The sequence below is a fragment of the Nannobrachium achirus genome (genome assembly GCF_963921795.1).
Source record: "Nannobrachium achirus genome assembly, chromosome: 2".
Taxonomy (NCBI): domain Eukaryota; kingdom Metazoa; phylum Chordata; class Actinopteri; order Myctophiformes; family Myctophidae; genus Nannobrachium; species Nannobrachium achirus.
The window spans coordinates 20,676,184-20,748,272 of record NC_137811.1 but is presented as its reverse complement, the minus strand read 5'-3'; the positions used below and the strand labels follow the sequence as shown (position 1 = coordinate 20,748,272).

Genomic DNA, 72,089 nt, shown 5'->3' with positions numbered 1-72,089 from the left:
ACTTTCAGCAGCCAATCTCTCTCTCTCTGACACACACACACGCGCGCGCGCGCACACACACACACACGCACACACACACACACGCACACACACGCGCGCGCGCACACACACACACACACACACACAAGTCTGAGCTTAATTTAACCAGTAAGACTCCCTAATCGGGAGATAAGCGACCGTTGGTCGCTTATCTCCACAAATAGGCCAAAAGTTTGTTTTACCAATTATCAAGACATACGGGCAGTTGACAGTTTGCCATGGTTACTCATTGAAGTTGAATCTCCATATATGGAGATAACCTACGCATCACACTAAGTCTGACCTCACCAGCCCATATTTGGGCATGAGCAACTTATGTCTCCATATATGGAGATATGATGACATCACACAGTCCTCAGCCGATGATGTGGCGTGATGTCATACAATACACAAACGAGCCCTACAGTATAAAGGGGCAATTCTTGCCAGGAAAGAAGCATTTCTTCGACTCAGACCTTATCGCCAGGGTTGGCTTATAGCAGCTGTCGGTAGGACCATATATGGATTCTGTTAGTGTGGATCTCCTAACAGGGCATCATCTGGGATACAATCCCTTTTATGCCCATATATGGAGATCCCTAACATAATCCCTTTCATGCCCATATATGGAGATCCCTAACAGAATCCCTTTTATGCCCATATATGGATATCCCTAACAGCATCCCTTTTATGCCCATATATGGAGATCACTAACAGCTAACAGAATCCCTTTTATGCCCATATATGGAGATCCCTAACAGAATCCCTTTTATGCCCATATATGGAGATCCCTAACAGAATCCCTTTTATGCCCATATATGGAGATCCCTAACAGAATCCCTTTTATGCCCATATATGGAGATCCCTAACAGAATCCCTTTTATGCCCAGTTGGTTGCTAGGGTAAAAAAAACATGGTTGCTATGGTAAACAGTTGGTTGCTAGGGTAAACAGTTGGTTGCTAGGGTAAAACCATGGTTGCTAAGGTGGTTGCTAACGTACACTAACAGACCAGCAACAACAGACTGTTGCCACAGCAACGTACACAAAGGTTTGTGTACACATGTGGTGTGATGTCATACTGAAGATATATGACATCACACCGTACACAAACAAAGGTGTGACGTGTGACGTGTGACGGACGGACGGACGGACGGCCGGTGGAGGTTTTCATAGTAAACTGCTCCCTGACGGTCGCAATAATCATCTGTAGCTGCTGTCAACAATCCGGATGAGTTTAATACCTGATGACCTGAATGTCTGAACACCTGCTGCTCCTGGGAATCAGACTTGAATTCATGAGCTTCAAAGTCAATCTCCAAAACACTCCAGTAATCATTAATAATGAAGGTTTATTGGTCACTATACAGGCAGTGGAATGTTGGTGTGACATTGTATGGCAAACACTATACGACAATATAATAAAAAGAATAAGAATAATAACAATAGTAGGTCATAAATAGATATAAATAGGTCTAAATGTTAGAAAAACACTTTAGACAAAATAATCAGATATCTTTCCATTTGGGTATTTAAGACTTGTTTGATGGCCTCATTCCCAAAGGAATAGAAAGTGAATGTTTTAGTCCCTATTTGGTATTTTGGGGTATTTGTCACTGTATATCTGCACAAACATGACATTTGTCCTTTAAACCAACATAAATATTTAAAGCAATGTGCCATATAATACAGCACCAGGGTAGCAGCGGTTCTGAGTGAGAGATACATGTGAGTGATAAAATCAACAAAATCAGACGTACATTCTATCAATAATTCACAAAATAAATAGATTATTGTATTATACAAGATATTGTATAACCCATTTAGAACTGAGGCCAATTCTAAAAAAAATAAGGCATTTGCCTTGTGTCAAAGGCTGGGTCAGAGACGTGTCCAGATATCGTTTGTGTCATCGTGTTCAGCATTCTTAATATACAGAAGCATTTCAAGCATTATGAAGCAATCTCCTAGTCTGTGCCAATCTGTCTACTAAACATTATACTGCTAATTTACTCAAATATATAGTGTAAAATATGTATCTTGCATATCATTGCATAGTATAGAAATACCATAACATTACATAGAGGGTTTACTGGTCTAAATTGAATAAAGCAGTATTGAGCTAAAAGTTTACAGAAGAAGAAATTAAAGCTAGGATAACTTTCCTCAACTCTGTGAAAGATTTAAAGGAGTCTAACGTCTATAAAAATACAAATGATCAAGATGAACTTCTTCAATGCTGCTGGAGATCAATGAAGACTATGAGCAATAGTCACTATGTGTGTGCTGGTGTGACTGTAGAGTACAGTGAGTTGTCCATGGTGGCTGGATGGAGACTCTGGTAGGTGGAGTCTGGCTCTGTAGAAACTGGACGACAGTTCTCATAAATGACCATCTGAGGAGATAAACAACAGTGTTATTATTATTATTATATATTATTATATTGTATAGATATTATCAATATAACTTTTATTCAATATAGATTAATTGAATTAACAATATTGAACTGGGACAATATTCCAGTTTGGTGCAGCAAAAGAAAATAATTCACAAAAAACACCTCCATAGATCTCTCTTCTGTCTCCTCTGTAATGTGAGGTTCAGACTACAAGATATTTACCTGAATCAGTAATAGTAGTTATAGTAATCACTACAACTTTCAACACTACAGTAGTAACTGTGGTAGAAGTGCTACATCTATCTATCAATAGTAGTACTGCATTATAGTTGTATATGAGCACTGACAGCAATAAAGTCACACATACTGTATGTTTTAGCCTGAATTAGTAGAGTAGTTGTAGTAATCACTAACTAACTGCAATGTCTGCACTACAGCAGTAACTCCATCAACTTTATCTACAGTATCAATATTAGTACTGCAATAATAATAGCTCTGTATGCGAATATGAGGAATGAATAAAGGCATAAATAAGGTTTATTACCGGCACAGAATTTCTGGTGTCTGCTCCTCTTCCAGTGTTGGACCCTGTGGAACACAAACATAAACATAGTTAAACTAAGTCACTCTTAGTGTAGTTAAAAGCTGTGTTAATAGCAATTCAAAGCAGTTGTCCTCAAAACCACTCCGGTTGCTGTCAGAGGCATGTCACAGGCATGTGCAGTCTCAATATTGGAAGAAAAATCGGTCCCATCCTCTTTTACAGTACACTTTAAGACATAATAAGACATAATAAGACAGAATAAAGCCATAATAAGAAATAATGTGTTGGTAATTAGAGCAAATATATTTTATTAGACAGAAACAAAGACAGAATAGTAGAAAGAGCGAATACATTCTCTGGCACCGTCACCTGCCGCGGAACTGCAGCGGCAGACACTGCCGCACGACCGCTAGTTCGACCAGCAGTCGCACTGCATCGCCGGCGATAGGACCAGCAGTCCCGCCAGTAGGACCGGCGGCCGCCGCACAGACCAGCAGGTCCCGTAGCGGTAAACTACCCGTCCGTGCGGGGGTGGCTGCCGCGGCAGTTACCAGCGATGCAGGTGCCAGATAATGTATTCGCTTTCTGCTATTCTGTCTCAGCCACCACCACTCCAGGAGATGTCCTGGAGTTTACTGTAGAAAGCGTAAAAACAGCATTCAGACCTTCAACCAAAAACAAACTTTATTATATTATAATATTATAGGATGGAATTGAACTATGACGACTGAAGCGCATAGTGACTGTGCCTATGCAGCTACTGGACTATGAATGAAGTTTACTATGCAGCTACACTGGACTATGAAAGAATTTTACTATGCAGCTACACTGGAGTGACTGGACTATGAAAGAATTTTACAAAAACATAATGTTCAAATCTGTTACTTTTCAGCCTGGGTTTCGAGACGCACTTGCTGATCTTTTGATTTTTTTAGGCTTTTAAGTCTCTATTTATAGGACAATAGACTGACAGGAAATGGGGAGAAACGTGCTTCATAATATTATAGATTCATATTTTATGAGCAATTTTACAACACTTTACCTGCACAATAGGCTAAGCGACAGGTGGTCGGTGCTACAAGCTTGTAGACATAGTAGTTCCTTTGACAGTTCTTGACATGGATGGGATGTGAGTTAAAGTGGCAACAGCCATTATCCCAGCTACCACAGACACTGCGCTGTACAATTCCATCTGACACTGCAGGATGAGGTTCATCCATAGAGGAGCATGTGTTCCACATTTATTTTTTTCCACACAGGTCTTTGGCATCTGGGCACTGCTTTGCCCCAGGAACAGTTGATACCACCCTTGCCAGTTGACATTCTTGTCACAGCGATTGTTACCATCATTGTAATCTTTTGCTCTCCAGGTATCATTCAGTACTGTGTAGTGATCACAGGGATCTACACAGCGAGAGTTGATACAGTCCTGACCTAATGGACAAACCACGTTGCCACAGGAGAACCGAACAACAGATCTTTTGGCCCTGGAGGGAGGCAGGAGGCACTCAAAGGAGCCAGGTGTGTTCACACAGACCTGAGAGCCATGGGTGCAGGGTGCCTCAGGGAGGGAGCACTCATCAATATCCACACAGCCTTTCTCTGGTGACCATCTGTAACCTTGGTGACAACAGGAGGAATCACTGCAGAGCTTTACATGGTAACAGGTGAGTCCATCACCGATGAAGCCATCTTTACACACACAGGACACTGATTGGCTGAAGAAGGTGTTGTCCCTCTTGATGGGAGACTCCAGGCATTTAGCCTGGTCATGACATGATTCACAGCTGAGGATGGTTGTACCTGTGAAAGCAAGCAGTCATTCTTTACATGTGACTTTTCATTTTGGCAGTTGTTATTATATGATTATGATATTCACATGAACCACTTGAGTTAAAAGAACATGATGTTTCACTAACACTACGAGGTAAATCATTTTGTTAAGAACTCCAATATTCACCATAACGTTTTTGGACTACCTCACTATTGCTGGTGTGAAATTACAATCAAATGGTATGACAATTATTTACTATTTCTAAGCTGTTCTTAATAATTTGAACTATAACCATGCAGGCTGAAATCATATACTCAACGATTATGTAGTCTAGGAAAAGTTTTAAATATATCCTAAGCATGATATTACAGTAAAAAATAAAAAGAAGAAAAGGAAAAAATATACTCTACTATTATGTATGGAAATAGCACAACAACAATATAGTGTTACTGTTAACCCAAAATGTGGCATATGTTTAAATGGATATTTGACTTTCAAATAAAATAAACATTAAACAAAATGTATACAAAATATGTGAAAAAAGCTATGAAAAATCACAGCCCACTCATGCATTAGAAGGACATGTAATGTGTGAGGGGGACGTGATTTTTTGTTTTTTCATTAATCTTTTTAGATAATGTATACCCAATAAAACTAAAATCCAAAACCTAGCCAGTTTCCTTTCAGTTGAATGTTTTTCAAAATAGTAAAAAGAGGCAAAGAACTTTAGGAATAAGGGTTAAGGCAAAGGATAACACAAACTGGGTCAGTTTCTAAGTGGTTAAACTGAAGTTATATCGATAAAATTCAAAATATTATCAAAGTATTCTGGGGCACGCCTGTACTTGCGTCACCACTTTGAGAAATCCCTGTAGGGAATAGGCAATCATTGCTCCTTATGATTATAAGTACTGTACTTAAGTACAATTTTGAGGTATTTGTACTTTCCAATTTCCAATACTTTTACTCCAGAATTTGAAAACTTTCGTTATTAGTTACTTTGTAGATACCACCTCAGCCCTTTTGGCCATTCGCCAATCTATAAAGCTCACAATGAGAGATCTGCTATTTTCAAAGGATTCATATACATTTGAAAACTTGAAATGGGACATTCTGCATAATGAGTATACTTTATACTTTCTGTAGCCTACTTTTGAGTACATTTTGATGCCAGTACTTTTGTACTTTAAGTACATGTATTTTCAACAGAATTTTCTGCATTGCAGTATTGATACTTTTACTTAAGTAAGAAATGTGAGGGCTTTTTTCACCACTGATGTCGAGACAATATAGCATTTACATACACTTCCTGCTGTGGAAAACAATACACTGTGAGCCCACAAATAAATATAATACCACCAACAATCACAAATGTAACATATTATCATAATTATTATTATAATTATTCATAGTTTTTCATAATTACCAGATGGCTGAAGTCCAAGTATTGCCTGTACAAGACAGAAGAAACTTAAGACGTAAAGGGAATCCATCTTAATTAACTTACTGAAGTTTTTGCTTACTGCATCATGATGTGCAAGTTGGTCAACACTTATATATTCAGGAAATGAAAAGCTGAAAACTCAGCCCTTAGTTCCTTCTCCCCTCAGACCACACATTTATATGTCTTTGTCACATAAATATGAGTCTCTGTCACCCCTTAGAGTTCTATTTTGTCCGATCAAATATTTTAATTGCTCTTTAAAAAACTTGACTCATTTGTTACATTGTGGTACAAATAGTTTCTCAGAACGCCTTGCCAACTGGAATGGTAGAAAAATGATGTGACATTATTTGTGTGACTTAGCATTTCAAGCGTTATGAAGCAATCTCCTAGTCTGTGTCCATCTGTCTACAAAACATTATACGCATTTACTCAAATATATACACAGTGTAAAATATGTATCTTGCACTTAGTATAGTATAGAAATACCATAACATTACATAGAGTAAGTAGTTTCCCGGTCTAAATAAAATAAAACAGTATTGCGCTAATAGTGTACAGAAGACGAAATTAAAGCTAGGATAACTTTCCTCAACTCTGTGAAAGATTAACAAAAGAGTAGTCTAGAGTCTATAAAAATACAAATGATCAAGATCGTCTTCAATGTTGTTGGAGATTAAAGAAGACCCTACTAGGAGCAATAGTGTACACTATGGCGTCTTGGCGTGACTGTAGAGTACAGTGAGTTGTCCATGGTGGATGGATCTAGACTCTGGTAGGTGGAGTCTGGCTCTGATGTAGAAACTGGACGACAGTTCTCATAAATGGCCATCTGAGGAGGTAAACAACAGTTTACAGTTTACAGTTTAGGCATTTAGCAGACGCTTTTAATCCAAAGCGACTTACAATAAGCAAATAAACATCACAAACAGGTCACAGGTGACGTGGCAGTCAGCTGTGATGACGGAGTCCTTGTCTGGTATCGCGACGCCCCAGCTGCCTTAAAGCTAAAGCTCCAAACAGCCCAAAACAAACTAATTAGGGTTGTGCTTGGTCTCCCTCCTCTGACCCACCTTACCGAGCATCACCACGAAAGCGTGGGGTGGCTCAAAGTAGCTGACAGAGTACAGCATCTTGCAATGGGCCTGGTGTACAAGATACACTACACCTCCAAGATTCCCATGTACCTGACAAACTACTTCTTAAAGGTCAAGGATGTTCACGATCATAACACCAGAGGCAGCTCCACTAATCATCATCAGCGTAGATTTAACACTAAACAAGGCGCTAACTCGTTCTCCTGCTATACCATCAACATGTGGAACGCCCTTCCACAAGCCCTAAAGGAGAGCAAATCCCTAGCCTCCTTCAAAATTGGTATGAAAAGTCACCTTCAGACAGCAGCTACCCGTGACTTGTAAATAGACTAAGCCCCCATGCTCCCCCCCCCCTTTTTCTTTGTATTCTACCTTTTGTATTTGATGTTATGCTTTTGAAACTGATATTATCCTAGATAAAGTACTATGTTCTATCCGTCTGTCTTTCAATGTTATATGAGATACTTAAAGTGTGGTTCCTGTGGAAATAAGCCTCGGCTTTCTAGGATCTCCTTTTAGTTGACCTTGTACCAGTGATTTGTACTGTCATGAAACTGTACTTTTTTCTATTGCAAACTTCTAATAAATTCTTCAATCAATCAAAAAAAAAAACAATAATAAACAAGATTAAGTGTCAGTACATCAACAGCAATATAACAAATGTAAATTAATATCTATCTAGAAAAAAAATATATATAATCCGTAAAAGAAAAAAGGTTTCTAAAAACCTAAAAAACAAATGCTAACTAGCTTCATGTATGGTCATTGATTTTCCAGTGGTGCTGAAAAGGTGAGTCTTCAGTCCTCGGCGAAAGATAGCGAGTGAGTCCGTTGTTCTAAGTGCGACAGGGAGTTTATTCCACAACTTGGGGGCCAGGAGGGCAAACTGTCTCGGACGAGTGGATTTTTGCCCTGGGGTTTTTAGCGAGGGTTCTGTCAACATCCCTGTGTTGGTTGATCTAAGTGCACGGGTGGGGGTGTAGGGGTTGATCAGGTTTTGGAGGTATGGAGGAGCCATACCTTTGGCTGCTTTGAAGGTCAGCATCAGAGTTTTGTATTCCGTGCGGGCCGCAACCGGAAGCCAGTGGAGGCTGCGGAGAAGGGGAGAGACATGTGAGAACTTAGGCTAGTACAGTAATACAACAGTAGTATTAATGGATAGAGCCTGCGATCATAGGTTCAGTCAGTTATACCCGAGGGGTCAATGCGGTTGCATTCAGTTCTGTTACAACACTACTACGCCAGTCTTGCGTCACAGGTGACGTGGCAGTCAGCTGATCATTGCCAACCTACTTAAAGCCTGTTCAGTTGTCTCTTCCTCCTGCCTTGCTGATTGGCAGCTGGCACTTGCTTGCCAAGTTGCCATGCCTCATGGTGTGAGGCTGTTTGCTGTGCCTAGCTGGCTGGGTGTTACTGGTTGTTCTGCTGCTTATTGTTGCTTAAATCATGTTCTTGGCTGCTAAGCTAAGAAGCCGTGACTTGGCCAGGTTGTATGGAAAAAATGTTGGGATTGTTTGATTCTGGTAATCGCTGCTGAATTCTTATTATTGCTTCAAGGTTCATGTTGTCTTTGCTAATGTTGCTGGTGCCCAGTTGCCCATTCTGCAGTGCTACAGTCTAATGTGGCAGTCGTTTGTTGCTAAAGCTAATTTAAATGTGCTGTGGGCTTTGCTAACGTTGCTAAAGTTAAGCTCAGGAACAGTGGTTGATTGTGGTTGTTATTCTTGACAGGTTCAAGTCTCATAATAATGAGGATCTCATTCCCTCTGGGCTTTGGGAACTTAACCACATCATTGATTAGCTGTTCCAGCAGAAAAGAGGGGGGACGTGTGTATATTGTGGGTTGTTGTTTATTTCTCACCTCAGTTGTAACATATATTTTATTGAACTGTTTAGCCGTTAGCAAGTCAGGCCATTTGCTAAAGTTAGCTCAGAAACCATAGAATTCATCAGGATCAGTGGCTTGTTTGCTTGTCGTCTCCGCAGCCATGAGCAATCGCTCATCCCATTCAGTCAGTGTCAGCCAGGAGCTCTCTGCTGCTGATGTAGAGAGTGTCAGCTTATAACATGTGTAATGTTTAACGTGGGTTGTTAGCATCCAGCTAGCGTGAGTTCGCCTCCTAGTAACGTCATGCTGCTAGACATGTTGCGCACCCCCCTCTGCGCATACTGAGCTCTATGGGTAAAGTAGTTCGCTATCTTTCAAGCTCTGCGTTGTTGTTTTTCAGTCTATGGTGTGTTAAGGTGTCTTCACGAAATGGCCTACTTCCAACAGCTCTAAACTGCCATTCTGTTGTAGTATGCTATGCTGGCATTAGTCGGCAAACTTGGCATTAAATAAAGCCCGGCGACAAACATTGATTGCATTCTACGGCGGCCGTCGACAGTGTTGCCATGTCTGCTCATTATAAGCGACTCGGTATTGTATTCCTGTGAGGTCTCTAGCTGCGGGTTTCTTTGTTTGGGCGTGGTTCTGGAGGGTATTTGGCTTGCTTCAACATTTGTTTTATTTATATTTATTAGGAAATAGCTTATGTTATAGAGCTCAAGTGGCGAATCTTTGGGCTTGTTTTCATAGACTGGTCACTTGTTTCACTCACAGGATCTGGCAACGGGTCTACGGGAGATATTCGTTTTGCAGCTTGTTTTAAATGATTCCGTCTCTGTGGGCTGCTTACTGTATGTCTCACCTTGGGTTTACATGTTAATGTATTGTGAAGCCCAAATGCAGTCAGGCACTGTCTGGCTGTCAGATCAGCGCTTATGTCCATGAGTGGCCGATGTTCTCAAGTTGCTAATAGACAGTGCTACGTCGTAGCTTCAGCTAAAGTGTCCTGTGGCTTCATAGATCATAGTAGTGCGTCTGCCGGTTACTGTAGAAGCTCCCGTGAAATGATTTCTAAAGCACATTAATCACTTCCCATTGAGAAGTCTTATTAAGGATGTCTGTCTGTGTTGGCTTCTGGGATAAAGGAACGCTGCAAGCTCATAGTGGTTTATGTGCGATCATTGTTTGCTTCCGCAATCACAAGCTGTCTGACCTATGACGTCATCAGTTGAACTTGCTGGTGCTTTCTGGGAAACGTAGTCTATGCTCTAAATGCACTGGAATATTGTGCATGCATTCGGTAGCTGTGGCGTTTCATGATTTCCAGGGGTGGAAAAGTGCTCACATTTTGTACTTAAGTGGAAGTATCGGTGCTGCACTGTGGATGTACTCCGTTGCAAGGAGACGTCCAGGATTCAAAATGTACTTGAGTAAAAGTACGGAAGTATTGGCATGGAAGTGTACTTGGTGTACCAAAAGTAAAAGTCTAAATGCTTGAAAATTGCGACGCGTTGTGAGCCAAGGTATAAAATAGGGCTAAAGTGGGTTAATGCGTGTTTTGTATTATTGTAATTTACACCTGCAAAGTAACTAGTTTTCAAATAATGTAGTGGAGTAAAAGTACAATATTTGAATCCAAGGTGTAGTGGAGTAGAAGTTAAAGTATTGGAAATTAGAAATACTCAAGTAAAGTACAAATACCTCAAGAGTGTGTGTTAAGTTCAATAGGTCACTTGCTCTAATATTTAAATAATTGTCACCTGTTAAAATAATTTCATGGGTCTAAAATAATTCATGGGTATAAATAATTCATGTATAAAAGAAATGGGAACAGTTTAAAATATTTATACTTTAAATTTACTATTTCTATATATTTTCTATTTACATTTTCTACTTGTATTGAAATAATTCATACGTTTAATGTTAAGATTACATATCTGGTTCTCTACAGTGTATACTTATGCGCATGCGCAGTTCATACTAGCAGTCACTAGGTGGCGCGGAGTGCAAAGCTTCGTTCATTCATTTCAGACCTCTGACAGGAGCACACTGGCCGTTGGTATGTAAAACAATGCTAGAGTGTAATTTATGTTCTGTAACTACATCTGCCTGCTAGTGATGTACAAAGCTTGATCTAGTGTTTCTGTGTAAAAACGTTTGCATTACAACTTGAAATGGTCACTTTAAGACACTTAATTACTGTAGGTTGTGTGTGACTGTTGGTTAGCTTCTAGTTAGCAACCATGCTAGCGTAGCCAGCCGGCACATTAACGTCAATCAGTGACAAGTGTCTGAGCACGGTTGTGTTGCTAAGCATTGTGGGTAGTGTAGTTTCTTATTATTTCGAGCCCACATTTGTAATGCTAGAAGTGAGAGTGTGAGAACTACACTATGAGCTCTGCGTGCTGTATGTATGTAGGAGTCAATAGAACTACATGTGTTTGTTTGCTAGTTTATTATACACTGTGTGTTTGTGTGAGCTAGTAGAGGAGTGACATACTGTAGATGTTTCATTTTGGTAGTATTATTGCATTATGTTTTATTGCAAATGTATGAATATATTGTGAGAATGTTTTATTTCCTTTTATTTCAGGTTTATAATCTGTGCAATTTGTTACAATAAATAACAACTAAAGCCAAGCACGAATTGTAAACGAGTGTGTGTCCTGTCAAGCCCTTTCCGTGGGCGAAGCTTGAAAATAACGGAACAATTATAAACCATGCCAGGCTTTCCAATGAAAGGAACGACCTTGAAGCAAGGACAAAGCCAGAAGACCAAAAATAATTAAAGAGACTGTTCTACAAACCTGACTGTAAGCTAACAGCCCATCTACACATCTGCCAGCTCATCTGCCAACCTGCAAAGCTGAAAATAAAATAGCAAAGGCCAATAACAAGAAACGACAAAGTCAAAATAAAAGACTAACGTGCCCAATTGGCATAAAAGCTAAAATTCAGTCAACGCAACAAAAGTCAAGATGACGACAGTAGAGGAGGAGCTGGAGAAGCTAAAGCAGAGGCGTACAGCAGTCCAAACTGCGTTCACCAAAAGAGCCAACCATCTCATCTCCAGGGCTAACTCATTAAAAGAAGTAGACCTGAGAGGTGAATGGAGGAACCTCAGAATGGAGCATGCCAGAGTCAGAGATCTTGGGTTTGAGTACGGCATGGCCCTAAGAGAAGCGGGCGACGAGGAGTCCACAAAAAAGGCGGACAAAGTCGACGAGAAAACGTCAGAGTGCGACCGTAAATTTGATGAGACCGAGCATATCGTCCTACAAAGCTTCTGGACCAGGTTTGCTGAAAGGGAAATTACTACCCTAACCAAAGAGGCTGAATCAGCCCTGGACCGGGCCGAAGCAACAGACTACAAGCAGCTGACTAGGAGGGAGCGTGAACTGGTGAACAGAAAGCTGGAACGAAAAGTTTGCGAACTCAATAAAGCAGTGAATGAATGTATGGACGTGATTCCTAGTGACAAGATAACTGAAGTGAAAGACCATTACAGGAAGCTGAGGAATCAACATGAGACACTGTGGGATGAGTGGTCGTGGCGAGGCCTGGGAGTCCCGTCTGACGACGAAGAGAAGCTGCCGGACCAAAAGAAGCCAGATGTTGCGGCGGGGCAAAGCCAAGGCAATCAACAAGGCGATACCGATGGACAAGCAGCGCCGGGTGGTACTAACCCTAATCAGTCCCACCCCACAAACTCTCAAACCCCCATAAGCGGCGCTCAACCAAACATGGGCCCCAACCTTAGTTCTAATGCCGCTAACCAGTCCAGCATGGTCCCCAATCTCAGCTATAATGCCCTTAACATGCCACATGCCAACCTAAACGCACTGCAAGCTGGTTCCGGCTCATACCCCGGAGCTTACAACTTCAAGCCCCAGATTACTCTAGAGCGAGCACGCCTGCCCATATTTTCTGGTAACGTGAGAGATTACTATCGATGGAAAGCTGAATGGGAGGACCTACAGCAACTGGGAAACCCATATGGGTTGGACAATATAAAGAAATTCCATCTTCTAGCCAGCCTGGACGAGAAAGTCAAGAGGGACCTTGTGCTGTCAAGCTGCGGATCCGCTGACGACGTGTTCAGGCTCCTAGACAACAAATATGGAAACAAGCCAAAAATAGTGCTGCTTATCTCAAAAGAGGTGCATGGACTGCCCCCCGTAAAGGGTAACAACCCAAGAAAGACAATCGATCTAATACAGGCTGTGGAGAGAGCTCTTCGTGACCTCCAAGTCCTGGGAGAAGAGGATGCTGTCAAAAATCGGGTGGTGGCGCAGTCAATTGAGAGTAAGCTGCCTGACTCCCTAAAAGAAAAGTGGCTAACGCATAAGAAAGATCCTGCAAGCGGATTTTCGCCACGTAACCACTTTGATTGCCTACTGCAGTACCTGAAAAGGCAGGAGGACATTCTCGAGGAGTTAGACCAGCTGCAGCCCAGTTCAGAATCCTCTGAGAGGCCAAATGAAAGGAGAGCATTCACTAAAACTACGTCAGGTAACAAAGGCTCTCAACCAAGCTCTTGCATCGCCTGTGGAGACGAAGAGCATGCTGGTAGACTATTTGCTTGCAAAGTCTTCAAGAAGCTCCACTTATCAAGCAAGAAAACTCAGCTGAAGGAATCAGGAGTATGCTTTAAGTGCTTGCGCCTCCATGGCGAAGACGACAAATGCACCCAAAAATTCCTATGCTCAAAGGAAGACTGTCAGAATGGAGGGTCCTCAGACCACAACTACTTACTCTGCCCGTTGCCTCCAACCAAAAAGAAGGATAAAAAGGGTGGAGAGCAGGAAAACGGAGAGCAGAGCAGGTCACAAGTGGAGAAAAAGGGATTTGGACTGACAAATAAACAAGAGGAGCTCCTTGCCAAGCTCCCACCAGAGTTGAAAGCTGAGTTCAAGGAAGCTTTCTCAAACAAGATCTCTACAACGGTGTGCACCAGCACAGATGGTGAACCGGAAGAGTATCCCGTTATAATGATGCTGCTAGATGTGACAACAAACTCAGGCCAACTAATCGGTACTCTGATCGACCTCGCGTCAGATACAAATTACATCTCCTACGAAGCTGCTGAGCGTCTCAATCTCAAGGGCAAGAACTTCAAGTTGATTGTTCAAGGAGTCGGAGGAATGGAGAAGTCAGTTGTTACCAAAAAGTATACTTTAAGGCTGAGAGTGAAGACGCCTGAAGGTACAGTGGTGGAGCATAAACTCCTCTGTTATGGCTTGGAAAGCATTGCAAAGGTGAACCATGCAGTAACGCCACAGCAACTGCAGAAATTCTTCCCGGACGTTGCAGCTCAAGACCTAGTCCGACCAGAGAAGATCGACCTGCTCATTAGTCTCAAAGAGGGACGCCTGGTCCCAAAGCCAACCAAAACGGAGGGAGACCTAGTCCTCTGGGACGGCCCCCTAGGAATAACGGTCGGTGGGACCCATCCTGACCTTTCCGAAGAGGTAGACCTAGCAGCTCATCGATCTGAAACTCACTTCGCACGGTCAATGAGATCAGCTGCGAAGGCGTACGAAGAGATCCTACTAGACCCGACGAGTCCTAACAAAGCCCAGTTGGAAGCTGGAGAAACAATCCTTCAGAGTACGGCGACTACCAGCGAAGGAGTCGAAAAGATCCTGAAGGATGGAGGCTTCTCACTTAAGCCGTGGGTATTATCGGGCCAAAGTGGGAGGTGTGAAACTGCGGCCAACTCCAGTAACAGTGAGACAAGCGTTCCTGTACCCAAGACTCTAGTGTTACCCAACCAGATGAGGGACGAAGAAAGCGAGGCACTTGGAGTCGGCTACGAACCAGAGAGGTGGGTTGATGGAAACCTCAACATATCAGACATCCTCTCGAGGGGAGCAACTCCCGAGGAGCTCAATGATGAGTCAGAATGGCAACAAGACCCAGAGTTCCTGAAAAGGACTGAAGCTGAGTGGCCTGTGAAGATGGCCAGCGAGATAGTGACCAACGTCACTGACAACGTCAAAAGCCTAGTCACCAGGGCTCAGCCACAAAAGGTCTCAGATCCAAGCAACACTGACACTGGTGCAGAACCAACAGACTCTACGCTGCAGCCACCGTCAAAAGACCCAGGTTCAACTCCATCAGCAGAAAAGCAGAAGAGGAAGCCCTGGGGAGTGGCTCTCGTGCAGCTTGTAGAGCCCAAACGGTTCAGCAGCTTGTCAAAACTATGTGGAACTATCGCCTGGGTTCGAAGAGCAGTAGAATCCTGGCTAAACCTAAAATACCAAGCCTCGGGTTCAGCAAAGTGGGAGGCAAGAGGCCCTAAGCTGTCTGCAGAAGAGAGAGCAGAGGCCTTCCAAGACCCAGGCCTTGCAGCTCAAGACGGCGTGAACTTTCAGGACACAACCCTGAACCGCCTAGTTGTGACCAAAGATTACAACACACTAGACCCTTTCGGCCCCTTCAAAGAGAGGGATGCTGTAAAGAAAAGAACTAAGAAAAAGGTCTGGGGAGTCGTGTATTGCTGCATGGCTTCCAGGGCCGTCCACGCTAACCTCGTCGACGACCAGTCTTCTGAGAGCTTTCTTCATGCAGACCAGAACGACGTGAGAGGACAGTTCTGGCTCGGCAGGATCGTCTCTATGTATCCAGACAAGATGGGAGTCGTCCGGGATGCTGACGTCTCGACCTGCGTCGGCCTTCCTGTTCCCCTCGTATCCAGAACCAGGGGGAAGGGCTCTACCCTGCCCACAACCATCGTCCTACGCAGAGATGTGCGGCGGCTGGTGGTGCTGATTCCGGTAGAAGACCGGCATAAGGTGGGATAAGTCCTCACCATGGGTACCCAAAAGACTGTGAGAACTTTGTTTATTTAGTTAGCGGGTAACCCTGGGAGGCGGCTGAGTGGTTCAAGGGCAAACCTACACTCAGTAGGAGGAAAGGTGGTGGTGCCTCCCTCCTTAGTTAGTTTGTGCTAATGATAACTTTAAAGGGACACTTCAGTTTTGGAAAGCACTTTACTTTCGTTTGAAAATACCTACAAAGGTTGACTTTAAGTTAAGCTAATGTGACACTCAAGTGACTGATATTTTGTGTGGTCTCCTTGGATCTTTGATCAGTCGACCAAGTGGGAGGTGTTAAGTTCAATAGGTCACTTGCTCTAATATTTAAATAATTGTCACCTGTTAAAATAATTTCATGGGTCTAAAATAATTCATGGGTATAAATAATTCATGTATAAAAGAAATGGGAACAGTTTAAAATATTTATACTTTAAATTTACTATTTCTATATATTTTCTATTTACATTTTCTACTTGTATTGAAATAATTCATACGTTTAATGTTAAGATTACATATCTGGTTCTCTACAGTGTATACTTATGCGCATGCGCAGTTCATACTAGCAGTCACTAGGTGGCGCGGAGTGCAAAGCTTCGTTCATTCATTTCAGACCTCTGACAGGAGCACACTGGCCGTTGGTATGTAAAACAATGCTAGAGTGTAATTTATGTTCTGTAACTACATCTGCCTGCTAGTGATGTACAAAGCTTGATCTAGTGTTTCTGTGTAAAAACGTTTGCATTACAACTTGAAATGGTCACTTTAAGACACTTAATTACTGTAGGTTGTGTGTGACTGTTGGTTAGCTTCTAGTTAGCAACCATGCTAGCGTAGCCAGCCGGCACATTAACGTCAATCAGTGACAAGTGTCTGAGCACGGTTGTGTTGCTAAGCATTGTGGGTAGTGTAGTTTCTTATTATTTCGAGCCCACATTTGTAATGCTAGAAGTGAGAGTGTGAGAACTACACTATGAGCTCTGCGTGCTGTATGTATGTAGGAGTCAATAGAACTACATGTGTTTGTTTGCTAGTTTATTATACACTGTGTGTTTGTGTGAGCTAGTAGAGGAGTGACATACTGTAGATGTTTCATTTTGGTAGTATTATTGCATTATGTTTTATTGCAAATGTATGAATATATTGTGAGAATGTTTTATTTCCTTTTATTTCAGGTTTATAATCTGTGCAATTTGTTACAATAAATAACAACTAAAGCCAAGCACGAATTGTAAACGAGTGTGTGTCCTGTCAAGCCCTTTCCGTGGGCGAAGCTTGAAAATAACGGAACAGTGTGCTTAGGTACAGTACTTAAGTGGATGTGCTTAGTTACTTACACCACCGATGATTTCCCTATTCCAAATGGTTGGGGCACTTGGTGGGGGAGCTAATGCTAGCAGTCAGGTTGTTGGTTCATGCCAAGCTAGCTTCCATTTATTTCGGTGCTTGATGTGATAGCTTCTCCGGTGTTGGCTAGTAGCCTTCATGTTTGTCTTCGGATAATCAAGTTAATAATCCTCTCAATTGAGCTGGTATCAAACTCTGCCCTGCGCTCAGTTCAGGTAGCCTACTTGGGTGAATTAATTCTATATTCACAAATGGATAAATAACGAATTACTAAAATAAATAATTCACAAAGTAATTTTAAATAGATAATGGATACATTTAATGGATATTAAAAAATTACATTTAAGTACATTTATATATTATGGCCTATATATATATATTTATATATATTATAAAAAAAAAGTAAAAAAAATAAATAAAAAAAAAAGGAAAATGCGTCGTCATCACCCAGTAGGTTAAGATGCAATGTGCATCAGGTATGCCAATACTGCTTAATGTTTTTAAGTGGTAGGTTATGATACCATGGTGCATCAGGTACACCATGGTGTATGAGGTTAAATGTTGGGTTTAAGATGCCAATGGCGCGCATCAGGTATGCCAATGGGCATAAGGTTAAATGGTATTTAAGATGCCAATGGTGCATAATGTTAAATGTTAAGATGCCATGGTGCAGCAGGCATGCTAATGTGCATAAGCTTAAATGTTAAGATGCAATCGCGCATCAGTTATGCCATGGTGCATACGATTTACATGGTAGGTTTAGCATAGCATGGGTAATTCACTAAGTAGAATATTCCCTCTATATCAGAATTCTCACCGGGTAAGTGTTTTGCCGACTGCTCATTTAGTTATCCTGCTCAGGCAGGTCTCCCAACATCGTCATCAGAACGGGTTCGCTTGGTTGCCATCATAGATGTTCTGCTCGGGCAGGTCTCTCAACATCGACTGAGAACGGGTTCGCTGGTTGCATCATTTAGTGCTAATCATGGATATCACTCCGTCTTGGTCAGGAGTTGTCAGGATGAGTATGTTCAGTTACTGTTATGCTTACCATGAAAAGCCGGTTGACAGTGGATGTCATGTACCGGTATGTGCGACAAGCCATACAGAAGTAAACTCCATTGCATGTTACTTACGGAGAGGTGCTCCATTAATAGTCAAGATATAAAAGTCTGTCATGCTGGCTGGAGATGTTGCTGTCTAAATGGGTCGGCTGTCAGATCATCGAATGGATGATTATGCGTAGAGTGTTTTAGGAAAGGTGTTATCTGGTGGTGATAGGATGATAGTTATATTTATTTTCATTAATCACTGTTCAGTAAAAGCATGGTTAGTACTCGTTGGTTCCAATCTTAGATCTATTCACTCTAATCAATCTTAATGTATTCTTTTATCCAAACCGTCAGCGGAACTGATATGTTAAATATTATCTCAACTTATCAGAATTTAATGAGTTCAAGTGTTGTAATTTAGCTTGAGCGGTTCAAGCAGTATTACTAAATATATGGTGGTAGCTGGGGGAAATCGTGTGCATCAGAGTTACGTTCACTTAAGTCCTAATGCTCCTCTATACTGGCATTAGAGGGATGGCTGTTGGTGTGGGCAACTAAAGTTATGCCTTAGCGATCCCAGATGGTTGTCGCTGTGTTGGGGGAGAAGTTGGGATCGGCGTAGTATTAGAGGGGAGCTTCACCCCACATTGAAGGCTCATAAGCTTGCATTCGTCACTGTGTCTCCTAAGAGCAGTGGGACGTCACTGTGTCTCTTAGGAGCAGTGCCTGGCTTACATAGATTTCTTCATAATGTTAGTATATCCTAGCAGGATCCAGAAATGCTAGCGGCATTTCGTCTCTGTGTCTCCTAAGGAGCAGGGGGATATCTGCTAGGATGACACACGGCTTGTTGCGCCAGCTCACATAGATTTTTCCACATTATGTTAGTATGTCTTATCAGGATCCAGGATGCTAGTTGCATTCGTCTCTGTGTCTCCATTAGGAGCAGTGGGATATCTGCTAAGACGTGCATGGCTGGTTGCGCCAGTTCACATAGATTTTTCCACATAATGTTAGTATGTCTTAGCTGGATCCAGGATGCTAGCGGCATTCGTCACTGCAGGGGATATCCGCGGAGATGTCACACGGCTGGAGCAGTGGGATATCAGCTAGGGTGCCAAACGGCGTGGTGTGCCTGGCTCACATAGATTTTACACATAATGTTAGTATATCCTAGCAGGATCCAGAAATGCTAGCTGCACTTCGTCACTGTGTCTCCGTCAAGGAGCAGTAGGACATCTGCTAGGATGAATCGGTAGAGTAATTTCCCGTAGGGCGTTCTTGGTTCTGCGTGTTGGGGGTGTTTATATATATTTATATCTCCCTGCTACTAATGGTTATTGATGTTCTTCTGTGCTGCGCTGAGCAGGGAGAGCAGAGCCTGACGCCAAAATAAATGTGACATATTCACACTTGCATTACTCATTCATAATAATAATAAACATTGTTTCAATCCTTATCGTGGGTTATCTGACTGAAATGGATAGAGCCTGCGATCATAGGTTCAGTCAGTTATACCCGAGGGGTCAATGCGGTTGCATTCAGTTCTGTTACAACACTACTACGCCAGTCTTGCGTCACAGGTGACGTGGCAGTCAGCTGATCATTGCCAACCTACTTAAAGCCTGTTCAGTTGTCTCTTCCTCCTGCCTTGCTGATTGGCAGCTGGCACTTGCTTGCCCCCACCGCCTCCCCAGCACCACCAGTAGGCTCTGCTGTTAATTCTGTTCCCCATGGGGGGTGTTTATATATATTTATATCTCCCTGCTACTAATGGTTATTGATGTTCTTCTGTGCTGCGCTGAGCAGGGAGAGCAGAGCCTGACGCCAAAATAAATGTGACATATTCACACTTGCATTACTCATTCATAATAATAATAAACATTGTTTCAATCCTTATCGTGGGTTATCTGACTGAACTGTATATACTGTAGATACGGTACATATTTAGACTTAATATAACTATAAATAGATAATAATAGATGATTTAATTAATAATTGAGAGACGGAAACATTGTTATTGTTTCATCTTTCAACAGTGAACAAAAATAATTCACCAAAGTCATCTCTTCTGCCTCTCCTGTGATGTGAGGTTCAGACTAAGATATCTGCCTGATCAAGAGACACATACGTTTACGTAATCCGTTGAAACGATGGTGTCTGCGTCTCCTCTGGTGTTGGACTCTGTGGAACACACATAAACACAATAGTTCATTCTGATGCTTGCAAGGCATATAACTGCTGTCAGGTTGTCTTTGTTTGCTGTTGTCTGTTTGAAAGAGCTTGTTTTGGCACAACAGCATGATGCCAACGCTTTTTTAGAAAAGGCCTTCACACAATGAGGTTTTAAGTTACACTAAACTATAATGCTGGTCTTACACTTGGTGAAGTTACAGTAAACTGACATGGGCCTTACACATTAACTACATTTACAGTTGTTCTTGTCAGCATCAGTTTCATTTCCTGTTAGGCCCTGAAACACTCAGCAATTGATTTATGCAAGTCTGTGTGTTGTTTTACTACTGTTCTTTTCTTGCAAAAATTGCTGGCAGTTAGTTCAGTTTTTAAATTGAACAACATCCAAAACAGTTTAAACTTCAAAGTGATCTAAAAAATACCCAAAACGCTTAACAGTTTTAATAGAGGTAGCTTAAGACGATCAATCACATTCATTTACAGAAATTCCTCCGCTCAAAAAACAATAGGCTATTTAAGCTTTGTACGGCTACGGCAGATGACGACAATGATAAATAAGAAATACAGACTAAATATAAATAAAAGAAATAGAACTTTAACTAAAAGAATATGAAATCCGGAGGTGATGTAGGTAGAAATCCTTGCAGTATTTATTCAAAGAAGCATAAAAAAACATAGTCCAGGAATGTCATAGAATCAAGTAACAAGGACACACAAGGTCCTAAGCTCTGACCTAACCTCACGGCCGGCAGGCTCAACTCAGTTTCTTAGCATAGAATCTAGTCACTATAAATACATGTTCAATATACAGGTCAGGGGCTGTAGACAGACAGATGGTTTAAACAGGAAGACGCAGTGATACAGTAAATATATGTCATGCATTGATCAGGCAGGGAACAAATAGGTCAAGAGAAGTTTACATCTAGGTGTGACATCCTCAGGGCAGTCACAGCAGATTGCAGAGTGACAGATGGTCTGGAGGGCTAGTTCAGACATTAGCAAACTATAGTGTTACAATTTAGCCTAGATCATATCGTGTCTAACATATTAATATAAATCAAAATACATACATTTGTTTAAACAGAAACCTATTTATCAGACAAGATGACAGTCCCGCCTCACGTTGCGGTAGTAGAAACCGGCTCCTTAAATTCCTCATTGTCTTCAAAGGAAGGGTGGCAGCAGACAGTTTGAGACGCAGCCAGTGTGTGAGGAGATGAGAGCATTAGACAGACCTCCACCATTCCAGCCTCTATGATGACAGTGGTACAGTAAAGGGCTTTGCACACATGACCGTTGCATTTCTTTCTGTTTGCTACATGATTAAAACACATAGGATTTGGTGTGCGAGGCTGTGCGGAATCCACACTGCGGATCCGAAGAGGAGTCATAAAAGGAGTCAATGAGTTTTTACTGCATGCGACAAGACGCACGAATCGATCGGGAAAAAAACGCACAGCCGCAGCCACCTGCCGCATGGCAAATTCGGAGCCAGTGTGCATGAGGTCATAGAGAATCATTGTTTTCTTTAAAAAAACGTGTCTGTGTGCAAAGGGCTTAACAGAACACATGGACATGAACAACATATACTGTACATGTGTATGAAGCTCACCTCCACACTGTCTCCTCGTCTTCCATCTGTACATGAGCAGTACAGACACCAAGAACACACCCACACCCACACCCACACACACACACAACCACCACCACAACAACAGAGGACTTCTGGACTTCTGTAAATGAGACACAGACAACGCCACCAGTTTCACCTTGGCCACATGTGGATGCCAAGCCTCTGTGTGAGCACCATGCAAGCTCTGATTCACTCCAGTTGTCCAGAACCACGATCCAACCAAATATTCCAAGATATGGGCATGTCCATATTTCGGATATGTTGATGTCATCAGGGAACTCCATATATGGACACAGAAAGACATGGTGGGACTTGCATTGTTCCTAAATAGGAGGATGCAGACTGCAGAGCCAACTATTGGAGAGTTGCCTCTGTTCACTTCATAGGGTCAGGTCTTCTACATAGACTTCTATTGGTGAATAGTGACAAAGCGCCAAACCGGAAGTTCACGGATTGCATAGGAGTCTATGGGGAAATGGGAAATAGTGACATTTCGAGTTACATGAACCATGTGACTGGCTCTGTTTTCTGCCCCACTGCAATGGCGCAACTCTCCAATAGATGGCTCTGGGAGGATGCCCACCAGTCTAATATCATAAAGTTTAGTTTCTATTTAAATGAATAGGCGGAAATAGAACATCTGATAGTTTTGCAGAATGTTCTGCATTTCTTTTCCGAAAGTTCGTCTATTTTCGTCAAATCTGACATGGCCAGAATCTGGATGCTATAGGGTTACCTTAAAGGGATAGTTCACTCCCAAATTACATTTGTTCTATTGATTACTCACCCTATGGAGACTTGAATTTATGGATATATTTGTTGTTTTTTTCGCATTCCGAGTCTCTTTGTGTCTCCATGGGGAAACACTGCTGGTCATCCAATTATTTGCTTAGGAAAGCGACAAAAACTAAAAAAGAAATATATGAATCCATGCCATGGGGTGAGTAATCGCTAGAAAAGAAGTTATTTTTGGGGTGAACTAACTGTATTTCTCTACGTGATTGTGTTGTGTTTTGTGATAGAAATTAATAATGTTCCACAAGGATGAAGGATTTGAAGAATTGACAAAGGTTTATTCAAAGTGGCAAAAAGTTGAACAGAGTATCAGCATTACAGATCCTTTGAGGAGCAGGCCTCCTGGCCTCTCCTCTCAGCCCCTCTGGGCACCAGCCTCCCCTCTACCATTCTCATACAGTTCTTATAGTCCATTCTGACAGAGATGCTATTATAAACATGTTCTTATAAGGATGTGTACTAAAGATAAAGACAACATACAAATAGTTACCCAGGGTACAGATTTGCTGACAGAGTGAGAGAGCATGGATGGGGGGAGAGAACTCAGCTGTTAGATTGACAGTTGAGTTGAATTAGCATGTGCACTTTGAAGGCTGGTTGACCGTTCATTCAATGAGATTGAATGGAAGGAAAACAAGTATATACACACATTTGTTACTCTATAAATATTTCTACTACATTCCACACTTTTTTTTTTTGTGAATGAATAATCTATTCATTTACATATGACAGGAGATTTATAGAGTGCCAAATCAATAGACATTTCAGACAATTACATGTTGAGCTATACCTTACAGAATAGTAGATCTGCTTGTTTGGGTTTGAGAGGTTTCTCTCGTTCTTAAGGGTTGTCTGAATTAAACATAGCATCACGTGGAATTGCAATAGTGCAATTCGCTACATGGAATCTTGCAACATGGAATTTAGTCCTCACGTACAAGTGTTTTCAACAGAAACATTTCTAGAATTTAGTAAATGTGAAATCTATATTTGTTTGTACTTTGAAACTCTGTTTTACAAAATCAAGAGCCCGCATACTCCCGTCTGACTCAAGTGTTTTCCTTGACAGTCACCACGTTTCCGGAGCTGCACGACAACCTTCAATGTTGAAATAGCAGAGTTTAGACCATAAAACCAAATATTCTCACATTAGTGGCAAATGCCTTGTTGACTCATATTTTAGATATCAACTTTTAGCTAATATTCTGTTTAACCTGAATTTCTCAGGTGAAACCTTCCCTAAATGTTATTCCTATATAAATTACTCAGCTTAATATCAAACATATAGTTGTTGTAGTCTTCATGGCTCTTCTCTCCGTCTTCATTTGGCTTATGGCATGTGGCGGTTAATGTCTCTGCTTCAGCGATCTCCACTGGGCTGGTGGGGTCCAGTGTCCAGTGGCTCTCATACCGCATGTGTGTCTCCTTGGCTTGGTATCCTGCTGTGGCAAAAGTCTGTTGTTGTTCGACGTGGTGTCGATTCCGTCACCTCCACTGTCAATCTGTGTGATTTGGTGGTAGGCTTGCTTTCCTTGTTAGTGAACAGCAAGCTTCCCTCTGTCCATGATGTTGGAGCAGAATAGATCGATCCGCGAGGTTCCATTCTTGTAGATTTGATGAAAGTCAGTTCTTGTTGAATTTGCATAGCTTGCTTCTGAAGTGGTGTCCTCTTTGTCCTTCATGGTGGTTGACCTGCTTTAGGTCTGCTTTCCAAAAATCTCCTTTCCAAAAAAATTCCTTCATCCCCAGGTTCTTTTGAGCAAGTATCCATCTATGGTGAAAGATGAAATATTGCTCCTGGCTGGCTCGCCAATTGTGATAGAAATTAATAATGTTCCACAAGGATGAAGGATTTGAAGAATTGACAAAGGTTTATTCAAAGTGGCAAAAAGTTGAACAGAGTATCAGCATTACAGATCCTTTGAGGAGCAGGCCTCCTGGCCTCTCCTCTCAGCCCCTCTGGGCACCAGCCTCCCCTCTACCATTCTCATACAGTTCTTATAGTCCATTCTGACAGAGATGCTATTATAAACATGTTCTTATAAGGATGTGTACTAAAGATAAAGACAACATACAAATAGTTACCCAGGGTACAGATTTGCTGACAGAGTGAGAGAGCATGGATGGGGGGAGAGAACTCAGCTGTTAGATTGACAGTTGAGTTGAATTAGCATGTGCACTTTGAAGGCTGGTTGACCGTTCATTCAATGAGATTGAATGGAAGGAAAACAAGTATATACACACATTTGTTACTCTATAAATATTTCTACTACAGTTTGTTCACTAACACATGTCTCCCTGTCTCTCCAGCTCTTTAGTAGAAAGATTATTCATTTTCAGGTCAGGATACCAATTTGATCCTATGAGGAGAGAGAACTTGATACATGATACGGGATAAATCAAATAAATGTTTACCCTCTGCTGGTGGGTTGTCAGAGGCCAGTGAGAGAGGCAGTGGTCTGTGTTCCTGGAAGAGATGTTGTTGGAGGTGTTGGAGATGTCCTGGAGTTTACTGTAGAAAGTGGACAACATGCACTCAACACCAATAGAACATTAACACAAGTGTATTACATCAACACAACCTTAACACATCCACACAAACAGACACTGACAATGTTATTATTAATAAATATGCTAACTTTTCAGTGTTTTGATCAACGCTTCGTTATATTGAGGTAAATAATGTTGTTGAAAAAAGACTATTTAAATGTTTTGATCTCTCATTATGATTCTGATAGGAAATTACAACCAAATAGTATTTAAAAATGTAACAATCTTTAAACCTTTCCTAAAATGTTTGAAATACAATCATGAATTCTTTTAAAGTTTTATCAATTAACACATTTTGTTCTCCCCTGAATTGGATGAATCGTTCCCTTCTTTTAGACTCCAGCATATGGATGCAAATTACTGAAATCATATCAACCTCAACCATGATATAGTCTTAGGTTAAGAATATAAGCATTGTTATATTACAGTAAAACAAACAACCAGAACTATTATAGCACTAAGAAGACAACAACAGTAGGCTATTGTGTGCACCGTAAATGAGAGAAAGAGATGCATGTCTAGTTGTCTACAGTTAGTACCCAGGCTTTTGTTTTTAGGCTACTGTGAACACTTACCTAACGAGGATGGTTCAAGACAAGTGTGACTGCCATAATAGCCATTTTTGTTATTATTTATGTTCTTTATTTGGTCTAAATATAATTTGCCCCTGAACTTGGGTTCCCCTTGTATTTGAAGTTTCCCATGTATTTGAGGTACCGGAAGTAGCTAATTAAGGACAGGCTGGAACCTTTTATATGTGGCATAGTTCCTACTCCCTCAAGTGTGTGACACTCTACACTTCCGCTCACTAAGGAGCGTCGTTTGAACGTGTCGCGGGACGGAACAAGGTACTTGTTGTTTGCTATATGTGAATTGTGTATCCATTATCCAAGTTGATATATGGGTTGAATGTTATGATCAAGTTATTGTATTTTGTTCCAGTTGTGCCTTGCTGTTGTCATGGATTCATCCTCTCACTACCTTTGGTTAACATGCAGCCAAGCCAGCGAGGTGTGTTTTGTATTTATTTGTACATTGATTACATGTTGTATAATTATGTTTATACTGTAGTTTGTTAGCTTTAAGTTCTATTATTTATGTCTTTGTATTGTTTATGCTTGCTTCGGTCATTTTTGGACCTTCGGTCATTTTTGGACCGAAGGCAGTGATAACAAGAGACAGTAGCTACTAAAATCATATATCCAACCATGATATACCAGTAAGTAAAAATTAAAATGTAACCAAAGCATAGTTGTATGCATTACTGGCACTTTTGCTATTCATTTTATTTACTATTATGATATAGGAAAATTGCTCTAATGACAACAGAGTTAATCCAAAACTTGTCTTATTTCTACAACAAAGTTTATTTTTCCTACTTTTCATCTTTCTACGCTGATAAAGATGTGCATCACTCATAGTGGAGTGCAGGCAGGCCTAGCGTATGTTAGAAGAGTTTTAACCTGAAAGAGTGCTCAGCCTGCACACTGTCATCTAGGCATTTAGGGAATAGGCAGAGAATAAGAAATAAATCATCCCTCCTCATGGTTCCAAAGCAGATGTAACTTTATTTTCTATGTCCATTAGTATCATGTTCACTTACAGTATATCTTATGAGCAAATTTGTATACAGATGTGGCAAATCATTAACCATGACAACTAGAACACCTAACTATAGTTAGTAGTCACATGTTAATAAACATTTTTATACATTTATTTTTTTACTATTGTCTAAGTGTAAGATAATAACTAGACAAGATAATGTGAGACGGGATGTAATAAGATAGAATCATCACACATATCCTTACTTAGCCATACACTGTTTGCCCAGAATACGACTATACGACTACTATTCATTATTCTTCCATAATTACCAGATGGCTGAAGTCCAAGTATCGCCTGTACAAGACAGTCTTAGAGTCTTAAGACAGAAAAGGAATCCATATTAATTACTGAAGGTTTTCTTACTTACTGGCACTTATTCAGGAACTAACAAGCAAGCAGTCAACTCAGCTAGTTCTTTCCGCATCAATAAAAGTTAATTTTCGTATTACAAATGTCTGCGGGAGGCCCTGTCACCTCAGTGAGCTGTGTCTACACCCATACACACCGTGGGAAAAAATGTTTGTCGACGACCAACTGACTAAAGGGCTGTCCATACTTTTACCAAAACCCTTTTCGGTCAAAAGGCAGACAACATCGACCCAGCAGGCCGGGAAGCTGTAGCATTTGGACCGCAGCAAATGGAGGCTTGCCTTCAAGGCAGGCATCCAGAGGTAAATAAATGGTACATAATATACAGGTGGCATCAGCACCCAGAGGGGCACAGTACATCTGTGGTAACAGACTGCCACTCGAGCATCAGACTATTCAGCCACAGCAGCGCCTGTAGCCCAACAACAGACTAATCCCTGGCACATAATCCATTGTCTTGCAAGACAGAAGGAAGCCAACACCTATTAAGAAATCTTAACTGTAGTTTACTGATTGAAAGAGATTTTCTAAGACTGGAAACAATATAGAATTGACATACACTTCCTGCGGTAGAAAAAACATACACTGTGAGCCCACACGTAGAAATAAATATAATAATAATTATCATAATTGTTAGAATTATTAATTCATAGTTTTTTTCATAATTACCAGAAGGCTGAAGTCCAAGTATCGCCTGTAAAAGACAGAAGAAACTTAAGACGTAAAGGGAATCATCTTACTGAGGTTTTTGCTTACTGCATCATGATGTGCAAGTTGTTCAACACTTACCGGTACCGTAAAACTCAGTTCCTTCTCCACCCAAAACCTTTGTCTTAAAATATGAGTCTGTCACTTCTTCATGTTGCATTTTGACCGATCACATCTTCAAATTTTAGTTTTGCAGCAATTTAGTGTTGCTTAAGCCCCACAGCCCGCAGCCTGGGGGGCCATGTGTAAATTATATTTAAAAAATAATCTTTTAATTTTAATGTTATTTGTTAACACAATTCATATATACATTTTGTTGCTCATGAGTCATGTGTACAATATGCTATAAACACTGCTGGATTAACCTGCAGCCTGCAGGCCCTGTGTGAATTATTATTGAATAGTCAGTCAGAGCTTTGAGATCCCTCAGTCCGTTTCTACTTTGAGATGATAGTCTCAGGCAACTTTCAGTAGCAAGATTTCAAAAATAAAACCGTGTTTTCTAATCAAATTACACATTCCCAGTTGTGCAAATAAAAAATAACATTGTCAAAAAAGTAGTAAATATGTATCCCCTGCTAGCTCTCGAGGCTACATAGTCTTGAAGGTTTCCCTTTAAATATTCATGCTAAAAAGCATTGTAAAAAGAGATTGAAATACAAATCTATACTAGAATAAAACACATTCATAAATGTTCCTAAATAATAAATATGATGATGATCAGTTGTACAGTATGTGTGTCTCTATAAGGGCCTGTCCATTGGGTCAGTTTGTGTCTCTTTGGACTTGGGTGAGTATATTAACACGTTTTATAATCAATCAATCAATCAATCAAATGCAGCTATCATTAGCTGCATTAGCTTATCATTTTTAATAATGATTTATTGAAAATAGCCAATCTACAAGCACACCCACACACCCACTCCCAGTTGTGTGCTTGTATGCAACAGTCTTGTATGATGAAGCAGGGCTTTTGCGAAAGAACGTGCAAATTTGAAACTTGGAGATACAAGGTTTCTGCCTGACAGTCTTGGTGCATACAGCTCACTGTACCATAGAGGTGTGTGTTATCTAAGCATGGAAAGGAAGCTCTCTGACTTAATAGAAACAAGTTGTCCACACATGATGGAATGAAAGCAAGGGTAACTTTCCTCAACTCTGTGAGAGATTAAACAAATAAGTACAGTAGAAAGACAATAAAAATACTACAATTTATAATTACAATTTAGGCATTTAGCAGACACTCTTAATCCAGAGTGATATACCAGTACAGTATGCCTAACCAAGCTAGCACAAGGTAAATACATCAAATGCATATACCGGTAGAAGTAATAATCTTAAAATCTAGGTAAACCAAGGACCTAGTCAATAATATCAATAAAATCTAAAAAGTAAAAACATCAATAATCTGTACGTACATCGAATACAGTCGGTTTATGTAAAAATGCCATCTAAATTATTGTTTTGCCTTCGAATAAGTCTGTATGGTCATCGAGGGAAGACAACTTATCGTGAAGATGATAAGTATCAATGTTGTTGGAGATGGATGGAGACTCTACTATGACAGCAACAAACTGTGCTGTGTGTTTTGTTATGACTCTTTTCTTTTACCTCTGCCTAATTTTGAACCGGTCCAGAATGTTTCCACTGAAAATGAATCGCTTAAGAAGCCTAAAAGTTTGTTCAGAACTGGAACCAACCGAAAAACACTTTTTTTCTTGCTCTGAACTGGTAACTAATGTGGGCGTGTCACTAGTCTACAGGTTGGAAGATGCAGATGTGATATAAACAATGGCAAAAGCCGACGATTTCTTTATTATTATTTACAGTAACACTACTAGCACCCATAAGTCACATCTACCCATGAAAGATTGCGTTGCATCTTGGGAATGGGCTTATTTTGGCAAAAAAATACATATTTAGCCACATATTTAGCCGGATGCCCGGACCCACTGAAATCTAAATTGTTAAAATTGCTAAAATGATAGAAAACAGTAAATTAAAACATTTTAACACTCATCGTTTCTTTTCTCTAATTGTCTCCACCAGCCGAAGGCTGAGGGAGAGTATGTTTTCGCCCCTGTCCGTGCGTCCGTCCGTCCGTCCGTCCGTGCGTCCGTCCGTCCGTGCGTCCGTCCTCCAAGTTTGTGTACAGCTAATCTCCGGCGCCGTTGGCCCGGTCGCTGCCAAAATTAGCACACACACTCCCTGGAAGCCAATTCAGAACCTCTGCCCCACATTTTTCAAATGGCCCTATTCTAGCGCCACCTTGAGGCCGATGTTTGCAAAACACATTTCTGTACACTACTCCTACGGATTTTGACCAAAAATCACGCAAATCGGTAGACAGTGTCTCTACAGTTATGTGATCAACACGGATCTGTCTGATTGTCCATATTCCATCCTGATTGGCTGAAATTGGCTTTCAAAGTTTGTAATATTGGTCCATTTTGGACAAAATGCCTCAAATCACAAATGCAGAGTGCAATTTACATGAAATCGCGCACACACGTTCCCACTAGGCCGAGGAAGAAATGCCACTTCAAATTTTTGAAATCAGCCTCATGGTGGCGCTATAACAGGCCGATTCGTGGTTTTACCTATAACTCCACCGATCAGATTCAAACTTTGTAAGCGCACTCCCTGGATGCCAATTCAGAACCTCTGCCCCACATTTTTCAAATGGCCCTGTTCTAGTGCCACCATGAGGCCGATATTTGCAAAACACATTTCTGTACACTACTCCTACAGATTTTGTCCAAAAATAACGCAAATCAGTAGACAATGTCTCTACAGTCATGTGATCGACACGGATCTGTCTGATTGTCCATATTCCATCCTGATTGGCTGATATTGACTTTCAAAGTTTGTAAGATTGGTCCATTTTGGACAAAATGCCTCAAATCACAAATGCAGAGTGCAATTAACATGAAATCGCGGACACACGTTCCCACTAAGCCGAGGAAGAAATGCCACTTCAAATTTTTTAAATCAGCCTCATGGTGGCGCTATAACTATTCGTGGTTTTACCTATAACTCCACCGATCAGTTTCAAACTTTGTAAGCACACTCCCTATAGGCCAAGGAAAAACCCTTTCTTTGTATTTTTCACATCAGCCTTTTATAGCGCCACCAGGAGGCCGACTTATGTAAGACACATTTTTGGATATTACTCCTTCAGATTTTACCCAAAATTAACACAGTCATATGATCAAGACGGATCTGTCCCGTATTAAATATTCAATCCTGATTGGCTAAGATTGGCCTCCAAACTTTGCAGGATTGATCCGTTTCGAACAAAATGCCTCCAATCAAACACAGCGTGCAATTGTAATGAAATTGTGCACACACATTCGCAAAAGGCCAAGGAAGAAATTACACTACAAAATGTTCAAATCAGCCTCATGGTGGCGCCATGAAAGGTCTAAGATTGGTGAAGAACACATGCCACCCTTTTGACATTGGCCTATTATAGCACCACCAGGACGCATGGCTGGTGGAGACCTGTGCTCGGAAGAGCACTTCTTCTAGTTACAATCTAAAATATGAACCCGTGTTGTAAAAAAACAAAGTTGTCCTTTAAAGTTATACTATGTAACTTTTTTTTATAAAACATATCTTAAAATTGTCCTAACTATTAAATCGCTAAAGTTTTAGAACCCCCACAATTTCAGCCCCAAAAGCCTTTTCTTTATATGTTTTCTACTTAGCCGTGACAGGGGCGGGATTTCCCGGCAAAATTACGTCATCTGCATCATCCGTATACGTTGTGTATACGTTGGCCAATCACATCGCGGATCATACACACACATGGAAGTATTCTTAACCTCTTACTCCCCAAATCCTGGCCAGAAAATTACGTTCTACCCCTATACGGATTCGTATCGGTCACGGTGGTTTGCGGCCCCGCTCCGGTGGTCCGCGGCGACTCTGGGCGAAAAACGGCCGAAAAAAGCAATACCGCTACTGACCACTTGTTGAGCAACTTACACAGTATAGCTTTAACTTAATACACACTTAATTAAGACAAAGATAAATAGAGATTTATCTGGTTCTCTTTAATCCACAACCATGGTACAGATACATTCAGCGTCTATTGCTCATAATTGCTTTTGCTTTAAGGAATATTTGCTTCATATTTGCTTTCATACAATTTAACAAAATATTTATTTAAGAATACAGTGTTAACATAAAACAGAGCAGAAATATAATAAGATCATTAACATTAAAACGGAAAACCTGACATATCTGCACTATGTAACTTTCATCTTCTACGCCGGATATGAACCCAGTTTCCTGCACAAGTGCTGACATTTTTACCATTGAGCTAATAGAGCCTGCCTGCTTGCTCAGAGGATAACTGGAATTAGGTCAAAATTAATGTCAGATCCTGTGTCTAGGTGAGACATGACTTTTGACACAATCTAAATGTCTCAATAGAAGAGCAGGGAGGCAGAATACAACCACCCCAATTGTATATAGATTGTATTAACATACAGATTGGACAAATTAAATGTTATTCATTAAACAAAAAGTTACATAGTAAGACAAAGACAAACATTAGGCTACATATACAGTCAAAAGGAAAATAATAATAAGGTAATAATAAAGATAAGGCCTACCTAAACATCATAGTTTTATAACTTCTATAACGCCTAGTGATCCAGATCCGCACTTTGAAAATCGTGAGGTCCTTAATTCAGCACTACGGCAATGTTTACAAAAATAAATCTGAACGAGCACCCACTGTATAGCAAAGAAAAATATCCAAAACAAGCCTTAGTCATAATTATTTGCAGAAAGAGCCATAAGTGATATTGCTTACTTTGTCCAACAGTAATAATCATATTAAAATCTACAAGTCTACAGATGTCATAAACTACTTATTCAGTATTCATTGATTCTGATCCAAATGCATTTGCGTCCCCATCCAGGGCCATGCATTTGGGTCCCCATCCAGAATCAATGGGGGTAAATTTACACTAAATCTAAAGGAATGCGACGAATACAAAAAAACATTATTGAACTCAAGTTTCCATGGCATGACTAATCAATAGGAACATTTTCATTTTGGGGGTGAACTACTCCTTTAACCCTAACCCTAACCTCAGTAAAACTATGCCTAATCCTAACCCTAACCACCGTTGTACTAATTGGACGTTGCGGTAAACTGCCGGTCCATGCAGTGATGGCTGCCACAGCAGTTACCGGCGATGCTGGTCCTGCTGCCGGTCTAACTGCCGGTTAGCTCTGGTCCACGCTCTGCACTAGACCAGGATTTCTGTCAGATTTCTTCAGTCAAAATAAACAAAACTTCTTCGCTACTCACCTAACCAAAGGTTGTTTTTTGTTGTTGAAAGTCTATTCTCTGCGGTGGGAAACCTCTCAGCACTCCACCCACTCTGTAAAATACATATTTTTGTCATGAAATAAAGCGCACCCACCTAGCGCCACCCAGCGGCCACCGCAGACACAACCCGGAATTTGACCGGAAATAAGCGGCGGTTTGTTTATTTTGACTGAAGTTGAGCCCTCGTAGGGGTACAGAAATCCTGGTCCAGTCTTTTAGTCAGCCGCCTGTCAGGACGTCAGTGCAGCTCAGCAGCTGATGCTCTGGACCAGAGCTAACTGCCGGTCTGTGTGGCGTCCGGCGGTCCTATTGCCGCCGATCCAGCGTGAGTGGTGGTCGAACTGCCGGTCCATGCAGGGACGTGCTGGGCCCCTGATTCAGCCAGGGGAAAAGAGTTGGAGAGGCCCTTATTGCGCGCTATAGAGAGAGATCTCTCTCTATAGCGCTGCTGCTACTCAAAGATTCGCCATTTCAGATCACGACAAGTGACAAGCCAGTGGGCCAATTACTGTACATGAGTTATATTTACGAGGTTTCTGCCCGACAGTGACGATTTACTTTGTTGGCCGCCCAGCCCCCAAAATGGAACGAAGGCCGACATTTTATTTTAATTTTTTTCCTAATGGCTGGCCTGGACCGGCCGGGAATGAACCGGCCGTTGGGCAGTTGTCCCGCTTTTCCCAATGGCCAGCACGTCCCTGGGTCCATGCGACGGTGCCTTCTGCGAAGGTTACATGGCTGGTGCTGGTGCCGCAGAATGTATTCACTCCTTCTGGATTCCCCTAAAGAAAACACACCCACACCCACACACACACACATAGAGAGAGAGAGAGAGAGAGAGAGAGAGAGAGAGAAAGAGAGAGAGAGAGAGAAAGAGAGAGAGATAGTCAAGCTAAATGATGTGGATGCTGTTGTGTACTTAACTTATCATGAAATGTGGAGTGTGAGTGTCAGTAGTCTGTGCATGTGAGTCCTCATCAGGTGCACTGTCCTCCGTCCACTGCCTCTCCTCCCGTGCGTTGTGTGCCTCTGTAGGCCTGTTTGTCACATATCTCTTTACATAAGTGGTGTTTCTCTGGTATCTTGCCCCTATAATACAGTATCTGGCTTAAAGTCCTGTTCGCAATTTGGTGTTAGGGGAGTTTCTCACCTGAACTGAGTCAGTGGGTCCCTAGACATGAAAAATCACAGAGGTGCCCGTCCGCCATAGTGCCACGAATGGCGCAATGGCCAAATCAAATATGGCTGCCATCGGCTATGATGAAAATCCAACTTTTCTGTTTCTGGGTGTATATGCACATGTAATACCTCTATTTGGACTAATTGTGGTGTGGGGAATTCATTTCTGATATTGTTTTGACCATTTTGGGTGATTTGGACCTCAAAAGGTCATGGTCACGGTCATTTTGCTATTCCAAAGACTGTGGGCCATAACTTGGCCAATGTTAGGAGTAAAAACAGGTGCAGTAGGTCTAAATCAACTAATGCTGACATGTATAATTCATTTCTGACATTGTTTTGACCATTAAGGATCATCTTGCCTTTGAAATATCAATGTCAATGCCATTTTTCAAAAACGATTTTGTTCATTACTGGCACTTTTATAGTATTTTTTGTAAGTTTGTTACTATTTTATAGTAAGTTTGTTTTATTTATAACAAAAGACATACTAGTGAGAAATACAACAAGTAAACATCCACATTTAACTTTAAAGGGGGGTTTTAAATGGGTGTTTAAATGAGCAAATAAGACTATTTACGAATAAAAGTGACAAATAAAATTACACAACAAAATCACACACAAAATTAAATAACAATTTCCCTCAAAGTAGGGATGGGTATCGTTCACCTTTGAATCGATACGATACCTTTTTCGATACCTGGGAATCGATACGATACCCTTTTCAATACCATTTTCGATACTTTTTATTTAAGTTTAACTGCTCTACCGCAGAGGTGATGATGATGATCACACAGTGTGGCGGAGCGGAGAGTATAGACGTTGGATAATCATCATAATAATAAACATTATAGGCTATTGTCGGCTATTTTCCACAGTAACGAGTGTAGCCTACTAAAGCAGTCATTAAACTCTCAGTAGCCCAACTGTTACAGATGCGACCGGCCAAGAGTATCGAAAAGAGGTATCTTCATTTTTACGTGAACCGATACCCGATAGTATCGATGTCATGCAATCAATACCATTAAAAGTATCGCAGACGATACCCATCCCTACCTCAAAGTGCACCATATTGTGATTGTGTGCATGCAAGTTAGTATGAGGTGTTTTTACAGGATGGATTTGTCATTGTTCCATGGCAAAATATGATGCACAGAACTCCATCAGTGTCGAGTGTCTTGCTTCAGACATGGCAGGAGTGTACTAAAGTCAGTTAGTACTAAAGTCAGTCTGATGGATGGAAGTGCTCCTTCCATCCATCAGAGCTTGACATTGACTTTTGGAGGCAGTTGTCCTTTGGACAAGTATATTTCCCATTCACTTGTCCGGGGACAAAAGTCACTTGTCCGGATAAAAATGTCATACATTGAAATAATAACAAAAGGACGGCTAATGACCCCCCTTGCTCCCTCCACTCCATAGTATGGGCACTTGTCCCGGACAACAGGACAAGCCTTTATGTCATGCCCTGTTCCATGTTCCATTGGTTCTAGTCTTTCCTCAGGTTCCTTGGCTGTTGCAAGCAGGTGGCAAGAAATGTGCTAGAAAGGTGCCTTGTTGGTCTCAGCAGTTGTACTTCTCTGCTACCAATACTGTGTCTTGTTCTGTCAAGGTCTTTGCCTCTCCAAGGTTTGTTAGATATTGTACTCGGTCAGAATCCATAACTACATGTTTAATCCTCACCTGGCCCATGCAGTCATCTCCTGTCTCCAAGGCATATGTGCCTTGATCACTGTCTTGGCTAGTGGTGCTCCAAGATGAGACTGCTTGATGCAGTGGAAGTGAGTCTCACCAGTGCCATACTGCTGCCAGATCTCCTTCATCCCCAGTGCTTGGAAATATGGGGTGTAGTATAGCAGTAATGTGAAGGAGACAACAACTCTCTGGGGTCCGCTCATAGTTCCGACATCCCATTATTCTGACCAGTAGGTTAGTGAAGGTTAGGGATAGGCTTAGTTATAATGGAGGCTGTACATGCACCAGGTGTCAGCCTCCTCAATCCTATTCAAGATGTCTGGGATCTCTTCTCCACTAGCGACATCATCAACAGAGACAACACCTGATAATGGTAAATGGACTGCATTTACAGTATATAGCGCTCTTCTCCAAAGCGCTGTACAATGTATTTCACATTCGCCCATTAACACACACACACACATACATTCACACCATGAAACCATGCAAGGTGCTCATCGGAGCAGTTAGGGGTTCAGTGTCTTGCTTAACTCTTATACTGCTTTGAACGTTCCTGTTCGCCCCAATCCCCAAGAGACTTCCGTGCCGATACGGCCGTTCGTTCGTTTGATGTTTTTTATGGATTATGATAAAAGCGGTCCTTGCACAACTTTTGAATGCATAATTGGTCGTTGGTGTCGTTTTGAGGACAGCCGGAAACCCTTCATAAAAAAAAGAAGTAAACAGACTGTCCTGGCTCCGCCTGCCCAGTAGAGAGCGACTCTGAGCCTGCCCAGAGCCCTAGAATGGAGAGTTGCGTCACTCCCGTTCACTTCATGGGGCCAGGTCTTCTACGCACACATCTATTGGCGTATAGTGACAAACGGCGAACCGGAAGTTTACAAAATGCATTGAAGTCTATGAGGTGTAAAGTGACAATGAACCACGTGACCAGCGCTGTTTCTGACCCCGCGGTGACACCACTCTCTGATTATACTGCTCTGAGCCTGCCTAGCTGTTGGCAGGGACTATATTGTTTTTTCATCGGACTGTTAGTAGAGAGAGAGAGAGAGAGAGAAACGTTGGTAAAAGCGATCATTTTGTCGGAAATCAGTTGTTTTATAGTATTAGTAGTATAGTAATTGTAGTAGGTAGTAGTATTTAGCAGTACTAGAATATTGAGATGTATTAGGCCAAGTAGTTGGCCAACTCAGCCTCAACTTGCTGGTATCATTCCGCCGCCGAAGCGCGACCCAACCCCCCCGGGCCGAGGGGCAGCAGCCAGCAGCAGATCCACGGATAGAAACAAACTTTTGTTAGAATTAGGATTACACAACCTACCCATGTTGTTGACCCAGGACCAGCGAATGGTGGTGGTGGTCGTGATGATGATGATGATGATGATGATGATGATGAAGAAGAAGAAGAGAAAAAGATCACTGTAGCGGCCGTTGGTATTGAACATAAAAAGATTCCATTTCTTGGTGCTGTTGGTCGTGATGATGAAGATGGTGCCAGTCGCGAAGAACCGGGGTCCAAAAGTGGATAGGAGCCTCTTATTGTGGAAACCGATCCCGACGGAGCTCGACCCCCGTGCAGGATGGATCCACGCCCGGCACAGGGGCTCACATCGCCGCAGCAGCAGAGACGATGCACCGCCGCGCCGCCACCGCGAAGAGACAGACGAAGAATGGCTTCCGCGAGACCCCTCGGAGAACAGATGCCATGATTCTACAGTCCAAAGTGGTAAGACGTAAATCCAGTGCATGTATACTGTATGTGATAAAATCGCAGGGCCGCGACCCTCTAGTGTGATAAAATCGCTTCAGGCGTTCTTTCCACCGCATCCGTGATGAAGCCCTGCAGGCTCAAGGCTCAAGCCGAGGCTTGTCAATCAGACCATGGTCTGATTGATCTCTATTGCGAATAAACCAGTGGGATCCGGTCTAGAGCCCGCCTACTGCATCCGGCTATTTACACGTACACATACATGCAAGAATTGTTTCCGTATCCGGACCGTATCAGCAATTTGATCCAAGCATAGAGTTAAGATCCAAGTGCATGAGTTTGTTTTTGTCGCTATACAGGACACACGTGGAGTTCCTATCACGCGCGTGCACTGCACAGCTACTATGATTTTTTATTTGATGGGAATTTAGGATTTATTGGCTTAGTTTGTGTGTGCGTGCGTACGATGCGTGTGTGTGAGAGAGGGAGAGGTTTCTTTAGTCTACATCTCTGATGATGATGATGTAGCCTTTCAATTCAATTCAAAGGAGCTTTATTGGCATGAGAAAACATACGTTTACATTGCCAAAGCAAGTGTTACAAATAAAAACTGTTGAAAATGGGGAACATATATACAGTTGGAGGGAGTACAGCTTTGTGTAAACAGAGCTATGTTGCATTGTGACATTTTATATATTATACATACAGGGTATAAAGGGCATTTCACTGTGACAGTAAATGCATGGTAACTATTTACTATATCTGCATTTTATGTATTACATATGAACTTATTGTAAGTCACTCATATTTGCTAATGTCAAAATTGTAAATTGATTTGTTTACATATAAACTATTTGATATTTTCCTGGCTTTAGATGATGAGTCGGATGGAGAGGTGCCGGGGACTCCTTGTGTTCTTAGGTCTATACCGTTTGAAGGTAAGGAGAAAACAAAAACTGATGCATTTTGTATAATTCTATAGCATTTTAGAGTAGATACAGCTATCTGTTTGTTCAATGCTTTTATCATTTACATCATAATGTCATGGACCTGTCTGAGACATGCTGGGTGTGTAAATAATTGATTTCATTTTGTGCACATCATGTTTACTAGTTTATATTTTACTACTGTGATTTCAGAAGAGTCGAGTGCAGCACAGCCTACTTCTTCATTGCCACATCGTGGTCATCCAAGGACAAGGATAGGTAAAGAACACCTTTTTTCTGTAAATCAGACTTAGCACCAGACGCGTTGTGAGCTTGTAGATCGGCTATTTTCAGCACACAACCAAGTGTAAAATCAGTCATTACGATGCCATCAAGGCCTGCCAAAATAGATTTTAGTCGACTAAATCAACTGTAGATTTAGTTACCTAAAATCTTATGATGATCAGTCAACTAAAACTAGACTAAAACTAAAAGACATTTTATTCAAAAGACTACGACTGAAACAAAATCAAAATTTGCTGTCAAAAACAACACTGCTTACTCGTAGTAATTATGTATTTGTATAATTTACAGATCGACCATGGGCTCGTGTACGTGGTAGGTGTAGGGGTGCAGAGTTCAGCAGACCCGGAGGAGCCTGGCTGGAGTGAAACAGAATGGAGCCAAGAGTCCCAAGATCCAGTGGACTACCTGGAACTGATAACACAGGTCCAGATGCAAAGAGTGGTGACAGGATGTTCAAAATACGCCCAGTTCTAGATTATCTCCAAAATCCGTGAACTGTACAAACCAAACCAAGATATTTCCATTGATAGGTACACTTTTATTCAAAGGGCGCCTAAATTTCAAGGTCTACAATCCACAGAAACCAGTGAAATATGGGATAAAATCTTATATTCTCTGTGATTCAGGTACAGGTTACTGTTTCAATATGAAACCCTACTGTGGAGAATCTGTTTCCCTGCTTGAGACGGTTGAATCACACACACACACACACACACACACACACACAAACACGCACGCACGCACACCCGCACGCACGCACGCACACACGCACACACGCACACATACACTCTGTAGACATGTAGTGGTTGAGGCCTGTGTAAGTGCAGGTAGGCCACAACCTTTTTCCATTTGCAGTATTACAATTGAGTTCTAGTGTCTAAAATGTTGTTTTATATTTTATTTTCATTTTCATCAATCATTTGTACTGTACTTCAACCTAAAAAGAACCCTGAAAGCAGAAGCAGGATTCAGGCTGAATCTCATGTCACTGTGTCAATGTTCTGCACTGCTCCTTACTACTGCTCTTACTTCTCTTACACACTAAAAGTGTGTAAAAAGCACTTGTTTTTATTTTTTTGAATTTGTTTGTAAACAACCACTGAGCACAGGTGTGATGTTACTGTGTGATTTTACTGCCAACAGTAAAGGATAAAGAGAGATTTCTGCCTGAAAATGTTTCCTTCACAAAAATGCATTTTTCTCAGCTTTATGTTCTCAAAGAGCTGTTTTTTAGTCCATATTCAGCAGCTTCTAGCTAATGAATAGAACATGATAAAGACACGAAATCTTTTTCTGTTGCAAAGTAGACATTCTATTCTACGTTGCCATATAATTGTTGTCTTTATAGTCAAAGCCAATTTTCTCCAGTAGGCCTTCAAAGATGAGCGACAATTCTCAAATTTAGCTGGCAGTGGATGGAGCTTTTTGTTAAATTCTGTGGCAGTAAGAGAGTTAAGGACATTTCGACAAATAAGCAAGAGGAGCCAGAAATCGACCCTGGAACCTTCAGATTCCAAGGCAGCCGTTCTACCTACATCGCCACAAGCTTGAATGGACACCATATTCCGAACACACAGCTGGAGATCTGTTTGTTCTCCTCAGACACCCAGAATTTGTAAAGTTGATGAGGGATGGGTGCGTCTGTCGACTCTGTTATCTCTGATGATGATGATGATGAGTGGCTCCCTGCAAAAGGAGCTGGAGGTGAAGAGATCCCAAAGATTGAACTAGATTGAGGGGGCTGTCACCAAGCTGCTGGTACATGTGGAGTCAACTGGCCCTATTATAACTAAACCTACCCATAACCCTAACCTAATGGAGGGAATAATGGGTCGCCAGGATTATGAGTGGACCCCAGAGAGTTGTCGTAGTGATACTTCCAAGCACTGGGGATTAAGTAGATCTGGTAGCAGTATGGCACTAGATGTGCAGTGGCACATGCTTCTACAGCATCAAGCAGTCTCTCATCTTGGAGCACCACTAGCCAAGACAGTGATCAGGGGACATATGCCTTGGAAACTGGAGATGACTGCATGGGCCAGGTGGGGACTAAGCATGCAGCTATGGCTTCTGACCGAATACAATATCTAACAAACTTTGAAGACCTTGACAGAACAAGACACAGCATTGGTAGCAGAGAAGTACAACTGCTGAGACCAACAAGGCACCTTTCTAGTGCATGTCTTGCCACCTGCTTGCAACAGCCAAGGAACCTGAGGAACGACTAGAACCAATGGAACATGGATGGATGCAAGGAACACTTTGACTCTCGAGGATATGGCTTGCTGATGGATATCGGTGCATCATATTTTGCCATGGAACAATGGCAAATACATCCTGTAAAAACACATCATACTAACTTGGATGCACACAATCACAATATGGTGCACTTTGAGGGAAATTGTTATTTATTTTTGTGTGTGCTTTTGTTGTGTGATTTTATTTGTCACTTTTATTCATGAATAGTCTTATTTGCTCATTTAAACACCCATTTAAAACCCCCCTTTAAAGTTAAATGTGGATGTTTTACTTGTTGTATTTCTCACTAGTATGTCTTTTGTTATAAACAAAACTAACTTACAATAAAATAGTAACAAACTTACAAAAAATACTATAAAAGTGCAAGTAATGAACAAAATCGTTTTTGAAAAATGGCCTTGACATTGATATTTCAAAGACAAGATGATCCTTAATGGTCAAAACAATGTCAGAAATGAATTATACATGTCAGCATTAGTTGATTTAGACCTACTGCACCTGTTTTTACTCTTAACAATGGCCAAGTTATGGCCCACGGTCTTTGGAATAGCAAAATGACCGTGACCATGACCTTTTGAGGTCCAAATCACCTAAAATGGTCAAAACAATATCAGAAATGAATTCCCCACACCACAATTAGTCCAAATAGAGGTATTACATGTGCATATACACCCAGAAACAGAAAAGTTGTATTTTCATAATAGCCGATGGCAGCCATATTTGATTTGGCCATTGCGCCATTCGTGGCACTATGGCGGACAAGCACCTCTGTGATTTTTCATGTCTAGGGACCCACTGACTCAGTTCAGGTGAGAAACTCCCCTAACACCAAATTGCGAACAGGACTTTAAGCCAAATACTGTATTACCTATTGGTGACTCAACCACAACCTGGTTTCCCGTCTTGCCTACAACTTTGTGTGGTGTGGCATTGAAAGGTGTGGTGAACTTGTCCCCTTTGTCCTGCTGTATGAGCACTGTGTCTCCAACGTTGTTCATCAGCATTCAGCTTTGCTTTACCCTTTTGCTCTGCAGGAGAGTATTTTTAGCAGGTCTTTAAGTCCGAGTGTATCAAAAAAGCAACTGGGTTAAGCACCGTTGGTACGATCAGTTTAACATTCACCAGGTTAACATTCACCAGCGTTGGCAGGTTAGCATTTCACCAGGTTAGCATTCACCACCAGTGTTAGTTTTACTGAGGTTAGGGTTAAAGTTAGGTTTAGGTATGTCTCCGTCCCCTAGACTTTCGTCACCTCCGCACAGCCAGCTTCGGTCTGCCTCAACCCAGTTGCCTTTTTGATACACTCTGACTGAACGACCTGCAAAAAACACTCTCCCTTTGCTCTGCATCGCTGTCATACTTCCAGCAATGCTGTGTGTGATCCACAGAGATCTGGCAACTTTCCCAACTTTCCGAGTAGTAGCACGTTCTATGCTTCTGTACACAGTCACATACTTTCTCAGTTCACGTTTCCAGTCTAGTCCTTCTGCTTGAGCAATCCTTATTATTTTCATCAGTGATGAATTCTGGCACTCAACTTATCCATTTGCTTGAGCCCATTTTGGCCATGTCTTCACATGTGTGATTCCTTTCGTCTCACAGTACTTCTTGAATAATTCAGACTTGAACTGCGGTCCCATGTCTGACCTGCAAGAAACTGGTAGTCCATGCCTGCTGAAAATAGACTCCAGACTGACCATGACCTTTTCTGCAGTTGTGGAAGTCATAATGTCATACTCATAATAGCGACTGTAGTAATCTACCTCCACAAGTATGAAGCGATTTGTTGGCAGTGGTCCTAGCAGATCCTTGGCCACATCTTGCCAGGGACCATCGGGAAGATGTGTAGATCTCAGAGGTTCTGGTGGGTCAGGTCTGGCTACAATGTGATGGGTCAGGTCTGGCTACAATTTGACATTCATGACATGCCTTACAGTATTTCTCGGCTGCCTTCTCCATGCCATGCCACCAAACCTTGGTTCTGAGATGCCGTTTGGTTCCCACTATTCCCAAATGTCCTTCATGGGCTAGTGTGAGGGCTCGTGCTTGCAGCTTCTGTGGCAGCACTATGCGTGTCCCTCGTAACACGCTCTATCCCATTAAACACAACTCATTAACAATTGGTGCATACTGTCTGTAAGCTGATGAGGGGTCGCGCGGGTAAAAAGGGTTAAAAACTGTTAAAAACTGTTCAGCACGGCGGCGAAACCATTTTAGGCTTAATATAATTGGGTGAATTTATAGCATGATTTCTTTCTTACCTATTTGGGAGAAAGTTCTGTCACTCTCACAGTGAGACACACACAACAGTAAAAACATCTCCCATAATGCTGCTTTCAAATCTCCACCACACGTAAACATCAATGATGTTTCCATTACATTCTTTGCATAAGGCTGCCCTCTGCCACCAGCCAGGCCAAAGTACACATGTAATAAATAAATAAATAAAATAAAAATGAGTAGTTCTTTTTCTATAACGTCATCATGTACATCTCGTCCGAGTGTGGCTGGATCCGTATAGTATGCGAACGGTTGAATCCCCGACTTCTCCATGTTGCTCGTTTAACACTTTTTAACATTCAACTTTGTCTTCAAACGTCCACAATAATCCTTGTCGCCATTGTTGTATCCTTAACTTATCATGAAATCATGCACAAAGCTTGTTGTCTTTTAGTTTCTTTATTAATTGCAGACCAAAGCTGCCAGTCTCAAACATTTGTGTCAGCTCCCTGAGTTACATACATACTTACATGACAGATGCATGTGGGTATGTTTGAGGGTACAGGACAAATACATCTGTATTACACTCTATTACTTACTTGTGATTGACTGGAAGCCTGGTGTTCCTGCCCTGTAGGACTTGTTACTTCCGATTGACTGGAAGCCTGGTGCTCCTGCCCTGTAGGACTTGTTACTTGTGATTGACTGGAAGACTGGTGCCCTGTAGGCCTACAGATGGAGAGTTTCTTGATGTACCACTTTCTCACCTGTAGAGGGCAGCATAACATCATTAAATGACGACAAGCAATCTACTCCATTTTTACTTTCTCTGAATCTGATCCTCCTGCTCTATCTATAGGACATTCTACCAGACACTTACATTATCTGTCCTGACTGGACTAGAATAGTGGACAGAATACAAAACATTACTTGTCCTACGACCTCAATGAAATCCATAATGTCAGTCCTGTCACTCACAACACTGTCAGCCATGTCAAAACCAACAGTCTTGCCCAGACAAACTATTGATGAATTAGTCTGTTGAACTGTGTGGATAAAGGTAGGTTTATTTATTCATTTCTTTTAACAACTGTCCTATATGTAAAGTTAGTTATCTTTTTTACTATATCAAATCAAATCAAACTTTATTTATAAATCACATTTAAAAACCACAGTGTCGACCAACGTGCTGTACAACAGGAGAAAACAATGCAACAAGAAGGCAAAACATCAATAGGCCTACACCAAAATAAAAAATACAATGTAAACAGACAAAAAGAAGTGATCAAAATAAATAAGCTCAGCTGTGATTAAAAGCCAAGTTAAAAAAGTGATCTTGAGGAGGGACTTAAAAACCTCGATGGACTGGACAGACCTGACATGCAGGGGAAGGTCGTTCCAGAGCCTAGGGGCGGCCACGGCAAAGGCACGATCACCCCCAAGTCGAGCATTAGCCATAGGGGTAGCAAAGAAAGGTCAGCTGACCGTAAAGCCCTAACTGGGTTGTATCGTTCGACCAATTCAGACTGGTAAGTGGGGGCCATTCCATTAATAGATTTAAAAGCAGTTAAAAGGATTTTAAAATCGATTCTAAATTTGACTGGGAGCCAGTGGAGGGAGGCCAGGACTGGGGAGATGTGGTCGTGCTTTTTGGTGCCAGTGAGGAGGCGCGCAGCCGTATTCTGGACCAACTGCAAGCGCCTAATTGACGATTGGTCGATACCGGAATATAAAGTGTTGCAGTAGTCTTGGGTACCTCCGTGAAGTTGGCACCCCATATGATGAAAACATATATAAAAATTGTGTCATTCTTTAGTGCTGGATTTGTGCTGAATTGTGCCGTAAATGTTATAATTTGTGCTGGTATCATTTTTTAGATATTTTAAGTTATACTTATACGTTTGCTGATCCTTGCATCCATGGCTCTAAATCGAAAGGTCGGTGTAATGCTTTTCTGAAGTCGCGAGTGACTTCATTTTGTAGTTAAACCGGACCTTTTGACGGAAATGTTCGGTTTCGGTCAAAATATGGACACGTCTGATCCCCAGACCACAGGCCTAAAGATTGTTGTAATGAGTTGAAAGCCTACTCTACTTAGTGGGAACTCTCTAACCACCCCACCACACGTCTAAAATACCTTGCTAGGGCGAAATGAAAAATAATCCACCGGACGAAGACACTTTTTTGTTTTGTTTTTAAACTTCGCTATCGCTGTCACAGCGAAGGTGGGCCCCCCACCACATGTCATCAGAATGTTATGTTAAAGTAGACTAGGCTTTCAACTCACCACAACCATCTTTGTTTTGGTGAGCAGTGAAACTGTATTTCTTAATTTTTATGAGACGAGAGGGTGCACAGCCTTTCCTGCGGTCGCACCGGATCATCATTGACATAGCGTTAAAGGTGATACACCATGAAATTTCACTTTTCCTATTTTAAAACCTTTTTTTGGGGTCCCACTAGCACCTTCTATCCTCACAAAGTCCCATTTCTGACCGATGTGTCTTTCTCTGGTTTTGAGAAGGCGAAGGTTAAAAGTATCCCATGGGTTCTCAAAACAGGCTGTTCAGATTTGCTGCCGATTGTGACGTCATCTGCCGATTGTGACGTCATCACAAAAAAATAAAAATAAAATAAATTTAAAAAAATTAAAAAAATAAAAAAATTCAAAAGGATTTTGGGGTGGCGCAGTTCAGGCCAAAGGTGGTACTGCAGCTGAAATGCTCTGAGAGCCATTCAAAAATGAGAGAGGCTCTCTATTCAGGAGTGGTAATTTAGCCTCAAACCTTTTGAAAAACGTTTTTGGGACATAAACAATATGACATAAATACTTTTTAAATGCATGGTGTATCACCTTTAAGGAGAACTCCCTCTAGTCTAATGCTAGGGACCAGAGCTAGGTATGCTACCCAGTGGTTCTCAACCTGTGGGTTGGTACTAGCCTAGTTAATAAACCAGACTGCAAAACACCACCCCCTGTTGGTAGTGGTGGTGTTAGTCTGGCCCTTCACATTAAATAAGCTTTTTCCACCAGCCCTCAGAAAGGGCGAGCCAATCAGGTCTGTAGGCTTGGGGCACGTGGTGGGTGGTGGCCTGGTTCAAAACCATTCAGCCAATCAGGCGAGTCTGTGTGTATTCAAACACATTCCCCCCTCCACTCTTATTACAGACATCAAACAGATTGTAGTCTTTGATGCTTTCAGTGACTAATGAGCTATTGACACTTGTATGGCTCAATCAATTACAGCAGCTCACAAGCCCTTTGAAGTTCAGAGGGAGCAATTAAGAGCAAGTCAACTTAACATTTTTTTAAACCACCCCTTGGAAATGAAAATTCTGCTCCTGAGTCCAGACTAATATCCGATACGCAGTGAGGAATTAGTATGAGCAACGCCAGGCTAGGTTGGTACCCCCAGGGGAACCCCTAAATTATTTTGGGGGGTCCCCAGATAATTAACTTAATGTGAAACATTGTTTTCTCACTCAACAGTAAACAAACCAACATGGTTTAAGTGAAGAGACTCGATACACTTAAACATTATGTTGGTTTGTTTACCGTTGCCACTTTTTTCTGCACATTTGTAAAGTGGCAATTTATGGACTTTTTAATACCTCTAAAATGACAAATTAAACCGTGGCCAAATTGTCTAATATTAGAGGCAGAAATTGTGAAAATAGCCGAACTAGAGCTGCTATTTTCACACTAGAACCGTGTTATACAAAATGTAATACCTCAACTCTTAGTGCTTGTCAGGATGGGGGGGTCCCCAGTTCAAATATGATTACTTTGGGGGTCGCGGCCTGAAAAGGTTGAGAACCAGTGTGCTATTACCATACACTCTCTGTTCGCCCGCCCGGCCGTTTGCCAATTAATATTTGCCGTCCGTTTGCCATTTTGCACTAAAATAAACTAAGAAAGGAAACATAGTAATAATTAATTATATCTCCCCTTTAATAATACCAAATTGTATTGTGTTTTATATCACGTTTATCGTTGATTCGTTACCTTTACAACGAGGTACAGCTTGTAAGCATCAGGCATTCGAGGAATGAGCTTAACAGCCAAACGTGTGGGTAGCGCCGACCAGAATTTTGCCAAAATGGCTTGCAATACACTGTTCTGCTGGCATTTACTCTCGTTTTGGGCTTACCTGACACTGAGCTTAACATTAACAAAGTGTAAAAATGGCCAATATGTGTTGTTTTTTTCTTTCCTTATTACTGTGGGAGAGTGCAATCATTCAATGCTCCAAGCAACAAGTGAACACCAAAAGAACAGTATTGCAGGCCTGCCAGGCCCTTTTGACCATTTTTGGAGGGGCGCTACCACACGTTTGGCTGTGTAGCTCATTCCACGAATGCCCGATGCTTACAAGCTGTACCTCGTTGTAAAGGTGACAAATCAACGATAAAAATGATATAAAACACAATACAAATTGGTATTATTAAAGGGGAGATATAATTAATTATTAATATGTTTCCTTTCTTTTTGTGCTGAGTTTATTTTATATATATTTATTTATTTTATATAGGACATCCACACGTGGAACCTAATGTCTTATCATTTTCGAGATATATAAGTCAAATACCAAAGCCATAACTGTCTCCAGGCTGGAGACTTTTTTTTTCTTCTTTTTTACACTGCCTCTAGGGGCCGAAAAGGGTGGGGGTTAGGGCTGTAGCTGACATCTCACGAACGGTGTGTGACAGGCCACAAGCGTAATTTGATAGGGTTTTTGGGTTTTAAAAACCCAAGGGCCCCCCCTAGTGGCGATTTTTTTTTTTTTTTTAATAGGCCTAAATAAAAAAATGTGCCTATATCTACATAAATTCATACTAGGATATTATATATATTTTGTAATTTCCAATATATTAGGGGTCCCAGGGCCCTACTTTCCTAATCTGTGGATTAATGTTTGTAGTTTGCGCTTAAATCGCGCAAAGACAACAGACCCGGGCCCCTTTGATCAGGGCCCCCTTGATCTGAAAACCCATGGGGAATAAGGTCTAATTTCGCCACTGTGACAGGCAGAAGCGAGGGGGCTCGTTGGAGGGAGGCCAAGCCGAAACCGTTACCAGGCACAAGCCCGTGGCTTGCACAGTTCTCTTAAAATCTTAAAAAAGCAAATGAAAGTCTAAAGCTTCAATTTTCGGCCTTCTGCAGCACAAGTGAGTGGTCTTTTTAGGGCAAAATCTGTAGGAGCAGTGTACAAAAATGTGTTTGAAAAAATCGGCCTGATGGTGGTGCTAAATGGGACAGATCCATGTTGATGACATGAGTCTAGACATACTGTGTGCCGCTTTGCGTGATTTTAGGGCAAAATCGGTAGGAGCAGTGTCCAAAAATGTGTTTGAAAAAATCGGCCTAATGGTGGCGCTAAATGGGACAGATCCATGTTGATGACATGAGTCTAGACATAATGTATACCGATTTGCGTGATTTTAGGGTAACATTTGTAGGAGCAGTGTCAAAAATGTGTATTGCAAGAATCAGCCTCATGGTGGCGCTAGAAGAGGGCCATGTGAGAAATGATTGTTTGGCAGCCAAGTAGTGTGTGTGCAAAGTTTGGCATGGAATTGTACAATTCCACCCCATAGAATGGGGGGATTTTTGTGCAATTCCTTCCCAATGAAAGGCAAGGATTTTTTGTGAAAATGTGCATTTGCGGTTGAATATCCCTCTTAAAACTTTATGGGTTAGAAATCACTGGTATTTGCACCTGCATGCACATGCATGCAGCGGATGTGCCATATCAGCCTGAAGGGATCTTATCACTTGATAATGACCGCTGAAGCAGACGTTATTCCGCTTATTACACGGCTACTTTATAAATATATTAATAATTTGACCAAAAACTTAAAACAAAACAACATATTTCTTTGTTTACACTACTGTAAGTGTCCCACGAATTGCTGCGCTGGGCGTCCCCCAAGCACCACATGTCGCCTTGGAAAATAAGGATGTGTAGAATCCATTTTCTGTTACTGCGTCGTCTATTTCTCGCTTCAAATACTAACCCTAACCCAAAAACATTCTTGAGAGCAACGTTTGGTTGTAAATGACTCTGTGTGTTTGTTTCCATGGCTCTCATGTTGGATACGGCACTAAATTCACGCAGTGCAGCCTGAGTGCAGCAGGTGCTTTGAGCCATTGATTAGCCAGCAGTCCATTATAGGGCAGACCGGTCATTACATACAAGTGCTTATTTTATGTGTGTGTGTGTGTGTGTGTGTGTGTGTGTGTGTGTGTGTGTGTGTGTGTGTGTGTGTGTGTGTGTGTGTGTGTGTGTGTGCGTACATGCATGCAGATTTTATAAACAAGCACACGTGCGTGTTTATAACAAAACAAAAACCCAATACCTTCTTATCTCGTAGACAGCGAAAGACAAATATTTGCGCCCCCTGTAGACTATTGAGGATAGTGAAGATGTAGACCGCTGCCACTGTGCTGTCTGCAAACAGGAACACTCCAAACACCCAGGTCAGACCCAGCACACACAGCAGAGCTATAGCTGACCCTGTTGACTTCCTAGAGGGGAAGCAAGGGAGATGAGATTAAAGCTGATATATGTAGTTATCTGCTGATATAAGCAGATCTTTGAGTTTGTGCGTAGAGCAATAACCTCCAATCGTATGATTTTTGGAATGGTTGACACATCGGTTAAGAAACGTGGTGTCTGAGATTCACATTACGAGGAAGCTGATCAGTATCTGATCTACTTATCATTAGCCTCTTTTCCACTGCAAGGTGGAACCAGAACTTTCAGGAACCTGAACCTATTGTTTTGGTTCTGGTTTTGTTTCCATTGCACACGGCCCGGTTCCAGACGAGGTTTTTTAGTTTTTTAGTTTTTTTTAAGTCCTGCTCCAGAGGTAGAACTAAACTTTAGTTCAGCAACGTAAGCAGAACTTGGTCCCGGAACTTCACAGGTTCTTTAAAGTTCTTTGTTCTGGAAAGTTCTGGTTCTAGTTCTGGATTGGCCCTACAGTGGAAATGGGGCTAGTGTTTTCACAGAGGCAAGAAGCGCCTCTGTGAGCGTGGTGTTATTTTCTTTCCATTTCATTCATTTTCTCCTCTCAAGTTTGGAGGATTTCGAAGGGGAGAAGGCGTGGGGCAGGGGGGAAAATCTACTTGAAGCGGTGCGCGAAAGATAGGCACACGTCAGACACACACACACACACACACACACACACACACACACACACACACACACACACACACACACACACACACACACACACACAGTCAGAGTCAGAGAGAGAGAGAGAGAGAGAGAGAGAGAGAGAGAGAGAGGGACTGACTTAATTCTTTGCAGGTTGGAGTGGTCCTGCTTGGCCCTGTGCTGTCGGAGTAAGTCAGAACGAAAACAGCCCGACAGCTTCTGAATCAGCTTTATGACGACGATGATGAAGAAGAACACGTTAAGGACGATAATGACAATCACAGGACCAATGAAACTCCAGATGAAGCCATGTTTCAGTGACAACCAGCAGCTAGAAGGGACGACACAGGGTTCATGTTAGGGCCGCTAAGAAAGAAGTCAAGTCAAAATAGTCTCAAATTGCTGTACACACACTGGCCCACATGAAAAAAATAAAAAGACATTGACAATGGGTTAGGAATCACCAAGGTGGTCGTAAATATTGTGTAAATGAAATCACTAAAGGAGCGTGTTTTGGGGGAAATCTTGATAGTCCGACACATCGGAGCTACGCGCCCCATTTCAGGGACTTATGCCAAAATGTATGTGCAATTCAGAAAGCGGTGCATGAGTCCCTGAAATGTACAGTGCTGCTAGCTGATCAGAAGCGCTAAGCTACATAAATGTTAAAGTTGTACTATGTAACTTTTTTTATAAAACAAATCTTAAAATTCTCCTAACTATTAAATCACAAAAGTTTTAGAAGATCCGCGCCGTGAATTTCAGCCTGTAAAGCCTTCTCTGTATGTAAACTGAGATCCTTGCCGTGGACCGGATCTCGCGCCAAAATTGCGTCATCACACTACCGGCCAATCACAGCGAGGGTTATACAACTGCCGGCCAATCACAGCGCATCTTGAAGTGGGGTCGCTATGGCAGCCATATTTGTTGTCGCCCGTTTGTACCATCCCTTCTCTAGGTAATTTCGCCTACCAGGCAGGGTGAAGGAGTCCGTATCTCTGGAATTACTGAACGCACAGGAACAAGGGACCCCTTAAAAGATAGATCTCAGCGAGGTGGAGGCAGACGCGGGGGTCTGAAGGTACGAAAAACGTCCGAAAGACGCGGACGCGACCGCGGTTTGCTAAAGGGCTAATGACCACTAGTTGGGCATCTTACACAGTATGGCTTTAAGCCTGACACTTTGTAATCTGCACTTGGAATCTGGCACCACGCCCCATTTCACTCCATATACGGCAACAGGAAATGAAATATCCAACTTCAACTTCTAACAACATTTAACAATGGAATCCAGGGCATAATGGAAGTGGAACGCTGTAACCGATATAGCCTAGATTATGGACCAGAGTTTCTTGATTACCGAGGGGATTGTTGGCTATACTGTTTGTCTCTTCTTTCACTCTCTGCTGTTTATTCTATTGCCTGCCATCCTTTCACTCACACACACACACACACACACACACACACACACACACACACACACACACACACACACACACACACACACACACACACACACACACACACACACACACACAAAATCTGCTTCCGCATGCTTACTGTCGTTCAGTGCCATATCCCATAGGCCTGCTGATGGCAGATATCACCACTATGACCAGGGGTGTTCCATATCCCACAGCATACAGGTACCAAGGGCGACCTTTGTTGACGTTCAGTACCGGCTTTACCATACGGTAGAGCTGCACCCCTACCAACAGCATCCAGCAAAATGTCCCCAAGAAGAAGTAATGGACCAAGGCTGCCACAAGCCTACAACCAACCTGAAAGAAAAAATATATACAAAATGATTTCACACACATTTTCAACTACAACCCCTCTACCCACCCCACCCTACAGATAAAAATATGTTTACTCTGATAAAAAGATGATATAAACCACAACAAAATACCTAACATACCGGTACTCTGTTTCCTAACTTTTCTTTTCTTTTTTTTTTTTTTGACTCCTTTGAGCGCAGAGCCCCTGTCAGGTTGGGTTGTCTATCCAGGGCTCTGTTGTGATCTGTTGTAGCACCACCGCATGAGCCCGATTTTAAACATTTTGGTTTTTATGATTTGTGGCATTTTGTGCAAAACGAGCCCCTAGAAATGTGAAAGGCAATCGGAAAACCAATCGGAAATGGAATCTGAAACACAAGACAGAACCATCTCGATCACATGACAGAGTAACATAGGCTACCTCATATTGAGTCTGTGAAATGCCAGCGAGGAAGATCAAGTCAGCAATGAAGAGGCAGATGCAGAGGTGGAGGTGGATGGTGGTGAAAGTTCCCTTTATGGAGTGACAGAACTTGAAGGTGAAGATGCACACTGCCAGACACAGCAGAGAGGTGACAAGACCCAGCATGGTCAGCAACTCCAGCTCAAAGAGCTCCTGTACGGGGAAAGAGAGCGGGTTTAGTGTGTGTGTGAGTGTGTGTGTGTGTGTGTGTGTGTGTGTGTGTGTGTGTGTGTGTGTGTGTGTGTGTGTGTGTGTGTGTGTGTGTGTGTGTGCGTGTGCGTGCGCATGTGGGCATGTGTGTGTGTGTGTGTGTGTGTGTGTGTGTGTGTGTGTGTGTGTGTGTGTGTGTGTGTGTGTCGTGCCTAACCTCAAAGTGGTAGCGGGCCATAAGCACAGCAAAGCTTGTGAGGTGTTTAGAACGACACACAGTGTGTGTGGAGTTGATAGATTGTTGAGAGACGCCATCTGTGGCCCAGGCCCCTCCCCCACCATCCTGTCCATGTGGTCCAGACTTCCAGTATGCACAGATGAATTTCACCTTAGAAGTATTCTTCCCCTCCTAATACACAATAAAAAACAATTATTATCATTCATTCATTCATTCATTTGTTCATTCATTCATTAATGGCCCACCTGCAGGTGTCTCATTGTGATGGTGACAGGTTTGTCCATTAGTTGTGTGGAAGAGTTGGACACTAAGACTGACACCACTTTAGAGTAAACCTGGTAGTTAGGATCCACTCCATCCTCCTGGTGTCCACTGAGATCCTGAAATGAGTGGTTTACGGACTTCTCCAGATTCTTGTAGCTCACCAACGCAGCCAAAGCAAAACCTGTGAGAAATGAGAAATTCTCTGTGACTACAGAGTTCATTTTCCGATTATTATATGGGTAATATGACCGTAGGTCGCATTTACAATGAAAACCTGCAGATCCTGTGCGTGCGTGTGTCACGCTCCATAGCCATATATGGAGCTTGCCAATATATCTACATGATATGGATATAGCTGACCTGTTCTGACATGTAGATCTCCATAAATGGAGCTGGCCAATACATCTATCTGACCTCACAGAATCCAGATATGGATATAACTGACCTGTTCTGACATCACAGTCCAGCATTCTCTGGATATTTCATATTCAACCAATGCTCTTGAGAATCTCCAACTCTACCTTCAAGAACTCTTCACTGGGAATGCCCATATATGGACATATTGTGTCAATTTCATGATAACCAGTGTGGTTGTCACAACGCAAGTCACACTTGCAAATGAATTCCGTCCTTGACCCTTTTATGCCCATATATGGAGATCCATATCTGGGAATGCCCATATATGGACATATTGTGTCAGACTGTGGTTTCAGCTGTGCGAGTAGTCTAATAGGATGGGTAAAAGTAAAAATGTTCTACCACTAGGGGAAATAGTGGCGCTAGTGAGTCAATTATTTAGTTAATAACTCATAATTAATCATAACTCATGTTTTAATAATCTTATAATAATATCCTTATTAAGTAATATCATATTAAAACATTAGGGTTATGCTTAAATGACAACTTTAGTTTTTTACAACAAGGGTTCATAGGCTATATTAGATAATAATAATGTAATTAAAGAATATAAAAGATGAGTGTTAAATTGATTTCATTTACTTCTTTCGGTTGTTTTAGAGATTCTTATTTCAGTGGTTGGGGGCATGCGTACAAGTGGCTAAATATGTCATTTTACACAGAATAAGCCCATTCCCAAGATACAACGCAACCTTTCATGGTTGGATGTAACTTATGGGGGCTAGAAGTGTTACTGTAAATAGCAATAAAGAAACTGCTGGCTTATTGTGTCTAAAAAGACATATTTAGCCACTTGTAAGCAGGCCCCCATGCGTACACATGCTCCACGTTTTAAAATGGTAAACACGCTAAAACAATAGAACGAAGCAAATGAAAACATTTTAACACTCACTTTTTCTTTTCTCTAATTACTAAAACTAGTCCTTACCCGTTCAAAGATATGAGCTCCGAAATGATGTGCAGTTTGTGGGTTATGGGGTGTGCACTGTGTGCACACAGTATATGAGGGATGGAAAGTAACTTTCTGGTGCTTGCATGATAATATGTAGGAGCATCAATGTAAGAAATACCCGTTTCGTTTAATGGCTAACCCCCCCCCCCCCCCCCCCGTATGTCAGGTGTGTTCATATGCTAATGGTGATGCGATTTCAGATCAATTGCTCCAGCCACTGAGGAGAAACGCTGTGACAGACACTCAGACAGACAGAAACTCACTCAGACATTCGCAAAATTATAGTATAGATATGAACCCTTGTTGTAAAAAAACAAAGTTGTCCTTTAAGGTAATTTTTTTTATTTCTATTTATATATTTCTCTGTGTTAGTCTGCCTTTATGAGAGAGAGAGAGAGAGAGAGAGAGATAGAGAGAGAGAGAGAGAGAGAGAGAGAGAGAGAGAGAGAGAGAGAGAGAGAGAGAGAGGGTGTTGGTGTGTACCTGTGTGTGGGTATCTGTGACATTAAGGAAGTGGAGCTTATCTATTGGCCAACTGTCATGCAACTCCTTGCAACATCATTGGGGGATGATGGTGTAACCTTTAGTCTTCCACTCTAAGTGTACCAAAGTAATGCTTTACTTAGATGGCCAACCTGTCCATGATAGATTGAAAATACCTATACTTAATGTATAACCACTTTAACCCATTTTTGACAACAATGAATGATCTACACAGCTTAGCAATGCTAAAGTTGGGGGTCTGTGAAGATACTATTTTACTAATTTGTGAACCATTCTTAGCCTAAATCCAGTATAGGGGTCTCATTGTATAAAACCTGATCATATTTACCTAGGCAATTTACAACATATTCATTAAAAACAACCACAATGTTAAAATCCCTATTATCTCTCCAGCATAGTGACAACTGACTATCCTATCAAATAATTAACCTATTTATCATTATGCCTATGCTATATCACTGACAACCAGCAGCAACAAAACATAAAAGTTCACAACATAACATCACTAAGAATTTCAACTAGCACAAAACAAACAAACAAATATATATATATATATATATATATATATATATATATATATATATATATATATATATATATATATATATATATATATATATATATATATATATATATATATATATATATATTACTGCCCATCATCTCTAAGAAAATTTAATTCATTTCAGGGATTTGAACGAATCGTTCATGAGTCTTGAAACTGATATTATCCTAGATAAAGTACTATGTTCTATCCGTCTGTCTTTCAATGTTATATGAGATACTTAAAGTGTGGTTCCTGTGGAAATAAGCCTCGGCTTTCTAGGATCTCCTTTTAGTTGACCTTGTACCAGTGATTTGTACTGTCATGAAACTGTACTTTTTTCTATTGCAAACTTCTAATAAATTCTTCAATCAATCAAAAGTCTTGAGTCTTACTAATGATTCAATTCTTATGAATGAATCACTCATGAACGACACATCACTAGGGCATCTTACTAGTTATTATGTTGTTGTGTTATTGTTAGCACTGTCTCTGCGGAACATGTCTATTTCACTACTTGTACCTGTAAGTAGGTGACGAGAGGAGAGGAGAGAAGAGAAGAGAAGAGAAGAGAAGAGAAGAGAAGAGAAGAGAAGAGAAGAGAAGAGAAGAGAAGAGAAGAGTTTACCAGGGTATGTTCCATTCCCAGTTCCATTCCCAGTTAATGTCTCCCAGTCAGTGTCTAGAGCAGCATTGTGACTGCTCAGATGAATTGGTCCAGTGGGTGGAGTCTTTCCCTTCCTCACAGCAAGCTCCGCCTCTATTCAACAAAACCCATTTCAGTCACACTTCCTATGAAACCCATGTCTATAATGCATTATACATTTACTTATAATGCATTATAATATGTGTATAACACTGTATAATTATAGTTACAGTATAAGCACTCATAATAAGTACATAATGTGCAATCATAACACATTATGAAGCCTTTTATAATGACTTGCATGCTCACTCTGACATTTTCTTTTGTCCAGGATCATATTGTGTATTATAGTTATCATACTTCTAATGCATTATAATGTGATTGTAAGTGTGGTTATTGGGTGCACTATTTATATCATTATAAAAATTGTGTGTGTGTGTGTGTGTGTGTGTGTGTGTGTGTGTGTGTGTGTGTGTGTGTGTGTGTCGTGCGTGCGTGCGTGCGTGCGTGCGTGCGTGCGTGCGTGCGTGCGTGCGTGCGTGCGTGCGTGCGTGTGTGTGTGTGTGTGTGTGTGAGCTTATGTGCGTGTGTGTACCTGTCTGGTTTGTCTCTATGTGGGTGTAGTTGTCTTGGAGCTGGGGTCCAATTAGCCTCACTGCATCCTCCACTACCTGAAGCAACCTAGTCACTTTGTCACTGTTGTCACTGTTGTCACTGTTGTTGAGGTGACCGGAGGACTCCAGCAGGTCTTCCACTGCTTTAAACATCTACACAGCAGAGGAGAAAACAACAAAGAGACGTGAGAGAAGATTGTGTGTGTGTGTGTGTGTGTGTGTGTGTGTGTGTGTGTGTGTGTGTGTGTGTGTGTGTGTGTGTGTGTGTGTGTGTGTGTGTGTGTGTGTGTGTGTGTGTGTGTGTGTGTGTGTGTGTGTTCATCCATGATTGCTACAGTACCTGTCGTAGTACATCTCCATGACTTTGCTTTCCTTCAGACAGGCCAGTGCAGCTGTTCCTCATCAGAGACAAGATTTTAGACAGACCTGATAAAGACTGGATGGATGGATGGATGGGAGAGAGACAGAGAGAGAGCAAACATGTTTTGACTACTTTAAGTACCAGTAAGACTCCCTAATAGGGAGATTGGTGACCGTCAGGTCGCATACACAAACTTTAGAAGGCGATGGTAGCCAATCAGGAAGGACTATGGGAAATCCATGTTGATGACATGACTTTAGAGATACTGGTACAGCTTTGCGTGATTTTAGGGCAAAAATCTGTAGGAGCAGTGTCCAAAAATGTGTTTTGCAAGAATCGGCCTCACAGTGGCACTAGAAGAGAGAAATATGAGAAATGAGGGGTGGAGGTTGTGGAGGTTGTGGTTTGGCAGCCAAGGAGTGTGTGTGAAAAGTTTGGCATGGATAGGGGCAACAGTGGCGGAGATATGAGTAGGGGAAAAGTGTGACGTGTGACATGACTGACAGATAGACGGACGGACGGACGGACGGACGGACGGACGGACGGACGGACGGACGGACGGACGGACTGACTGACTGACTGACTGACTGACTGACTGACTGACTGACTGACTGACTGACTGACTGACTGACTGACTGACTGACGGTGGAGGTTTTGATAGTAAATGCGACCTGACGGTCGAAACTAGTTACACTGACTGTACGTACTACTTATGCAGCAGAGCTACAGTATAATATTAGTCCACAAAAGTTAATAAGTGAACAAGAGTTCAGAGGGGAGGAAAGTTATACATGCTTATTGTTGTTTTTTCTTTTGCTTCTATTATGATTGTTTAATTCATGTTATTACCATTCTACACTTAATGTCTTTTTTATTATGACATTTTATTGAAAGAATAACCCCTTGAGATGTATCATCTCATTTTCGAGAGGGTTCCCATCACAAGCAGCAGCATTTAATGATCAGTGTTTAAAGATCTCACAAGTTGAAACCATATTGAGTAGAGTAAAAGTGTCTGACCTTGACCTTTAGAGCAGCACATTTTTCAGACCAAACACTCCTTAGCTGAGATAGAGATGAAGCAGGGACCCCCCCCACCACCGCATTTTCAGACATTTAACCACTTAAACCCTCACTTAAACCCTCAATGCTTGTAAACTTGACCTTTTGCTCTGCACTTAAGTCTCGTTCTTTTTCCCTCTACACAAAACCAAACATTACGCTGCGATGCAAATATTCTGCCCCTGAATAAGGTCGCTTGTTCAAGTGCAAAAAAAAGTTATTATGACACAAAGATTTGGCGGACCCCCTGTAGTAACTCTGAGGACCCTCTGTTGAAGACCCATGCTTTTAGAGGAATAATCAGTTTACTGGAAAGTACAGCTGAAAAAGCAGTGTCACTGAGGCTTTTACCACAAGGATAATCAAGGTTTCATCAGTCATTTTCAGCAAATTATTTGATAACATTTACTTTAAAAAAGTGAGGTGTATCATCATTATTGCTAATAATTCTAGGTGGGGAAAGATAGCATTCATTTCCAATAAAGAACACACCTATAAGGGGACAGAGAATGGCAGGATAGGTCAAGGAGCTAGAGGGAGGTGATAATAGCCCGGGTCAAATCAGACCCTTAAAACAGGAGTGGGCAACTTTGATGCTGGAGAGGGCCACTATATTTTCACACTCACTCCAGAGGGCCACATTGCATATACAGTCAAACATAGCAAAAGTAGCCGATCTACAAGCTCAAAACGCATCACAGTGTGACACATTTTGAGCTTATACTGTAGATCTGCTATTTTTGAATTGGAATCCTAGATAGTTTTTTTAAACTTAAACACAAATACATTGGACAATGGACATAAAAAAGACTAGTACTAGTCATTAAGCTACTAATATAGACTGAAGTAATTCAAGCAGGTCTTGTTTGCATGTTTAGAATTGTAACAGCTGAAATCAATAATATATCAGTATTCTGATATTAACACTTCGCCAGCCGAAATAGAATGGTTGTTGGTAGATTAGCCGTGAAATTTCTATTATTATATTATGATTTGAACCGCATTCATTTTACAAGACCTTCACCGCGATATCATGTGGTCTTCATCCCCCATAACCATCACACGATCCCCGTTGTATACTCACCACAGTTCCCAGCGAAATTCCTCCATCTGCATTGGCTTAGAGTGGTGGTTTCGGCCGACGCATCTTATCCCCGTGCGTTTCGCGTGCGCGATCCGTTCACGTAAATGTCGGCTCAAATAATCCACGGATGACTCAAGAGTAGATATGAGCATTTTCGTGGCTTAGCCCCCAGCACTCTATGCGAGCATTAACATCTAAACAGAAAATGGACGGCTGCAGCGAAGCCTCTGGAAGGAATGGACCTGACGTCACTTCTGCTTCATGTCAGACGAGCCATGTGCTATCGATGGACGAGTGGTGACTAGGGAAGGTTAGACGATCGCTGATTTTCGGATAAAAATCATTTATTTCGGTTTTAATGACCCAGTACGGTAAAAGACGGCGCGGCTGCGACATCCTTGCTCAGATGTCCGGTATAAAACGGTTTTAATATTAAGAGGCTCCCCGTGGCTTGGAAAGGGTTAACCTGTGGGCCGCATTAAGTGAAGGCGGGGGCCGCATGTGGACCCTGGGACGCCAGTTGCCAATGTATTCAGTGGCGTCAGTTCAGCAAAAGCTAGGGTATGGCAAAGTCCTCATGGAAAATAGGCATTACATTTTGTATAACACGGTTCTATTGTGAAAATAGCAGATCTACATGCTCACAACGCCTCGCGCCGCGAGGCGTTGTGAGCATGTAGATCGGCTATTTTCACAATAACTGGAAAAAAAGAAAACGACTTTTGTCAGTTTTTTACACAGGTTTCTACGGTTTCTTGGGCTGGATATGGAAGCCTGGAATGGTTGTTCAAGTGCAGTGCAGCTAAACTTAGCATGTTAGTAAACGTGCCACAATTAACAATAATGTATTGCACCTGTGCAGCTGACTTGCGGAACCTGGGAATATAGGCTACCATTTTGTCAAGCTGGGGAGAATAGAATTATAATTGTTAAAGTGACCATTATGTTAAATTTAGCATTTTTAGTTATTTTACTGTAATTTAACAACATAATAACCAGCACAGATAGACAAAGAGACATTCATGGATTTATATTTAAAAGTAACTTTTATTTTCCCCCCTGGACCCAGGGTATGGCAGCTGCATACCCCTGCCATACCCAATTGACGCCCCTGAATGTATTCCCTCAAAAGGTTGTGCACGAAAGGAAGTTTGGGTTCTTGCACACTGAAGTTAGCTAACTATTTATCTGATTGGAGTAGTCTTAACCATATTACTCAGAATAGGGAAGTATCTTGTGCAAGTGTGGCAGGTACTTAAAAAACAGACAGGGCTGCCAATTTATTGATAGGAAGGATAATCATAACCGATTATTATGTTGTAAACAGGTGAGGAAAAGATTGATAACCTTATACCACCTCTGCTCAGGTAAAGAGTTAAGGAAAGTAGAGAGATATTTAAGATGGTATTGGTTTTGATTGTCATTACTTTCAACTTAAAGGTAGGGTAAGTGATTTCATTAACAAAAGTTCTGATAGTTGCAACCGTCAGGTCGCAGTTACTATCAAAAACTTCACCGGCTGTCTGTCTGCCTGTCTGTCTGTCAGTCAGTCTGTCTGTCTGTCAGTCAGTCAGTCAGTCTGTCTGTCTGTCCGTCACATCACACTTTTCCCCTGCTCATATCTCCGCCACCGTTTCCCCGAACCATGCCAAACTTTGCACACACACTCCTTGGCTGCCAAACCACAACTCCTCATTTCTCATATGGCCCTCTTCTAGCACCACCATGAAGCCGATTCTTGCAAGACACATTTTTGGACACTGCTCCTACAGATTTTACCCTAAAATCATGCAAACCGGTACACAGTATCTCTTACAGTCATGTCATCAACATGCATCGGTCAGAGTCCTGCAACGGGTCGGGGCCCCGTGGGTACCCGACGGGTACCCGTGTTTGACGGGCGGACACGGGCGGAATATATAGTATATACTATTATAAATTTGCGGGTGCGGGGACGGGCGGTGCGCTACTAAACACGGGCGGGTGACATTTTACTGTGAAAATCAGACAACTGCTTCTGCCTATAAAAAACGTCACAAGAGCGCAGACAGTGAGCAGCACGACAGAACCACGGCATGCATACAGCACTGTTTCCACCTAAAGTACCATGCATAGTAGTAAGGACCGCAGGAATACACAAGAAACGGAGGGGGAGAGTGATTTGATCCGGTTGGTCCGGAGGTCCGTAAGTAATTGTTTCTCTCCGTAACCTTATGGACAACACCCAACCTGACGGATTAAAACCGATAAAAACGTACGTACACATGAACTACCCGTGGCGAACTTTTGTCAACCGTGGGGGCAGTAGTGAGGGAGAAATGTTTCGTCTTTTTTCTGATCTCCATTTCGTATGTGGAAGTGACCTCATGCATTGCTGTGGGCATTAAAAAAAAAGGAAGAAAGAAATCACAAAGTAACCAACACGCTGAACAGTATTGAACAAGCCAGGACGCAGACCCGCTGCCAGCCTAATCAGCGCTCTCTGCCAGCTCTCTCGAATGCGCCTGCTCTCTCCACCCCCGCGCACGCGATTTTTGCGGGTTTTTGGGTGTTTGTAGTCGGTTTTGGGTCGGTTTGGGTGGCTCATTAACTGTCGGCGGCGCCCCCTTGAGATTGCGCACTAGGCGGTCGCTTATACCGCTATACTTAAAGGAGTAGTTTACCACTTTTCAACCTGTCTTCATATAATAGGTCCTCACTAATGTTCATGATAAAATATCACAATTTTTTTCTACTCAGTCCAAGTCTCCTAGGAGAGCTGTGGGAAGTTCAGAATCCATCGTCTTGTGACATCATCATTTTCCCCCCAAAAAATGTAATCAATATTTTTGAAAAAAATATTTAGATTTTTATTATTGCGAGAACAATGGCTTCCACTTTAAAATTGCAACTTTTCAGGAATAGAAAGCCTGCAGTTTCTGTAAGCTGGATTTATCAATCGATGATGTCACAAGACGATTGGGTTCTGACCTGCCCACAGCCCTCCTCTGATAAAAAAAAGAAGAAAAAAAAAAAGAATATTTATTTACTATTTTTGAGTGAGGACCAATTATATGAACATAGGTTGAAAAGTGGTGGAGTGCCCCTTTAAGTAACAGCACTGCGTGTCCACTGTCCACGTTCATCCATTCTCCAGTCCTTTTTATATAACTAGCCCTTACCCGTTCAAAGATATGAGCTCCAAAATGATGTGCAGTGCGTGGGTTATGGGATGTGCACTGTGCACACAGTATATGAGGGATGGAAAGTAACTTTAACTGGTGCTTGCATGATGTAGGAGCATCGATGTAAGAAACCCGTTTCGTTTAATGGCTACAGAGATACTGTTCCCCCCCCCAGCCCGCCCGCCCGCCCACCCGCCTGCACACACACCCGCCTGCCTGCACGCACACACACACACAACACACACACACACACACACACACACACACACACACACACACACACACACACACACACACACAGAGCTGGTTAAACATTTTGCCTCAAGCTAGATGCAGAATAGATGTGCCTCATGCTAGATGCAGAATAGATAGTAGATACACCATAAAAATGCTAATATACAGCATACGATTTGTGAAAGTGACAAACGGGCTTCACAGTTATGTCAGGTGTGTTCATATGCTAATGGTGATGCGATTTCAGATCAATCGCTCCAGCCACCGAGGAGAAACGTTGTTTCAGACAGACAGACAGACACTCACTCACTCACTCACTCACTCAGACAGACATTCGCAAAATTATAGTATAGATATACCCAGACAGCACAGTGACTAGCACCGACGGGAGAGTGTTTTCTGCAGGTCGTTCAATCCGAGTGTATATCCAAGGGTGCCTGTAAACCTCTCTGTCAACAATGTAGGCGCTATGTAGCATTTGCTCATTGGGAAGATGCATTTGGGTGCCATCTAGTGGATACAGTATGTACATAGGCTTCATTGAATGTATATAACACAGAGACCATACACGAACTATGCATATCGACGCAACTACCGTACGTACTGTCTCACTCAAAAACGTACACAAAATCAACCATACATAACTATAAATGGCCCTTAAATGTCAAGTCACACACATGGGGCTGCCAGCTGGAGCGCACACAGTCACAGTGAGAAGGACAACGACACATAACACACAACTGAATAAAGCGGGCGCGAGTGAACTGCTTGCCTATAGCGCGATGTAGTTGCCCAATTGCTGCGATCAGAAAGGTGCTTGATTGTATAATATCACACAGCAGCAGAGGCAGAACGCAGAAGCAGCAACAAGCTGTCGTGACAGTGTCAGATACAATTTTAAATGATTATGATTGGTTTTAAAGGTTTTCTACTTTATCCAAATAATAATATTAATAATAGGCTTAATAACAGCAGGTGACGGCGTGCAGGGACGATCAACTATGGAGTGAAAATGGAGTGCGATGCCTTTTGAAGAACGCACGCACGGCTGTAGGCTATTTACTTTAATGCATGTAATCACGGGTAACGGGGCGGGAAACGGGTCCTTTTTTTGACGGGCGAGGCGGATCTGGTTTTGATTTTTTAATTAATGACGGGTAACGGGCGGTCCACAGATCTGATTAATGACGGGCCGGGCGGGCGCTGGTTGTCAAAATTGGAACCGTGCAGGACTCTCCATCTAGCACCACCATCTGGCCGATTTTTGAAAAACACATTTTTGGACACTGCTTCTACAGATTCTGGCCTAAAATCATGCAAAGCGGTACACAGTGTCTCTAAAGTCAACTCATCAACATGATTTTTATGGATCACCTGTAACCTTACCTCTTACAAGTATAGGATCTAAAATATTAATAGATTCTAAAAGACTAAAACCAGAAACTACACCAACTTTCACACAATAAATGTAAGATAGCAAACGTTAAATAAGGTGATTAGTATACAGTATTGTTCATATTTAATGCTTAGAATTGAATATGGGTGTGGCGGCTATGGCCTTGAAGTCTGACAACGAGCTGAAGCGAGTATACAGTATCTTAGCGCCATAGGCTTAAGTGTATTTCTATGTGTGGGTTTATTATAACCCATTAGAATAGGACTATGACTTGTTAGACAGAGAGCCTATAAGGACACACATATTTTCACAATTAATATATACATACACACACACACACACACACACACACACACACACACACACACACACACACACACACACACACACACACGCACACACGCACACAAATACTTATGATGATTCTGTGTAATTGATGCAACTCACCTGTGTACTGCCTGCTTTGAACTGGTCACACTGCAACTCTGCATGAAAGAGAAGGGGAACAAACTGATCAGAGCTATACTGTAACACAGGGGTCAGCAACCTTTTTGAAATGAAGTGCCATGTTTTTTATTTTCTAGATAGTCAGTGTGCCAGGTCAACATAAAATGTAATGACAACCCATCAAAATTTTTATAAGTAACATCATTAGACTCAGTCAAAGTTCAGAATTATAATGAATGTAGAATTATGTGTAAGATGTAATTTGCTGTAAATTAGGTGACTTAATTTAATTGACCACGTTTAAAACAATACTTGATTTCAAATCCTCTCACACACTTCTGCCAGTGTGCCAGTGATCACCCTCCCCTGTGCCAATGTTGGCACCCGTGCCTAAGGTTGCCTAGCCCTGCTGTAACACATCACTATATGATAATACAATTAACATACAATACAAGACTAATACAATACAATTAACAATACAAATAAAGTCACACTGTGTAAAATTCATTTCGTTATTATTATTATTACCCTTATATATGTTTGTATTATTATTTATTTATTTTTTGCAGCTCTGTTATCATCACAGTGTTTTTCTATTGTGTAAGTACCGCTGAAAAAGGAACCTCGGTGACGTGACAAATATACCACAATGATGCATTATACTGTATATGTGCTGGTTGAGCAATTTCCTTGAAATGAGTCAGATTGGAATTTCTGGTGCTTATATCATTTTGGCAATGTAGAGGCAGACACACATAAATACAAATATTGGTTCTGCAATAGTTTCTCATTGCAAAGCATGTGTCCATGAACATTAGAACACTCAGGTCAACTGTGTTATTGCCTGTAGCCTTAAACTACCCAAAGCACAACCTGTGTACCAATTAAAACAGTGGTTCACAAAGGTACTATGTGTGAGAAAATTGACTATGGGAGAATTTATTTGACTCTTATGTTCAATGATAAATAATTTACAAACTTTCTGTGACCTTAGAGATCTGTAAAGAGTTAAAAGTTGACTTGCACATACAGGTACAATCCAATACATATTTGCCCTCTTAAGCCGACATCATAGTCGCCTGGGCGGTGGAAGGCTTTACACCGCGGTGTAGTCTTTTCGAGTCTTTTTGAGTCAGGAAACTACAACGTTACATCATTCCTCGCGGTGGAGAGCTTTACACCGCAACTCCCAACACATCTCTCTACTTACTATCAGACAGACAGGCTCTACACCCCGTTCACTGATTGGTCGATCTAGACCAGTCAGTCACGGTGTACAGGACTCCACCGTGAGTGACTATGATGTCCTGCACTTATTTTCTGACTTGAGGTGGAAAGCTAATTTGCGGTGGATAGCTCTCCACCGTACACTCTGATACGGGCTTTAGGGGCGGCATAGCTCAGGGGTAGAGAAACCGTTATAGAGCACGAAGGGTTCCCTAAGGCTTCCCAGTTCGAATCCGGGCTCCCCCTGAGTTGATGTCGAAGAGTCCTTGAGCAAGACTCTGCACCCCTAATTGCTCCCGGTGAGTAGGTTGGTGCCTTGCATGATTTCCTCCGCCACCGGTGTATGAATGTGTGCGTGAATGTAATGCACAATCTATGTAAAGCGCCTTGGATAAAAGCGCTATATAAATGCACCATTTACCCTCATGCTGTTTAATTTTGAAATAAACAAGGAACAACTTGGTGACCACAATTTAAATAAACCTGCTCAGGAGCCACTAAATGCAATAGGAATTTAAAATATGTTTTGTGTCATGGATCTCACCTGAGCATGGGGTCCTTTCGTTGCCGTAGTTACTGTACCCAGCTGAACAATTGCACCAGTAGCTGCCTGCACGGTTTTCACAAGTCCCCTTCACGCCACAAATGCCTCCATCCTGACATTCATCTGCATTTGGATGGTGCAGGAGTGGGTGGAGGTAGTGGGTGGTGGGAGTTGGAGACAGACAGTGAGTGAGAATTACTTGACTTGACTCTTAAGCCTGCCATACATTACACGATAATCTAAACGGGCTCACACTAGCCGTTTTGAACCGTCAGGTGCTCCGCACGCTACAGGATTCTATCCCGATTGAGTTGGGCTCGAACACAGCAATAAAAAATAATATAATTGATACAATATGCCATGGGGGCTGTTCTGAGCGCTGTGCTTTGCAACACACACACACACACACACGCGCACATACAAACACATTACGTTATCCACTCACTCAACACACAACACCGCCTCACGCAAAAAAAAAAAAAAAGCTTCAATATGGAAGTTGTGTCCTATTTTGATGAAAATGGCCGGGTTTCCCAAAGCGATCTTAAGCTTTAGGATGGTCGTAAGACCCATCGTAGCAGCAAAACTGTTATGAAGGCTCCTGTCAATCAAGGCTACGACGGCTTTCAGGAAACCGGTCGAGAGTGTACAATGGAACCAAATGGGCTGCTACGATGGGTGAGCACACCTTAGGAATGACTTCAGAAAACCCATCGTAAGGTCTCCAGGACGATCGTAGAAGAACCTGTGAAGGCTCCTGTCAATCACGCAGACCTGTCTTACGAAGGTTTTTTTTAAAGGTGACCTGGGGCGCCCTTAAACCCTTTGTAGTGAAGCTGATCACTATAAGTATAACTATAAAAGTATATAAAAAATCGATCCAAGTCAAGTGGATGGCAGAGTAGCTAGCTTAGGCTACACACCTGCTATAAAAATAAGTAATATAGTGAGGGGGAAAAAAGAAAGAAAAAAAAAAGATGAACTATATATTTGTTATGTTATGCGTCTGTTGGGTTGCTTGAGAGAGCGCACCACAACACAAATACTTACATAAAAATGAAGAGCTCCCCATTCGTTCTCAAAGTGTGGTCCGGGGACCCTTGGGGGTCCCCAGCTAAATGATATATAATACTGCACGGAAGCGGGGATAGAACCCGGAGTTTCCACTTGTCAGTCCAACACACAAGCCATCACGACAATTGAGCACTGAATTTGAATGGCAGGGCTGTTGTATTTAGTTAGGAAGTTATATGAACCAAATGGACCCTCATCTTGGGTATGTAGCCTGCTACGTGCATGTACAAATGGGACCATTTAATTGTACAGTACACTCTCTGAGTTTCACCCATGATGAGGGTTCATTTGGTTCCTACTTCAACCTTGTTGCCATCACTGTTGGCTTGGCGGACTGTATGTTAGACTGATGAGTCAAAGCCTCGGGTTCGACTCCCGTTTAAGTGCATCGCCACATATCAAGGACCTCTTGGGGTCCCCGGACCCACTTTGAAAATCAAAGCTCTATGATATAGTCTCATGAGGCTTATATAAATATTTAAGATGATTTAGAAGAACAGTTAAGTCGTAGTTTAAAATTACAACAACTAGGCTATTTTGTGCAGCCGTTAAATCTTCCAAGTAGAGTTTAAAATAAAAACAAGGGGTCTGTGTGGTCAGTTAGCCTACCAACAAGTTTGTTAATTTTCAGCATTGTTTTCTACTTCTTTCTCGCGGCCAGGCGAGTACAATCACACAACAACTGAAATTCATTTGCGAGCGCAGCTGGTTGTGGGGATCAATCAGGACCCAGAGCCATTCAAGGAGAGTCGGTGCAGAGTTGTATCATCTCCGTTCACATGGGGGCAGAGTTGCCAGAACGTTATCGCTGCTTGCAGCTATATTTATTATTATTATTATTTTTAATTTTTTTGTGTGCACTTCATAGGCATGTTAGATAAAGGTCCTTAGATTGCGTGTAGAATGTTTCATGTAAATTGCTAAAAAGAAATCCTAGAATAAAAACGGGTTTAACCGTTTCACAAACTGCTCAAAATGATATAGCGCCCCCCCTTTTGCCAATTGGGCTAAGATTGGTTTTAGTGATATTTGGACTAACACTCTACATCTTTGCCAAATGCCATGAACATGTTACTTTGCATGTATGATTTAGAGGCAGAAGAATAATTTGCATAAAACTGCAATATTCATTGAATTATAAAAAAAAGCATGTTTCAATTTTAAAGAAATCCGATCTGACAGATCTTTAGATATTGGTCCAAAGTTCACGTAAAAAAAGTTTTGTGCATGTGACGCGAAAATTCCAGAATAAAAGCGGGTTTACGCGTTTTACAAACTGCTCAAAATGGCGGAAAATCGAAGGGCGGAGCTTACTTAACAACGATACAGATGTCTTCCGCTTGAGTCAAAGCACGCGTGTAACAAGTTGCATGTCTTCAAACGAAACGAGTCATGACTAAGCGCAAAGGTGGGGGCCGATGGGCAAGGAGGGTCGCAAGCTTATGAGAAACAACTAAAATAAGACCTTAAAACCTGGCGAAAACAGTTGCGTGCATTAACGGAAGATGACGATAAAGGAAACCGTTAAATGGAAAACATTAAATTAACTTCTGAAAAGCATACACGGCCTTAAAACATGGCAAAAACAGTTGCGTGCATTAGCGCAATGAGGATAAAGGAAATCATTAAATGGAAAACATTAAATTAACTTCTGATAATTAGGCTTCTAAGCCTACACTATAGCCTACTAAAACTAGTGAACCGTGATCTTCCCACACGTGAATAATTGTGGTTGTAAACAATAACACAGACAATATAAATCCTTAGTCTAGTTGTGGGAAGAAAAGGATATCATCATGGCCCCAAATAACTTTTAAATATCTTGCAATTGGCGACGAGTCTCTTACTAAATCGGCAAGAGTGCCTCTCATTCTCAATACATAAAGGCTAAGCTATATAACCTCTCCATCATCAGCAATAGTCAGTGGTGTGTGTTCCCCACACTCCCAAGCCCCCACTGTTGCGCATAGGTTCACCGGGAAATACTCGGTCGCATAGCGCCCCCCCCCCCCCCCCCCTTTGGCCAATTGGAATAAGATTGGTTTCAGTGATATTTTGACTAACCCTCTACATCTTTGCCAAATGCCATGAACGTGTGACTTTGTATACAGATTTACAGGCAAAATAATAATTTGCATAAAACTGCAATATACAGTGAATTATTAAAAAATAATGTTTCACTTTAAAAAAAATCTGGATCCCAGGAGGAGATAGATTTTTACTGTTTTTCATATAATTCAAAATTCGGGGGGATCTAAAGGTCAGAGGTCAAAAGTCAGAGCGTAAAAGTTGTATAAATATATTATTGTATAAATAAATAAATAAATAACAGACCAGTGCGCTCAGTACGCATTTCGGAACGCACCCAGAGAGTTGACACATTTTTTACCAAATTATAATAAGACATGTAACCTTCCCTCTAACGACTGCACTAGATGCATTTAACACCCTGTAGGCTACCCCCCCCCCCCCCCCCACCACACACACACACACACACACACACACACACACACACACACACACACACACACACACACACACACACACACACACACACACACACACACACACACAGATTTTACGGAGTGAAAGAGGTATATTTTCATAATATACTAGTGTTTTGAAAACTTTTGATCACATACCAGGTTTAGGACTGCAACCTTTCAGAGAGTAGCCAGAGGTCACACCATGCAGTGACTCCTGTACATCGGGCTGTCCACTGGGAGTAGACTTCAGGTAGCAAAGGAACTGTCTGGAGCAAGAAAAGTATGTCAAAGTCTCTCTTACAATAAGGTCCAGTGAGTCCATAGAACAGGGTATCACAAAGAGTAATGAGCTAAACAACCAAGGAACATATAGAAGGAATAATACAGATATTTTCTTGGCACAACAAAACAAACAAACAACTTCATTAAGATAAAACTAGTTACAAGGCTAAAAATTAAGAAAATAAGAAAAAACACATCACGCTCTTCTTTTTTTGACAACGTATCAGGCCCGTCGTACAGATTTTTGCGAAGGGGGTCAAGATCAAAGACCCCCTCGGCCTTTCGCCCACGCACCCCCGGCCTGAAAAAATACAGGTTTTTCACGGGAAATTATTCAGTTCTACACGGCGGCAGAACCGTTTAGGCTTAACATAATAGGGTTTATATAAAGCATGATGCCTTAATCTTACCTTGGGAGAAAGTTCTTTCACAGTCACTCAAATCTCTTTCCTACACAAACTAGACTGCTCCCGAGTCCCGTTCAACAGCCCCCCCCCCCCCCCCCCCTCCTTCTGGGAGGGGGGACAACAACACATTGTTACCAGTTGGACACAATATAATTTAAGATATCTAAAGAGGATAGAGTATGTTTTGGAATGTACAGTAACGGAGCGTGAGCAAGTACCACCTAAACCTAACCTTAACTCTAACCCTAACCTGAGTAAAACTAGTCTCGCGTTTGTAACCGGTCTGGAGCGGAAACCCCAAAACGTCACGTTGTAGTACTCAAAGGACTACAATTTGCCGGAAAGATCAAACCGGATTCAGTTTTAACCCAAAATATTCCCCTGCGCTCAAGGACATACTTTTAGGGCCTACCTAATAAACTCCTCGATGCGGAGTAGTTTTGCTTTTGAAAAATTATTTTGGTATAGGCCTATGCATGTTTTAGTCCAACTTTTAGCGACCGACGAGACCACACTAGGCTACTCGAGCATTTTAATAGGGATTGGGGAAACAAACGGAGGGAACCAAATCAAAGCGACGCCGCTTCTTCTAGTGGTTTCCGCGCTTTAGGCGGAAACCAAACGGTCTGTTGTGAACGAGCACCAGGCTCTCTCCCGGGAGAAAGCCTGGTAGGCGAGGTTAGAGTAAAACTAACGCTGGTGAAATGCTAACCTCCGTCCGCTCTTGCTGAGTTTCTATCTGGGCTGAATGGGCTTTCATCATGAGAATTG

At 41.8% G+C, this 72,089-nt stretch overlaps 1 protein-coding gene and 1 long non-coding RNA gene across 2 annotated transcripts; one reads left to right on the top strand and one right to left on the bottom strand.

Moving 5' to 3' along the window:
• Positions 1–38,445: 38,445 nt before the first annotated feature.
• Positions 38,446–40,032, top strand: LOC308294554. Its single transcript, XR_013962521.1, has 3 exons — positions 38,446–39,044; positions 39,246–39,311; positions 39,627–40,032. It is a non-coding gene; the product is annotated as an uncharacterized lncRNA (long non-coding RNA).
• Positions 40,033–43,449: 3,417 nt separating this feature from the next.
• Positions 43,450–70,885, bottom strand: LOC308297116 (adhesion G protein-coupled receptor E5-like; the record flags this gene model as incomplete). The annotated part of the gene is made up of 14 exons (XM_080740530.1): positions 70,786–70,885; positions 67,070–67,192; positions 65,299–65,336; positions 57,891–57,986; positions 57,532–57,703; positions 56,919–57,050; positions 53,855–54,054; positions 53,589–53,780; positions 53,180–53,374; positions 52,541–52,761; positions 51,120–51,311; positions 50,178–50,346; positions 44,417–44,584; positions 43,450–43,476 (listed from the first exon to the last, which is right to left on the bottom strand). Exons 4-14 carry the CDS (start codon positions 57,951–57,953, stop codon positions 43,450–43,452), a joined length of 1,731 nt encoding a protein of 576 aa, XP_080596656.1. The 5' UTR covers positions 57,954–57,986; positions 65,299–65,336; positions 67,070–67,192; positions 70,786–70,885.
• Positions 70,886–72,089: the final 1,204 nt, after the last annotated feature.